Raw genomic sequence first — 72,089 nt, 5'->3', positions numbered from 1 at the left:
GATTGTCAGATTTGAGATCCAACTTGGAGAAGATGTTAGTAAGTTTTAGTTGATCTAGCAAGTCATTGATGCACGAGAAAAGACAATAGTTTTTTGCTTGTGGGCGTAAGTCATAATATCCATATAGCATCCTTCTTGAGAATCATCATAATGGGTTATCCACAAGAAGAACCACTGGGTTGGGTCACTTCATTCTTGAACAGATCTATGACGTACTTTTTTATCTCATTTTTCTATGATCAAATTTTGTTACATTGGGAGATTTAATTGCAAAGTATCGGAAATGAGCTATATGTCATGCTTGATGGGCAGCTTTGGTGGGAACACTCGGACATTCTTGAAGAGTGATGTAACTTTTTAGCTTCTACATTTGTATGCCACCATTCTTTCCTACAATAGAGAGGAAAAACTTCGTTCTTCTTTAATTGGATGGATAAGCAACATGGACTTTTGGCTTGCATTGATTATCTTTCTTTCTTGGCTTGTTGGTGTCATATCTATTGTGGGAATTTTGTCGTCCTTTATCAAGAAGTTGTTTTTATTTTTGGTGAATTGACACTAGTAAGGTCGTCAGTGTAGCATTGCATGCCTTTGTTGAAGGCAAGATGACTTATTATATTTCTTGTTGAACTACCTTTCAGAACATCTTGTCAATGTAGTGCTTTATTATTGTGAATTTGGGTTGACATTGCAGATCGGTCATCATCTCATATTCATTTTGAATCCATTCCAAAGGATAAATGCTTCAACGGGGTGTGATGTTTAACCCCAATTTTTACTTCAAGGTGCAGAAATGAGGTTCTTTGGACCATTGTTGTTGATGATGTCGCTGATCACCCCTTGATGGACCTTTTTCTTGAAGTGAACAACTCCCATATGTCTAATTTGGAAGATGATCTGACAACTATATGCTTAGAAATTGTCACTAAAGATAAAAAATGGTTTTGTCTTACTATTGGACTTAACAAGATCTTGTCCATTACAATAAGAATTTATTTTTCTTTCATTTTCAAGGGAAGAGTGTAGGTATCTAATAATGATCATATAACTTACCAAGGCACTATTTTAAGAAAAGGGGTAGTTTGTGGAGCAATATCTACCCCCTCCCTTTTTTTTTTTTTAAGAACTCTTGGATGATTCTTCTCTCTCTTGCCTTGTTTCTTTTGTTGTATAGCTATTGCCACCACAACAGCTTGATTAAGACCTAAGATCAGAAAGAGACAATTAATTTACAATTGAGTAAAACCTTGAGGTATACTTCATCAACATTTGTGCATTCCACATCTGACGTTTAAACTTCACCCTGTAATGCTGCACAATTTATCCTAAGTGTTGTTTCAAACTATGCCACTTCTATTGATCTTCCAATTCACAGTGAATTACTTAAGTTATTGCTATGTTAATTCTTGATAACTAACCCATTTAGTGAACATTCCACCATAGTAAAGCATGATGACTAAGTTTCAATTATGAAAAGGTCACCTTGTCATGGTTGTCATACTTATATTATATAAGGTGAATAAATTTCTAGTTGGCTATTCCTTGTGTCTAATGTCCCGCATCGATTTTCCCATCATTCAAGTAGATTATCACCTTTGCTTCCACCTCCACCTTGAATGGCCTTGCTTTCCCTTCGTTTCCATCTGAGACAACTACATCCTTATCTTCTTTATCTCCAACTTTGCCTGCTACATATCCTTGGTGGTCATTTTTTGTATCCATGTGAGAAGGGATTATAAGCCTTGGGTCATTAGAAATTGGTGAAGTTGTAGAAAATTGCATCTTCATTCACTCTATCAATCGATTTTCTGAGGCAATTTGACTGCTTGTTTGGCTAGATTAGGAGTTTCATTTGCATCCTTTTCATTATATTTCTTACTTTTTGTTAGCACAAGGAAAGAAATGATTCTTCAATACTTTGATATATTCTCTTTGTCAATTTTATGAACTAAAAATAGTGCTATATAATACCAAATTGATCAGGTTCTAGCCTGTTAACGATATGGTGTGAATATATAATAAGAGGCTTGCACATATAGGAAATATGTATGAGAATCTCATTTGAAGGAATCCTAATGATTTGTGAATCAAAATACAGGTACCTCAGGTTTGATTTCTTGGTATATAGCAATAGATATCTCCCTCTCTTTGTTTGCACCTCTTTCTTATTAAGGATAACAAGTTTTCGCTCTATTTTAAAGTCTTCTCCACCATAAAGCAAGCCAATTGCTGAACTCGTTTGCATTTCTACAAACAACAAGTTGGATTTTTGTCTTTGCTGGCAACAAAGACAAATGATAAATTATAATTTGAATTGTTGTAAACACCAAGGCAATTTTATATTTCTATAGGGATGAACAACAAGTGGTTGGCAGTGGACTATTGGGATGATTACTTGTGACTATAGGTGGGTGGTTGTAGGTGGCAGAGGTTGCTAACAATTGATTTCCTAATTTGTCCCTGTAGGGGTTGGCGAGACTAGTATGAGAGGGAGAGAAGATAGAGAAGAATTTGGAAGAAATTGAAATGAATTCTATTATAGGAAGCAGGCCAATTTATAAGAAAAATACAAAATGAATTAATTCAAAATAGTACATATTTTATCCTAAACAAACTATATAAAAGAGAGAAGCCCCAATTTTGAAATTCTAAATACAGGTTGAATATTCAAAATTCATCCAATCTTGGGTTTGCATGCTGAATTAGGATTTTTGGACTGGCCGACCATGCTTATTATTCTATCTTTTGTATCATCATCCAATGATCAAAATTTCTTATCTCCCAAACTCGATTATCATGCTTTAGATCAATGATTCATCTCATCCATGGATTCCTCTTAAAATGATCTTCAATATCTACGATGTGATGTGGTGTGATTGAATTCAACTTCATAGCATATCTATTAAGAGATCTAATTTTTTAAGGGGGTTTGAGTTGTGGCTTTTAATGTCAATAAGAGGTACAACCTTAAAAGATTTGTTATGTCCTTCTATGATTTTTGAAGTTCAAGGAAGCGGTTGTCATCATGATGACAACTTTGAAACTGTTGGCCCAATTCTTCTAGACTGTTTTTAATAGTACAAGTGTACAACTTAGTTTTCGTTTAAAAGCTTGTAAACCCTTTAGTATATTCTACTTATTCTGGTTTTCCCTTATTTTGTATTCCCCACTTTCTTGTCTTTTACTCTTTACAGTTGTTAGCAATACTTCCTATTAAGGGCACCATCTTACACTAAACAACCAACTGTAGCTACAATAACATAGAAAAGCAAAATTAACATTTTCTGAGGAAAGTATCTTGAAGAGAAAATTGATCCACTAAATTGCAAGTATTGTAAGTGGGCAGTCTTGGACTAGTGGCTAAGTTGCCTCCATTATCACATGGAAGTAAATTTTATAATGAAGTTGTTTGTGCAATTTACTTATAATTTTTCATGATATATACTTGGAAAGCTTTTGTTTGCTTTAAACAAACAAGCCTTAACGAGCTCTGTTCGTGAACATGAACTAGACATGAGCTAAACATGAACACCATTAATTTAAATGAACCAAACATTAATGCAAATAATAAAGCTCGAATCAAACACGAACCGAACTTGAACAAGCTAATAATAAACGAACTCAAACATGAACACTCACATACTCGGCTCGGTTCGGTTCGTTTGCAGCCCTAGTCTTTAGAGTTGTTAGCAATACTTCCTATTAAGGGCACCATCTTACACAAAACAACCAACTGTAGCTACAATAACATAAAAAGCAAAATTAACATTTTTTGAGGAAAATATCTTGAAGAGAAAATTGATCCACTAAATTGCAAGTATTGTAAGTGGGTAGTCTTGGACTAGTGGCTAAGTTGCCTCCATTATCACAAGGAAGTAAATTTTATAATGAAATTGTTTGTGGAATTTACCTATAATTTTTCATGATATATATACTTGGAAAGCTTTTGTTTTTGTGGCATATCGCATGTGGAATATATCTGTTTCATTAAGATTACATTTACCTGTAGATATACCAAGAATACTGGGCTCAGATACCATCTATGTTGAAAAGCCAAATTCAAGTAATCATCGTTCAACAAACTGTTGATGTTACAGCAATGATTCTGTATATTGTTCGTAGTTGTCATGTTTTTATAGTGCTCTCAATATTAATTAAGAATGCACATCAGCTGGTTGCATGCTAGGTGCCTTCTAGTTGAGCCTTGTAAAAGGAGTAGCTATAGGCAAGGACAAGTTCTCTTAGGTAACTGGTGCATTTCTTCTCGATTTGGCTTTTTGAAGAATGTAGTAATTTGTGCATTTCTTCCTTGTTGGTTTTTGTGAAGGTTGTAGTTTTTAGATATAGAATTCTTGAATGAAAGTAATATGTAATATGTTTAATGGGTAAATTAGTCAATTTCTATTTTGTTATGAGTTCATATTTTGACGTGAACAGGCCATTTCCATAGAATTGTTACAGTTAGCATCAAACAACAAATTGAAATAAGGAAATATAGAGGTAATTTTGATTTAAGCCTCTTTATTTATACCATATTCTATTTATTATTGCATTTTGTTGCATACAAGAAGGTTAAAAATTTACTTGCTTATGTAATCCGGTTTGATTCTGTTTTAAAATCTCTGTAATGTATTAAGTATTTACATCATGTTGATAAATCATATGGCTTAAGCTCTTGAACTGTATATTAGATCCAATCGAACTGAGTTGAAGGTCGACCTTCATGTTTTTTCGCTGGGTTTTTGTGCTTTTAATATTTTTTCTCTATCTTGAATGATACAGATCACTTGATCTTCACCTCCCTTACTGATATTAGTATTTTTTTCTTTTTTTCTTTTATGATGCTATACATTATTTTTCTAATTTCATTGGAAATGATTTGCTAGGTTGTTTTTTTTTTCTGTCAAATTATTGCCAAGAAAACAGGAAGTGGAGAAGGGTAAGCAATTTTTTTCTTAAATGAATAAAAATAGTTGAAATAATGGTTAATTGAGACGAAGTTTTACTATTCTCATACAACTTAAAGTTTTATATTATATGAGTTGCATGCTAGATTTACCAAGTTCTGGGGAAGTAAGCTTCTTTAGCTTTTAATAAACATCCTTAAAAAGTAGTGGTGAAGATGTTGACAATTATGCATCTAGCCGTAGCAATGCAAACTTGCTCATTTTCATCTTGCTGCTCGTTGTTAAATTTGAATGCTGCTTGTAAAAGTAGTTGTGCAAGCTGACCTAGGTGAATAAAGTGATTAGTAACTCTCACCTATGCCAAAATTTCACAACACATATATTAAAGTTACAATCTCCATGACCGTTTGAAACATTTTATTTGCTATCATTTTCAAGTTTGGTACTAGATCATTTAGGAATTTTACTGGCCATAATTATATGATATAAAAAATTGTTTGTGCTATTTTCTTCATTTAAAATGGAAACTGCTCCTGCAGGTTTATTATTATTTTTTAAACTCACTTTCCTGTTCATTGCCAATAATGTAGGAAAAGTTCAAGAATAAGCCCTGGGTTTTGGAGGATGAAACTGGCCAGCATCAGTATCAAGGTCAACTTGAAGGGTCGCAATTTGCTACCTATTATTTGCTTGTGATGCATGGGAAGGAGTTTGTAGCAATACCTGCATGTTCTTGGTAAGCATGCACCGATAAAATTAACTTCATAAGGTTATATGTGACCATATCTGCATTTCCTAGAGAGATGGTGGTGGTAGTTTGACCTATTGAGGGTACAAATAATGTGGGTAGATGTCATTAATGTTGAAGGAATAGCAAAGAAATGGATTGACCAAGTTAACATGGCTATCCAAAAAGACTTCTCTTAAATTAAATTTAACACTTCATGTAGCTGTCGACTTAATGAATGGAGAAGAAATAAAGCTAGCTGCAAATAGTTGTGATGATGATTGTGTTCTGACTTTGTTTGACTTGCTTGGTTGTATCAATGAAATTTGGATTTTATATTTTAAAAATGAATGCACTCAACTTGGAAATATTTCATAATTTCTTATTAGTGTATTTTTGCATTTAGTTACCATATAAGATTCCATTTGCCATTTGCTTTTTAAAAAAACAATGGACAACAATTATTTATTGCAGGTACAACTTTAACAAAGTTGCTCAATACAAGCAATTGACCTTGGAAGAAGCTGAAGAGAAGATGAACAAGAGAAAACATAATGCTACTGGTTATGAAAGATGGATGATGAAAGCAGCAGCTACTGGAGCTGCAGCTTTTGGTGAAATAAATAAATCTGAGGGCTTTGGTAGTGGTGGTGGTGCTGAGGGGTTTCGGCCTAAGAAGGTAAAAGGTGAGGAGAATGGCGATCATTCTGATAGAGGCGAGGAAAATGAGCAAGAAGAAGAATCAAGGAAGACTAGGCTTGGGCTCCACAGAAAGGGTGGAGATGATGATGAGGATGGTGGAAAAGGGGACGATATGGATGATGATGACATTGAAAAAGGTATATCTTGCATCAATTTTGTTTCTTTTTTTTTCTTCATTCCATTTCATTTATTGACTTGCTTCATAATGTTGGTTTTTGCTTAGCTGAAGGGAAAAAAATAAACAAAAATGGCAGTGTATTTTCAAATGTTTTTGTTTCATTGACAAAAACTGTGATTTGATTTATTTCTGAGTTTTGCAGTCCTAACAAGAACATTTGCTAGCTCATAGTTCCATGAAGTTCATTTCAATCTCTAATTGACTTCAAATAACTATTACAATCATTTTGTAGTAATCCAAGCAACTTTTGACCATCATATACTCGAATGAAGTAAAATAAGTTTAAGTTTTCGTAGGCTATGGAAATTGAATTACTATGTATTACTGAAATATTGTCCTACGTTGAAGTATCATAGTGAGGCCTAACATTTTGACATTACTTGGCCAAGGAGGCATACTTTGTGGATTTGTTTTAATTTGGCTAAGTAATGATAAGTTGATAACCAAGAGTCTATGATTGAAATCAGTCTGAATCAATATTATCAAAAGCGAGTAGAGTATTCACGTAGACGCCTGAATGAGGTGGCTTGAGGTTTCATTATCTCAAATACCTTCTAGGCTGGCCTTATAACTAAGGCACCACCTTAGCAAGCGTCTTTGTGTAATGTGCTATAAGCACTTGGGTGCTCATCATGAAATTGTGTTATTTAAGCTATTAACTTGGTTTTTTTCTTTCCTTTTTTAAATTTGAAACATAATTTTGGGCATTATGGACACTTTTAGACATCTATTTGATAAAGTTATCATTTTGGTACTTTTAATGACAAAAATTGAAAATTATCTTTTTGTCAACTATATTTTAATATTTTATTATACTAATTATTATATTTATTAGATATTGGTCCTAGATTTAAGTTTGTAGCTTGTTGTGTAGCATTTATGTCTATAAATAGAGGCTCTATAGGTTGTAATAGTATGATTTAGAAATACAAATTTCATTTCCTGCTCTCTCCCTCTCCCTTCCCTCTCCCCCTCCTCATCTCCCATGAAGCTCATGAAGGAAGGGCTTCTTCCTTGATCAAGATCCTAACATCTGGTTATCAACTTGGTAGAGGCAACCGAGCTTTGTTATTAACGTTAATTTGTTATTACCTTATGTGATTTAGTTTAATATATACTAAGCTAAACTTATGTTAATCATATCTATATTCTAAGGGATGAGGAGTCTATAAATAAATGTTCTGAAATAATAATTAAACAACTTTGGCTTAATAAAATTATCTTTCTAGTTTTCAATCTTTTGTATACAATTTGATGTGTGATTTGTTTTAGTGTGGTATAGATGTGATTACCTACTTTCAGAAAAAAAAAAATCATCTTGTGCTGGCAAGAGGCCTGATTTTTCTTATTTTATTACTTTATTTCTTGTTTTTACTTCTTCTGTATAGTTTTCTATTGACTTGTTAGCGCTCTTGATTTTATTCAAATTTGACATAATTAAAATAAAATTTGTGAAAACTAAATTACAATTACTTGTTGATTTTAAATGATCCTAAATAATTTTTTATTTCTTTGATTCGATATAAGTTCGTTGTCATTTGTATTATAATTCTATTATTGATTGTTTATATTTTAAAAAATAAGTTATTAAATTAATTGGTGGTTTGTGAACCATAAATTCTGAAGTTCCTTTCCATGAATTCATTATATGCATCATATTAGTTGCCTTCGGAAAACTTAAACCTAGGTTAAGTTGCCCTGCATCACTTGCATTTTGAACATTGTTTTTTATGAATATTTTTACGTAATCCTGTAAAAATTCTTGTTATAAACATTTTGTGTATGACAAGTTTGCTCAGCAATTTTTTTAATCATTAATTGTACTTAAAATCATTGGCTTCTCGCTTCGTAAACCATTCCAATTTGGAATTTAACTTCACTGGATTCCACTTAAAGGTTGAAACGCTATTTTGAATTCATCTCTTCTCCTAGGTGATGATTGGGAGCATGAAGAAATATTTACTGATGATGATGAAGCTGTTGGAAATGATCCAGAAGAACGGGAAGATCTGGCTCCTGAAATTCCTGCTCCTCCTGAAATTAAGCAGGTTTTGTAAAGAAATATCTTGATAGTTATTTTAGTTAATTATGCAGCCGTTATCTCCATCGCTCTCTTGATCTTTGCTCACAACTATATAAAAATTATTAGTAGAATGTTTTGCAATTGCATTATTTATAATGTTTGGTACCTGCTGATATAGTTGCACTGGGCTACTCTGCCAATTTTCTTGTTTCCTTTTTGCCTAGAAATTAGAACCGTTGTCCTTATGAAATAAACCCAACAACTCTTAACTAATCAGCATATCTACATTTTGTTACTACTGTCAAATAAGGTTATTTCGATATGACAATGTGATTGTGGTATAGCATATTTCCCTCCTGTCAATGGCAAAGTTTTTTGCATTTTAGTTAATACTTGAAACTTTATTGCCTTTTAGTTTCATTTGAAGCCTAAACAACTCAAATATTTTATCTAATGGGATGGCATGGTCAATAAGAAATTCTTCAGAGATTCGTGGGCTCCAGTAAAAGCTCATATAAAATATGAGGACTAATGTTCTAATATATGTTTTTTTGTTATATTTCAAATTGAAACTGTTAGTTATAAACCACGAATGATCAATCCATTTACATATTTTTCATCATTATTCCTAAATCAAGTAGATTTTTATACATTAATGTAACAAAAAAAAAAAAGTTTAACAAGTTTATTTTTAGGATTTATAATTGTAACTTGATCTATACTAAGGTAAATCATTCTATCTCTATCTCAATTTTGTGAAATTTGAGGTTTTTCATTGTAATTTTGTTTTCCGTAGTTTCCAAATTTTCATGTTGTGGCAACAAAAATTTGAAGATCAAGTGAAAATTGGAACAATGAAAGAAATATTTTAAATATATAAGATTTTTAATAAATATGAATATATGATATATAATTATAATGAATATGATGTTAAATTGTTAATAATTATTATCTAATGTTCTTTCTCTATATGTATCTGGAAGGGTTTTACCATACTATGACAAATTTTTTTGTCCTGTTGCTATGTCTTTTTCTGTTTGAAGGGACTTTCCAATATCAGAAGAAGGCGAGCATCAGATATTGCTGAATCACTTATTTTGAGAATTACCATCAACAAGTTCGATACGCGTGAAACTTGAAGATGATGAATGTGATAATAAAAATGATTTAAATGTGATACACGTTGGATATGATGCTATTGCTGTTATGTTTTATAGCAGTAACATAACATGGCTACCTGGAAGTACTACATCCAGAAAGATAACATATGTAAAGTTTGCTTATTTATTTTCCAAATATGTCGGTTTAAATTGTTATGTGTTTATGTTCGAACCCTGACTTAGCTTTGACCAGGGATGGGTAAAATAATATTACCCCAACTAGAATTGCACTCCCACACACTGCCCTTACCTGCCCATCACCGAAGCAACCATGTATTTATCTTGCTGAGACTTATAGACCTCTACTTTAACGTACTAAATGGAGCCTAAGCTGTACTTTCTGTGAAAACAAATTAGTAACCTAAGCTCTACACATGCAACCTTTCCCAGCACTTGTAAGAACAGATTGAATTAACTAACTTCAATCATTTCCCTATTTGCTCTCTGGATCAAACATGTTAGTTATTTTGTAGTTGTTATCAGGATGAAGATGATGAAATTGAAGGTGAAGAAGGTGGGCTGAGTAAATCTGGGAAGGAATTGAAGAAGTTACTTGGCAAAGCTGCCGGGCTTAATGAATCTGATGCTGAAGAAGAAGACGATGATGATGATGTGAGCTCTCATATTCATTGAAAATTTTAAAATTTTCCATATGCTGCACGCTTTTATACGTGCTAGAGGAAACCAATCTACGGTACCCTTCACATGTAGAACTGCATGTTGGATGGTTATGAATATTCCAGATGTGTGTTGATGTTCAAATTTAACTCCGGCAGATGGATGATGAGACTACAATTTCTCCGGTGCTTGCCCCAAAACAAAAGGATGCACCAAAAGATGAACCTGCTGACAACAGTCCTGCAAAACCAGCATCTGGATCTGCTCGAGGGACACCATCTAGCTCCAAATCATCTAAGTCAAAGAAAAAGACGGGGAATGATGATGGGAAGCCTGGTGCAAGTACACCGGCAAAGAAGGTAATCTTTTGTCAAGTTACTTTGTTGCTTCATAGCTTCATATCAAATATATTCTCAATGGTCCTAATATAAAAATTTGAACTTTTTTCTTAGGAAACTAAAACATCATCTATCAAGGAGGAGTCGCCCTCTACCATTCAAGTTGGTGCATCTTCAAGAGGTTTATCTTCTGCAGCTGCAAGAGCAACACCAACACCTAGTGGCCCTGTTACAGAGGATGAAATTAGGTCTGTTCTATTAGCGATGGCTCCAGTCACAACACAGGACCTGGTTGCTAATTTCAAGGGAAGAATTAAATTGAAAGAGGTGGGTTGCTAATTTGCATGAATCATATTACGCATATCTTTATTTCAAAATTTTTACCAGATTATATTACCATTTTGACGTTTAAGGCTTAAATTTGGAATAGCAGTAGTAGATATGCATCAAACCTCAGCTTCGAGGACACACTCTTTTAAAAATAATACATGTCCGATTATTCAGATATGAAGAAAAGACTTAATCTGTTTTTGGCATGTTCCCAATTGCCTTCCTTTCCAGCTGCCTAGGACATTAATCTGTTGGTTTCATTTAAGCGGGTGATATCTGCTTCTAGTTTTACTAATTTTGTTATTAAAGTTGGTCAGTTTCATCGTAATTTCAAATTTTAAATATTGCTCATAATGATGCAGGATTAGACTAAATTAAGCAGATTTATGTATGCGTACCCTAGAAGACACTAAGCACTATGAAAAACGCTAGGTTGCAATCTAAAACAACTGTTATGCAGGGAAAGACTAATGGCATATTTGGTATTGTTTTTATTATTATTATTATTGTTTTTGGAGAAAACACAAAATACATTTGGTATGTGAAATATAAATAGAAACATAACTCTTTATCTGTGTTGCAAATAGAAATTTTGTTTATACTATAAACAAGGTGGATAGAATACAATTTAGAAAGTAATATTTTATATAGCCACGTATTTTGGTGCATTTCATACACTCGTTTTATTCTTGCCATTGAATTTCACTAAATTTTCATGAACGGCATATTCCCTCCATGAAATATTTAATATTCTTAATTTTGTGTATGAGAGGGCTCCATTGGAACCACCTTTTCCAAATTAGGCATTTCGGTTAGATTAATTTTTATGCATATATTTGACTTCGTCATTGGGATTTGGCACAAATGATGCTTATGGTAATCATTGAATATATATTTGAATCATGCTTTTGCTTGAAGTTGAATTCTGTGTACTTAGTATTTTTTTAGAGGAAACTTAACAATTTTATTTTTAAAACGACCTAAATCCCCAAGATAGCTTCCTCTCTTTTTCATCGTTGTTGTGACTGCACACTCTGTTGATCCCATCGATTGTCTTACCTAATGAGACCTTGTTGCAACTTCCTCACTTCTTCTTCCATCTGCATGAGATGGGGTTAACACAGCAGAAGATTAAATAAATATTAAGGTTTTAGTGTTAAATATATAAGTAAAATTGTTTTGAGTGCAATATATACAGATTCCCCTTTTTTTGTTTTTTTTTTTTTTAATGTATAAAAACATATTTTGTATCTTGTTAAGTATTAGTTCTTTTTGCTTTTGGCAAGGTGGCGGTGTTTGGCGGTCGATAGTATGCCCGGGGTGGTTTTCATTCTGAAAATAGTGAGAAGATAGGCGGAAATTTTTTCATTATTTTAAAAAATAACTTGATTTGTTTCCAAAAAAATTGTAATATAAAAACAATTGAAAAACACTAACCAAAAGTTTCAAAAAAAAAAAAAAAAAGATCCCAAACAGTTTTGAGCATGTCAATGAATACTTTGCTATGGATCAGGATACACAGCTGTGTGCAAACCTATTTAGCTTAAGTTATTTTGATGGGAGCCCATTTTCTTCATTATTATCTTGTTGATACAACAGACATGGAAAATTCCTCCTGCGTTCTCTTCCACCCATGTTTTATTTTAATTTCTAGTTTGATTTTGTGCTGTAATGGTGAATTGTGATGATGATGATGATACCGTGCTGTAACATTTTTTTATTGCTACTGAAGTCTATATTCATCTCTGATGAAGGCAATTCTTAAATGTTCCCTTTGACCATGAGGGTCCTATTTCTCGATAATTTACTACGAATTTTTTGGCAGACATTTCATTTGCCTTTTTTACCCTGCATTAAGGGAATAAAGCACTTCCTTTTTTTTCGTGTATTATATTTTTCACTGTTCTTTATCGAATTTGCTAATCTTTGTCAATGATCTGCTTAGATTTTCTTAAGTGATCACTTTGACTTTATTTCATTCCTACAACCTTATCATTTTTGAAATTGGAGAGTGCCGGTTTTATGAAAAAAAATAGTCATACTCTACTCAATTTTGCTTTATATGTAAAAGAGTTATTAATCATATTTTATAAAGCCTTTTTGCGCAACTTTTGTTCTGTTACCTTAGTTGTAACTCTTCTCTTTCTTGTCCTTCCTCATTAATTCTACTAATTCACTTTAGTGATTCATCTTATGGCTTCTAGCATAGGTTTAATAGTTGGTTGCTAACCTTACGTTCATCCTCAACCTTTTTTATTCAAGCTTAGGACCAATAAAGGCATTTCAAACATGATCATGTTGTTGATTTTTATCGCAATGTAAATGCTACTCATGCATTGAGTTTCAATAGTGTTCATAATGATTTACTTTTGCATCGAGCATCTATTAAAACATGGGATGATTTGATGATATATAAAAGTCTAAAAGAAAACCACATTATAGAAATTTATTTTCACCCATGTAATTTATCAAGCTATAACTGTTGAATGAGATTAATAATGCACATGATTCATTAATTAAATTCAAGTTATTTGAAAGACTTCAGCTCTGAAAATCACCCGTTTCTCTTGCAATAAAAATCATTTATAAAAAAATTCTAATGCATCAGATGAAACATACACATTCACTCATCTTATATTATTTCTGTATCCTTATTACCAACAAGTATTCCATCATGAATGTTCTGAAAAAATGCTTGTGCTGCTAGTTTCCTCTCCTTGTTTGTCCAACAATGGCTTCTGCTATAATTATTTTGAAATATTCATTTTGTTATTATTATATTTATCTTTTATTCGTTTTTATTGTCCCCTATATATCTAATCTTACTCATTTTTATTCTGCAGGATAAAGCTGCTTTTGCAGATATTCTTAAGAGAATATCCAAAATTCAGAAGACTAACGGTCTAAACTACGTCGTGTTGAGATAAGCTAAATTTTGTTCTGAAGTCTTCTTTGCTCATATTTTCCTGAACTTTATTTTGTTATGTAAAACCAACCCCTTTGTGTTGAATGAGATTAATGATTATGATGATCTGTTCAGTGTTAAATTGTGAGAGGTTGTCATATTTATGAGAAAGAAGATTGTAAATAAATTCAGATTGGGGAAAATTTGCATATCTTCAATTGATTTATGATGGGTTTTATAGTCATTTTAAATAATTAAAATTTATATTACACACATTTTAATGTAAATTTAATTGTTATTAAAGTCATCTTGATCAAATTTAACTATGAATGTTGTGACCTAGTTATTTTTTTCCCAGCGAGGGTGGTGAATGCTTGCAATTGGATTTAATGGATAAGTTTACCAGTAAAAGAATTATAATATTGTCGAATTAGGGGTGTAAAAGAGTTGAGTTGAGTGTTTGTTTAATTAAGCTAAGTTTGTTTAGTTCTTATCGAGCTCAACCTCGAGCTCGTTTATTAAGTTCAACCTTCACTCATTAAAAAATGTATAGGCTCGCTTGCTTGAGCTCATTTGGAAATATCGAGTTAGACTCGATTGTTGAGCTCGTAGCTCAGTAAGCTTGACTTGCAAGATAAAAACTATATCTATTAATTGACAATAGCAAGATAAAAAACTAAGCAATGAATCAAAACTATTGAATCAAAGAATAGAGAATGGATTAGTTTAGGAAGAACAAAAATTATAGCCTTAAAGTTCTAACTAATAGTACAAGATTAGCTGGTGGCTGTTCCTTTGGGAATGGGGATCTAGAACTTTGCTACCATCTTTATCTTCATATAGCAGCTGTTGCCTTTAAATTTAGATTGATTATGTAATCTTTGTCTAATCTGTCGCCTGGTTATGTCAGATCTGATGCTATCTAACTTAGTAGATATTAACTATAAAAAATTGAAATTATTAATAAAACTTAAGCTTTGCTTAATTATATAATTTTTTTTTATATTTGGGCACTCACATCTAAAAATTAAACAAATTGTACCTTCTGAAAGTGCTGCAGAGGCACACACTTTCATGTTTCGAGAGGCTCCATTTCAGCTCTGAATCCTTCTTTTTTTTATTTTTTGGGACATTTAGGCCATTTAAGATAAACTCATACACACAATGCATACACATGGACTCGAACCTTGAATCTCTTAGTTGGAAAGCCTAAGCTCTCAACCAATAGACCAAGGGGAGTTGTGTCTGAATCCTTCTTGGAGTTGCAGAATCTTAATAAATTGATATTTACTTAAATTTGTTAAGGAACACAGCTCTTTTTATATGTTGATAAGGTGTTTTGGCTGTCAATTAAAAGATTTTGAATTCAAGTGTAAGTAAAAAAAGATTTTAAAATGATGATTCTAATCCTTTAGTTTTCAAAAAGTAGTTAAGGGGCTAGGAATCAAGCTATTTTTTATCATTAATGTAAGAGATTATATATTACTATCTATTTGATACATTTATCCGTTCACCTAACGCCTAATTAAAATTAAGGGATTAAAAAAGAATAAAAAAAATAAATGTTTGTGTGCGCATTCGTGTGTGTATCATCTTAAATTTGTGTGAAGAGTATGAGTGCACATGTTGAAAGTAGCATGGACCACCAAGCTTCCCTCTTTGCACTGAGAGATTATTATGTGCGGTCTCCGTGTGTGTATCATCTTAAATTTGTGTGAAGAGTATCAGTACACATGTTGAAAGTAGCATGGATCACCAAGCTTCCCTCTTTGCACTAAGAGATTATTATGTGCGGACTCCGAATGCAGTTCATCATCGGAGACTAACCAAAATGCGACACGTCAGCGGTACCGAGCTGCAGTACCGAGATAGGTACCGAGCTGGGAGTGATATGGCACAGTTTGGTTGGCCTCCGGACGACGTTCGATGTTCACACAGAATAATTTCACCTTTGCACCCTCCCTTCTTCTTCACTAGGGAACCCCACAACGGATTGATTTCCTCATATATAGCCACCAAGCTTCCCTCGTTGCATCATTCTTTCTTCTTCAACCGAAAATTAATAACACAAAAGCCTCCTACTTGTCCCCTTCCTCCTTGATCACAAGCAACCATTGAAAAGCTCTTACTACTTGTCTTTTTTCCTTCAAACAGTGAGCCTTCGCATTTTTCTTTTTTTTTTCTCTCTCTTTTCTCTATCTTCCTCTACTTTCTTATCATCTCCTTCTTCGTTATCCCTTTAGGACATCATAGTTTCATTTTCCCCACTCGATTTGGTAAAATAAGCTTACTTTTATAATTCATAGTAGTTTGATTATTATTTAGTTATTTTATAATCTAGGATTATTATGTTTATATTTTATTTAGTTATTGGCGTTTATGTGTTTAGTTACATTTAATCATAAATTTATGATTGCTTTTGTTTATTTTAAGGTTAAATTCTATGATTAACTTCAAAGATTGTAAAGATATCTTTTATGATAGTTAGGAAGGAATTTTTGCCTAGATGCATTGCTGGATAAATTCATGTACATTGAATTATTTTATATAGTTTTAAGACCGTTTTTTCACGCACATTACATATATTAAATATAAAAAGTTTTAAATTTATGATTGCTTTTGTTTATTTTAAGGTTAAATTCTATGATTAACTTCAAAGATTGTAAAGATATCTTTTATGATAGTTAGGAAGGAATTTTTGCCTAGATGCATTGCTGGATAAATTCATGTACATTGAATTATTTTATATAGTTTTAAGACCGTTTTTTCACGCACATTACATATATTAAATATAAAAAGAATCACAGGACATTTTAAAACTTAATAAATAGATAGAGAGAGAGAGATGAACATGTTTAATAAGATTATTAATTTCTTTTTACAAACAAGTTTATTCAATCTTTTTTTTTTTTTTTTTTCATTTGTTTAATTTTTTTGTGGTTCTTGTCTTCGAATGTAACTCATGGATCAATGGATCATGACAGTTGCGATCTTTCTTACAATGCTCGAAACCCTAGATCACATCTTGCTGTTTTTTTTTTTTTCAATTTTTTTGGGACTTATTTCGGTTTTTTTTCAATGGTTTCTCTCATGGGATTGTATTAAAATCAAAATTGTATATCATTATGGTAGATTGACAGTTTGCATCTTTAGATCAAAGCTTTCATTTTCCTATTAATTTGTCCTTCAGAGTCTTGAGCTTGGGAAATTAATTTTGTTTTGAAGAAATTATGTCCACAACAATTTGGTATAAAATTATATAAGTGCACGAGTTTCTTGTTGTACCACTACATTCTATGTTTTGACTTTGCCGGAAAGTCAGAATTGGGAATATTTTATTCTGAATGCAATTTATGTTGTACTGGAAATTGGGATGTTATGTTATATTTGTTATGTTCATTGTGATTTGTAAATGTTATGTTATAAATTGAGATGTTATATTAAACATTAGTTGGGCTCTGTTTATTGCAGTTTGTAAATGTTATGTTATTCCGACAATTCAAAACATTTTCTTATGAAGGCAATGCGCATTATTTTGTTTAAACTTTTTTGAGTTTGGGCTATGTTTATGTTAAGTTTTATAAATCTAATTAAGCTTGTTTTATTTGTAGAGTTGATTAAGATGCTCGTTCATTAAAAGTAATGTTTATGAGCTTGATAAGGATCGTTCGTTAAGAGTTTGATAAGGCTTGTCCGTTAAGAGCTCGTTAAGACTTGTTCGTTAAAAGCTCGCCAAGGGTCATTCATTTAGAGTTTGATAAGGCTCGTTTGGTCATTTATAAATGAATCGAATATGAACCGAACACAAACCAAATTTGAATATGTATTATTTTAAATGAACCAAAATTGAACCCAAACAAAAAGCTCGAACTGAGCTTGAACAAGCTCTTATAAAATGAGCTCAAACATGAACACATATATACTCGGCTCAACTCAGTTCTTTTGCAGTTCTAATGGTATTCTACATAGGCATAAATGTAAGTATTAGGTAAGCCTTGTTAAGACAGTTTGCTATAAGAAATAAAGTAATGTAATCGATAATACTAATGATTTATGAATTGTCAATTTGTATCTTTTAAATGCTTATATAATATGAAAATTTTGCGCATACTTATAACATATTGTTAAGATAATTTTACCTATTTAATGTTTGTCCATATGATCACATTTTTGTACCTAAATTTTTTACTTGTAACTTCTTTAATTACTTATTGCACTTTTTCCTAAAAATAAAAACATATTATCTCTATCGATTAAATATGTCTTTTGAAATAACAACAATAAAATGTGGGTGAGCTCCTCAATTTAACTCGCATCGAATCCAAAAAAGTTGAAGTGAATGACAACACTCAAGCAAGAAAGACAATATATATTTTTTAAGAGTAAATAAAACCTAAATAAAATAATGAGATAATTTCAAAAAAAAAAAAAGCTAGTAATGTTATTTGACTAGATCATACAATATAATTACCATCAACTAAGAATATATTTAATTATTCATACAAAATACATGATTATCATTCCTCACAATTTCATACATTTAGCAAATGCATAAAAATCACAAGAACAAGTAATAGTGCATAGAAGTAAAAATCAAGAGAAAGAAAGGTGAAAGCCAATTTTATATGATTTTGTACTGATACTTATGCCACAACTTTTTCCCTTCAACTCAATGTTTCACTCACCTCTCATTCGGTCACCAATGGGAGGAGAATCTCCTCTCCTTGACTGATAATGGAGAAACACTAGATCCTCGTTTACTCAATTCGAAAAGATTGTTACTATAGCATACCAACTAGCCAAAATTGCATCAAAGAAAGCTTTAAGATCTCAAGAATCTCTTATAATTTTTAGAATGATAAGCTCTCAATAAGCCTTATAGCTCAATTGGAGGATTAAAGTGAAAGAGAGAAAAAAAAACCTCATAAGTGCACTCTCATGAATGAGATATCACTTTTAGGATTTTTAAATCAAAAGCAAAGAGATCTCTCCTAAAATAACTCCTCTAGCTTTCTTTCTCTTGGGTTTAGGGTTTGCATACTAATATTTATATTAAGTGTTAAAAAATTATGTTCTATTCAATCATCATATATGATACATATCATACAGTATGATTAGTTCAATTTAATATGCATTAATTGGCCAATTAATTACCACAACTTAGTTAGATTAAATTATATATATTGCAACTCTTGAACATGACTATTGTAGCTCTCATCTAACTTGTCTTTCGCTCATCCTGAAACTTTGAGGCATTGAATTTTGATCTTGATGTTTCTGCTTGACTTATGATCATTGCCTTAATTTTTGTATGTTTAAGATTTGTGCATCACTCTTGTGTCTTGACTATTGCATTTACACTTGCCATTTGTTGGTACTAAACATGCATAACAAAAGATACGGTATAACTAGGACAATTTTGCGCATTACTATTGATAAAAATAAAATATTGAATAAGATAAAACCATTTTAATCATCAATACGACAATTAGAACTCTTTGTTTAAATCACTAGCAAAGAAACAACCCAAAACTAAAATATGCCAAAGCCTCACGATATTTATGAACAAATTTTTGTCTTGATTGTTTATTAAAACTCAATTTTGTTTTAGTGAACTCTAAATAAGTGGCAAGTCACACAATTGTAAGAGAAACTAATAGGTGTTGATAATGTACACGTCTCTTCATGCACTTAATGAGAGCTGTTGTGTGTTAGAAAATTTGAGTCGGTAGAGCGTGTGTTTTGTATCTTAGCATTATACAAATATTTAATATGTACAGATGAATGTAGTAGGACCAGATAATTGTTTACATGGAAAACTCGAAATTGGAAAAATTCATAGGGTATGGCCTAGTTGTAAAATCCATTATAGAGCAAGTGATACGAAGATCCTTCCTTCTTCACTGTTGAAGAAGAGAGAAATTACAAAAATCAAGCGTCACAAGGGAACAATCTATACCCAATAGTATGGTTTGATTTCTCTAATTGGGATTATAGAAAGTAGATGTTTACAGGCAAACAAATATATCTAACAGTGGGGTCAAATCTTGTTAGTATTTTAGAGATGGTGGTAATTTTTTATGGTGGTCAGTGATGGCAATGATGGTTGTCGGGGGCAATAGCTGGTGGTGTTGGCGGGGAAATGCAAGAGTTTTCTCTATAGCTCTCTTTTTCCTCCACCCTCTCCCCTCATGTGAAGAATGAAAGCCTATTTATAGGCTTTTTGGGAGTGGCATGCCTCGTAAATATAGAGAAAATCGAAGTATTTCATCAAACGGTTTGTAATGATTCCTTCAATCATAGAGCTTTCCCCAAGCATTTAAATGCCCTAATGATGTCATAATTAAGTGATCTTGGGCTCGTTGATTTGTCTCGCTTAGCAACTCGATTCGACTATAAGCATGTCATATTTTGAGATTATTTGGTTACCCGATCAATGCTTTGAGGTTTTCAAATATACATTAGTCCCTTGGTTCGAGCCCATTTGAACTCGGTTTGGGCTGATTTTGATATCATTGGGTTCGTATTATCGAGACGTTCAATTTGACTATAAGATTGTTGAGATCGAATTTTGGATGGTCCCAAATTTAGTTTTGAAAGTTTCCAGTTCAAATATGCCTCGAGATTAGTGTCTGATCAAAGTCATTTTTTTCATATGATTAGCAACGTACACAACTATGTACCTTTTTTTTTTTGAGCAAGTTATGGGATTCAAGCTTGAGTGGGAGGGAGGAATAAACTTCTTTTAACCATTGCACCACACACTCGAATTCTCAACTATGTACTTTATACTCCACCATAACTCACCTTGTACATTTTTTAAACCTAATAATTCCTCCTTTAATGGAGTATAGTCTTACTCGATTCTTCTTCCTAAAAATAATTAATATGATTGAAAATTTTAATCAACAAATTATACCTCTAATTTTAGGTAAGCCTATCTGAAAAACTATCATTATATGCCTCTTAATATACATATATAATCAATTTTTTTATTATATATTTATTTGAAAAAATATATCAAAAAATCATTTTAAATTAAATTATCTCAAATAAAAAATAACATCCTATACTCACATACTAGTTACTTCAATGCCTTCCATAGGGCAAATTATTGTGTCCGGTGTCCGGATTCGTTCGGACACCAATCCGGTGTCGTCACATCACCAAAATGCACCGGGACCCAGTGTATTTGGGTGACGTGGCGTCACCGGATTGGATTTCCGGACATCCGGTGACCGGACGCAATAATTCGCCCTTCCATAGAGCATATACAAGAGCAACCACAACAACATCAAGCCTTTTATCCCACAAGATAGGATTAGCTGTTCTAGGATGCTTCAAGATTCGTATTTCATATAAGAAAATTATCCTCAATCATTTATGATCTTTTTGTAATCCTAATAATAAAATAAAATTGCAGTAAGGGAAGCAAAAAAATGATCACTATTTGCTCACAACAAATTGATATTAACACGACAAACAAAATAATAACAATAATCAAATAATCAAATAACCTATTTCCACATAATGCCACAAAGTAATAATTAAAGGGAAGATCCGAAGATGGAACAAAATTCCGGCAACCGGTCTAGGAAATCTCCGGTCCGACCGAACCGGGTCAGCCAACCTCAAACCCGCCACTCAGGACACTGGTTCACCGGCCTGGTCTTCTGCCTCCCGGCTTTAAGTGGGCACGGCGCGTCGACCGGCGGGACCATGCAGTTGTATTGGAGACAGAGAGAGGTCGTCATCGGAATCTCCGCCGCCGGCGACATCTGCATTCCGCTGAGAAAATTGTGTTGCAAATAGAGAACTTCCATTCCGGCCGCCTCCAATCTCTCCGCAAACCTCGCGGGTAGTTCCCCCGTGAAGCGGTTGTTGTTTAAATACAATCTACCCACTGCCGCCAGCAACGGCGACACGGCCCCTGAGAGGCGATTGTAGCTTAAATCCACCTCCGGTATCTTCACATCGGTTGGGGGCACCACTGCGCCGGCGAACTTGTTCCGTTGTAGGCGGAGGGATGAAAGTGGGAGGTTAAAGATGGTCGCAGGGATGGGGCCGGTGAAGATGTTCATACTAAGGTCGAGGTAAGCGAGATCGGTGAGCTGCGGGATGACGCCGTCGATTCGGCCGGAAAGGCCGTTGCTTGACACAGCGAGGTAGCGGATTGATAGGGGAAGAGCGGGGAGTTCGCCGGAGAGATTGTTGTGCTTGACGTCGAGTCGGAGTAGAGGAGAAGATGAGGGGAAAGATGGGATCTTTCCGTAGAGATGGTTGTGGCAGAGGACCAGGTTGGAAAGCGCCGGAAGAGAGGAGATCGACGGAGGGATCTCGCCGGAGAGGATGTTGAAGCTGAAATCAATGGTTCGGAGGTGGCGGAGGGAGGCGAAAGAGGGAGGGATGGGGCCTGATAGGAAATTTCCACTGAGTGCGAGAAAGCGAAGGGAGGAGCAGAGTGAGATGGAGTCTGGTATTTGGCCGATGACACGGCCTGGGACGAGGGAGAGCTCTGATAAGGCGGAGAGACGGCCAATGGCAGGGTCGAGGCGCCCAGTGAGGCCTGGGGTGCCGGCGCGGGGATCGCCGAGGGCGAGCGCAACGACTTGGTCTCCAGCACAGAAGACGCCTGGGAAGCTGCATGGGTCACCGGTGAAGTCCCACTGTGAGAAGAAATCCGAGCCCGGTAAGTCTGACAGAGATTTACGGATCGATTGGAGCGCCACGAAATCGACCGGGTCAAGAACCGCTGCTGCTGGTGATCGAACCAGGACGAACAGAGACAATATGAGAAAAACGCTCAACCTTGTCACCATTGAGTTTCCTCTGGTTCTTCTCGTTGGTGATGATCCAGAAAAGCCAAACCTCGTTAAATAAATGAATGCGCAAAGAAAACGAGAGTGAGTGAAAGCCATAGCGAGCGAGAACGAGGGAGAGAGAGAGAGAGCTACCGCAAAGCCGCAAACAAAGAGCTCTGCTTTCAGCTTTTTAGTGGGAAATGCGTGAACGCTTTAATGGCGGGCAGTCAGTTGAGAGAGTGAGTGAGTACTGAGTAGAGAAGAAGCTACTTCGCTGTTCTGCTTCTTGGCTGCAAACTGATCTAGAAAGCGAATGATTTCTGCGTAAAGAAGAAGGCGGCATAAGCACTCTGCGTCCTTCCAAGTTTTATGGCTTCCACTATGCCATGGATCTCTGTTTTGATTTGGATGTTTTTCACTGTGTTTTATTTATTTTATATTTTTATTGGCTTGGGTTAGCTTCGGTGTGGCAAACGGTTGTCCGAGCCTGAGGCTTTCATGACAACTTCGAACACGAAGCGACGTGGCAAACCTGAAGGAGTAGGCGGGCCAGTATAGTGACACGTGGAGGTTAGCCGGTTCCCCTTTCTGCTTTGTTGCGCTTGCGCTAATTCTTTTTGTTTGTTTCCAGTCCGAAAAGAGGATTTTAATGACCGGTTATTATTATTGAGAAGAAGGGAATGAAGGGCGAAAGCGTGGGCCTCGTCGCTGAAGGCAACGGTCATTTCTTTCTCACGTTAATTGGTGAGAAGTGCAGACAAAACCGGTTAAGTCATGAGAGAGTATATATATATTATGATTAATTTTAAATTTATTACATTTATTTTGAGATCATATAAATAATTATTTTATTTTCCAAACTAAAATTTATGACTTCTGAGATTGATGGTTGATACATCATCAAAAAATTATATTTGATCGGGCACGAATCTCAAGGTAAAATCAAGTTGAAAACATCAAAAATTAAATTCGAGATCATATGAATTTTGATTTTAGCAAACTTACAGTCAATCTGAGCGTCAAACATGAACACAACTACATCAAAATCAACTCAATTCGAGCCCAAATGGCTCCAAATCAAAGACCTGAAGCACTGTTGGAAGATTCAAACAACAATTTAGATTACTAAATTGTTTCCAAACATGACATTCTTATAGTCGAATCGAGCGGCTTAACAAGACGAATCCAACGAACCCAAGATAATGGAATTCCGACATCATTAAGACCTTCAAATGGCTAGCAAACAATCCACGATCAAGGGATTCAACATCGGGCTTCCATCCAAATCACTCCCCATTTACCCTTAATTTTTCTCTTATTTACGTGTTATGCCACTCTTAAAAATTTATAAATAGAGCCCATCCTTCCTCTTAAAAGGGGTGACCCAAGAAAGAGGGCAATAGAGAGATTGAAGATCGCTCTTGCCTCCTCGCTCCTCCTCGACCACTGCCCGGACATATGTTGGACCACCACATGGCGTCAGAGTTCTGTCGGACCACTGCCTGACGTCGGACTTCCGTCGGACCACTACTCGACGTCGGAGTTTTGTCAGACCACTAGTTGACGCCAAATTTTTTTCCAAACCACCGCCAGGCCACCAACTGAGGCCCAAACTTTTTTAGAACCACCGACAGAAGTTGCAGTTCCGCCAGACCACCAAATAACGTCCAAACTTTCACCGGACCACCGCCTTACAACTATGGTCTTTCTGACCCCTATCGCATGCCTACTACGATCCTTTTGACCTCTGTCGTCTACTACAGTCCTTCCGACCTCCATTGCCAGACAACATTCTTTCTGATCATTGTCTCATGCCGACTACGGTCCTTCCGACCTCCATTGCATACTACAACCCTTCTAAACTCCACCATCAAACAATGATCTTTTTTACCCCTGTCTCCTACCGACTATGGTCCTTCCAAGTTCCGACCTCTGTCACCTACTACTATCCTTTCAACTTCCATCGCTAGACAACAATCTTTCTGACCCCTATCCTCTACCGACTATGGTACTTCTGACCTCCATAGCCTACTATGGTCCGACTTCCGTCGTCAACTACAGTCCTTCCGACCTCCATCTCTAGACAATAGTCTTTCTAGCCCTGTCTCCTGCTGACAATGGGTCCTTCCGATACTGTCACCAGATAACGGTCTTTCCGACCTTCATCGCTTATCGACTATGGTTATGCCAACTAAATGAAAATTTCAATACTAATTCTTTCAATTCCCACCATGTAATATGATGTGCATTTCCTACATCAGCCTAAGGCTTTCCTCCAATAAAGGGCCTCATTTATAATCGATTGCAAATAATAGTGGATTCATTCAAATTGGGTCAGACATCATGATTTTTTCTCATTTTTAGGGGTTTTCACATAAAAACTCTGGCGTCTCTTATGAATTTTACACCCTCTCATTTTATTTGCTTGTGTGCTGGATATTCGTACGAAGCTAAGACATTAAATTTTATATTTCTCTACCGCCGCGAATATTCTATGACGCAACAACCATTTTTTGAGATATATCTATATGACACAAACATTTATTGAATTAATGTCTTATTTGTTGTAATAGAATTATTTTAGGGTCATTTATATACATAAATTGACCATTTTTTTTGTTGTGTATTTTTCACAAATATTATTAATATCAATCATATAGGTATTTTTATAGGGAAACCCTTCTTTAAGAATTTTTTATTAAGCTCAAGAAAATATGAAGATGATGAAACAAATTTAATTTTAAAGCATTTATCATGTTGTTGTATAATATATAGTTTATTATATTTTAGACCATCTTTTTACCGACATTTTCAATACAAATTATCTTTTTAGTGGTATTTCCACCACTAGTTACTGTGCTTCCATCCATCGGTGCTATTGCTATAAATTATATTTTCTCTCCAGCTTGGTATCATAAATCTCAACATATACAAGGAGGTAAAATAAGAGATGTTATAACAAGAGAAAATGAAGAATAGTGCATCAACTTTAGGAGTGATTATTCTGTCAGGTTATCGAATGCATCCGAAAATCAATAACAAAATGTCACGTCATTAAAGTGCTCGGTACCGTGCTCGGTACAGAGCCCTCGGTACACTCGATATGCTCGGTATTGCTCCGTATTTTCACCGGACATAATAAAAATTCCAACTTTAGGCTTTATGAACCTGAAAATAAACAAGAACGGACAAAATTAATTGTACTATGTGCGAGGTGCCTACTTAAGGCTATAAAGACATTTTCTTTGTTTGAACACATAAATGGGTGATTTGGGTCTTGGAAATGTAGAGGTAGTTGCATCTTGACATTTTCAACTAGATGTTCATGAAGAAATGCATTTTTGATGTCTTATTGGCGTAGTGGTCAAGAGAGGGCATGGCATGGGCCGCTACTGGTTAGTATTAGAGAGAAGGAAAACGAGAGGTTAAGGCCTCGTTTGTTTCGGCATTTTTTTACCTTTTTTATTTAGAAACGACAAATTTATTTTTTGGTCGCTGTTTGGATAGGACGCTTCTATAGAAATGCTTTTTAGGGAACTCCATTTTTCTACTGTTTTGAGAAGCTTTTTGCTATTCACTTTTTCGTTAGAAATTTTCATTTTCTTAACCAATGCTTCTAAAACTATCTTTTACAAAATGAGAGGAAGAACCAAACGAAGCCTAAGAGCATCTCCAACCGAACGCCAAATGTGAGTATGACGTCCTTCAGTCGCTCCAGTTGAACGCCAAATGCTTCGCCATTTACTTGCGGGTGAACAGTGCGACGTCAATATTGGCGTTGCACTGTTCACCCATGCTATTTTGCTCTCTCAACCGGATTTGACGAAAAAACGTGCGAAAGGGGAGAATGATCGTTACCTTCGCAAAAGCATCTAAAATGGAGTTCGATTAGAGCAGAATTACGGCATTTTGGAAATTTGCTGTATTTTGCCATGAAAAAATGGAGTTCGCAGTTGGAGATGCCTAAGTAGATGTTTAACAAGCGACCATTAATGCTCTAAGATAATGTATAAAGTGAGGAATAAGACATGTATTGACACCTATTGCAATTGTCTTTCTGCTATGGAGTACTAAGAAAGAACAATCACATTAAGAAAAATTTCTAATTGTTGTGACTGTCATATTTTATCAGACCTAAATATAAAAAACAATCTCTCCCTACATAAATTTTTTAAGAAAAAAAAAACACTATATTGTCAAAGAAAAGTGTTGAAGTAATACAGCTAAAATAAAGTTTTCTCAAATGAAATATTTGTAACAATAGCTAGATTATTTATAAAATGAATGCACTAAACCGTTTGATTTTGCTGATCAGATCGCGAAGTAGTTCTCAAATTGATTGATTCGATTAAAAAAAAAAAGATTTAAACGGAATTGAAATGTAAAAATGAACTTTGCAATTCTTTAAACCAGTGAAAATATTTAATGAAAAATTTTAAAAGATATTGATAAATGTAATATTTTTTGAACTTGTTATATATATAACAAAAAATTTATCTTGATCGGGCACGAATCTCGATGCAAAAATCAAATCAGAAACTTCAAAAATTAAATCCGGGATTATCTGAACTCCAATTTCAGCAAACTTTTTAGTCAAACTGAGCGCCTCGGTAATATGAGCCCAACGACACCAATTCGACTCAATCTAAGCCCAAATGAGTCCAAATTAAGGACCCGAAGCGCTGTTGGAAGCTTTGTACCACAGTTTGAGTTACCAAACGATTTCCAAATATGACGATCTTATAATCGAATAGAGTGGCTCAACGAGACGAATCCAACGAGCCCAAGATCACCGAATTCCAAAGTCATTAAGACCTCCAAATGTTTGACGAACGGTACACAATCAAGGGATTCAATATCGGCTGTCCATCCAACCACTCCACATTTACCCTTGATCTCTCGCCTAATTACGGGTCATGCCACTCCATAAAATCTATAAATAGACCCCTCATTTCTCTTGAAAGGGGATCCAAGCAAGAAGAGAAGAGAAGGAATATAAGGAAGAAAAGGAAGAAGCTCATCCTCGACCATCGCCAGAGTTTTGTCAGACCACCGTCGGACCACCACATGAGGCCCTGACCTTCGACGGACCACCACCTGAGGCCCTCGCCTTCGTCGGATCATCACCTAAGGCCTGAAGTTCTGTTAAACCACTACCTGAAGCCCAAAGTCTTGCCGGTTCAACACCTGATACCCGGACTTCTGTGGTGCATTCATTACTTGTAATCTGATCGTCCTTGGAGGCGAGTCAGCCAATTGTAACCAACTCAAGTTCTAGTGGAATCATTTTCAACTGGGTCATGACTCGTGATTTTTTCCTTTTTTCAGGACTTTCCACATAAAAATATTGTGTTTTATATGTATATGAACAGTGAACTGGATATCCGTACAGCACTAAGACGTAGTATTCTAATTCTATCGTTGCGTATATTCTAGCCTGCAACAATATATATATATATATATAATTTTATGTCATTAAAAATTATTTTAATTATTTTTTTAATAAAATTTATTACAAATTTAACAGATTCCTTCACTAGTTATTAGGACACACTTCTTCGGCCAAATCCAATAAAATCGACAAACTACAGGATTTAATAAATTTGGGGTTTACCGCAAAAAGAGGGAAGAGGATTTATTTCGTCGTGAGATTTACGGGGCGCTCAAATCCCGTTAGCATAAATCCTGTTGCCAAACAGCCCCTACGAGAGTGTCTGGTATCAGATTACATTTAAGTTTAGTAGGATTTAGTAAATCATGTAAATTAGAATTTAATTAGCAAATCGCTGATAAATCCTAAAAAAATATTTGGTATGATAAATATTAAATCCTATTAAATTCTAAGAAGATGTTTGGTAATATGTAGTTAGATATTTAAATTATATGATTATCAAGATTATTACAGTCAAATTACTCATTAATTATTATTTACACTATTAATTAAAATATTTAGTGATATATATTTTAAGTTATATTAAATAAAATTAATAATATTATTTTAAATTATTAAATTATTAATTATTCAATTAAGTTAAATTAGATAATTATTTTATGCACTAATTATATCATTAATTTATTCAATTATTATTATTTTAAATTATATTAATTAAGTTAGCAGTGATAACTTAAGAGGCCCGTAGGGTTTGCCTTTCATCTTCTCTTTTCGTCGTTGCTGGTCGGCTTCGTTGCTTCGCAGGAGGTGTATGGATTGCACGCATCGATTCTTCGGCTCCTTCGTGGCTGTTCGACTTCGCTCCTTCGACGACTTTCCCTTCTTGTCGGATCGGAAGTTAGGAAATTTTTTATCGGATGCAACAACGGGAGCTTGCTGGCTTTGAAGGTAACTTTCTCCCTTTCGCGATCTTCTCCGGCCAAATCCCGTAAATATCGTTAAATCCGGGAAAGGATGGGATTAGGATTTACAGGGATTTATCGGAATTTATGCCGTAAATCCCGGATTTACGGATTCGCAGGATTTACAGATTCGCGGAATGCGTTCCTACTTAAAACTACAGCTAAATCCGATACCAAACACCCCCGGGTGCTGAGGACGGTCGTGCCTCGGCATTTCGCCGCTGTTGAGGAACATCGTTAGCTGGTTTTTCTTTGTCATTCGGTGGTGGCTTAGAAGCTCGCGCCGCTACTTTGCGGTGTCTTTGTATTCCGGCCGAATTAAACGAAATTTCTTTCTTGGGCGGTCCGGAGGGTTTTTGACAGAGTCTCTTACGACGTTGTTCAGGCTAAAGAATTCTCTTTCTTGGGAGGTTTTTGTATTCAGGCTAAAGAAGCTTCTTCGCCTCCTTCGAGGACGTTGTTCTTGTCAGAACGGAAGTCACGTCTGGAGCTCGCCGCTAAGGTAACAAGCTTTTTCTCTCCTTTCGCGCGCTTCCTTGGATAAATCCTCTAAATACGCCGAACTATGGGATTTACCAAAATTTATCTCGGATGCAAGTTGCCGTGGGATTTAAAATGCCTTTTTTTTTTCGTTTGGCCAGATTTAAAAATCCCGCTCAAATCCTGCTACCAAATAGTCCCTGCCATGTCGTTTTCTAGCTTCGGCAAGAGTTCTGGTCCCTCCATTCCACCGGCTACCCAGACGACGTTTGGAAGTGTCCCTGCATTTTCCTGGAGTGCTCCGAATTCTAACCCTAACAACCCGACGGCTACTGCGGCCATCCAAAATGTACGGCAGCATCAAGTGATTTCTCCTCGGACTGAAACGTGAGTTTATAATAGGCTGTTGTTTTGTTTATTTTTGGAACTTTGCTTTTGTTAAACTCATTCAGACTTCGAGATTGGCTGCAGTCTGCAGAAAGTGTTCTGTAAAGAACCACTCTTCGAATAGAACATTCCTCGTTGGAAGACGTGTTTCTTGATGCCCATTTTTTTCTTAGAATTGGAACATCAGGATTTTGTGTGATAAGGGCTCATTTGGTTGCTCGTGAATGGAAAACATGTTTTAGAAAGTGAGGATTTTGTTTTCACTCATTTAGTGTGTGAAGGTGAAATCCTCACTTTGGAGAGAGCTATGAGAACGGTTGTAGAGTTTGTTGTCAAAATCTAATTACATTCAGTCAAATGATGGATTTAACAAACTTTATTTTTTTCCAATGCATAATTTCTAACTTAAGCAACCAAATGATCCCTAATATGCTTCTTCTACTTGTCTTGACTTGAAAGGAGAATTATCACATGTACTTGCGGATTTTACATTTTACTTGAATTATATGAGCGGAACCAGGAACTAATTATAAGCTGTTAATATGAGTCGGTGAATCTTGACTAGTATGTGTTTTTCTAGTCAATAACATGTTCAGGAAAAATTAGTTTTCACATGGAAACTTTTATTTCAGTTTCTTTTTTCTGCTTGTTGCGACTTTATGATACTGATGCTAATGGCTTGGAGATTCCAGATGTGCTATGGATCATGGTCTAAAATTCAGTATTGGTGGTTTTTGGGTGAATTTTTTGAATGTTTGCTGTTAAATTTTCATAATTTTGTTTCCTCAAATCAACATTAGTATTTGGTGACTTTCCAAATACATTTTCTAGAACGTGATGACCTTTAAATTGACCTAGATTGTTGATGGCGCTTATGATGTAAAATTTTACCTCTTGGAGGAATATCAACCCAAAATATTTCAGAGAATAATAAAATGTAATCTCCCAAATGGTTTCTAAAGTTAGTTAATAATTTCAGCTTTCTTTAGATGGTCTTGGCTATGCACTGCGACCAGTATCATGCTAGTTAGCTGGCCTATTTAATGCATCTGGGACAGAGGGTTGTTAAAGTGCTAGTATGTTTAATTTAGCAACGTTGTGTTGTTATTGTCATTTTCAGTTTGGTATGAAATTAGCTCATAACTACTCTAGGATGGATGGAGAGGCTGTTTTTTAATTTTTTTTAACCCATGGTTGTGATGCCATGAAGTTCGATCTCCTGGAATATAACTCTTTTGGTTTTCCATGTTTTCCGTACAAATTGAAATTGTGACATGCTGATTTTTGAGAAGAAATTAAGCTGAAAGCAGCTATCAAATAATGGTAGGGTGAGAGGAACAACTAGATAAGATGAACAATATGGATCATCTGGATGAGGAGCTCTTAACAGGTCTGATCACCCTGACGTAAAATTTTTACTACAAATACGCATGCCATTTTGTTGATCCATACTACTTAGGATGGCGATTTTATATTATCTAAAGAAAGGATTCATGTAGCCGACCCCACGTAGTGGGAAAAAGGCTTGTTGTTGTTGTTGAAGAAAGGATCAAAGTTTGGAAATTGCTTGTACTAGTATTCTACTTTGATATGCATATATGTGATGTTTCCAAGTACGTGAATCTGTGAGTGATATGCTGTTTGTTGAATAAGTTGTCATCTATTAAGTTAGACAATACTTTCTGTATTTTGAATATGAAAATTATAAGGTTAGGATGTTCAATTTTGTACTTTTGTTGCAGGCCTGACAAGTCTGCTAGCTACAGTGATCCTTCAAAACTTTCATCTGAACTATCTTATCAGGCAAATAATCAATGGCTTTCTCCAATTGCATCTATTAGAACTTCAAATGGTGCCGGGACTAGTTTTTCAATGACACCTAGTAGCCATCATCTTTCCAACAACATTAGATCACCCTCTTGGTCATCTCTGAATAGTGGCTTTATTGATAATCATAGATCAAATTATTTTCCAGCAACAAGGTAAATTTCTTTTTTCTATTTTTTGATTTGGCTTACTCTTATTCATTGCAATGCATTTTGATACGGTAAATTATTGCTAGTTTGTTAAATTATTTATATGAATTCATGCTACATAATTATTGGCAAGCTTACTGTTCAATAATGAATTATGTTGTCTTTCTTCTTGCTTACTCTTTTACTCTTAGCCTTCCTCTCTCTCTCTCTCTCTCTCTTTCTAGGGGTGTGTGAATGATGTAGCATATGCTCTTTCTCCCTCTATGTCTCTCATGCTTGCTAGTGCACTTGTTCTCTTCCTTGTAGCACTCATGGGGAATGGGCAAGGGAGCAAAAGATAGAGAGGAAAGGATGGGGAGGAAGAAGGCTTGTCATTTCTCTCTCCCTCTTCTAGGCAAGAAGCCCTATGCAACGTAACACTATGCACTCTATCAAGTTACTTGTGTATAGAGAGAGAGAGAACATTGTGCACCCTATCGAGTTACTTTTGTGTAGAGATAGAGATAGAGAGGGAGAGAGGGAGAGAGGGAGGGAGGGAGGGAGGAGTAAATAACCATCTTCCTCTGATTAAAATGTGTGGCATATGCTCTCTCCCTCCCTTTGTTTCTTTTTTTCTTGACCAAGATAGCATAGGCGAAGTAAAAACATATATAGATGGATAGGGAGAATTATATCACCAGTGAGAGAGAGAGACCTTGATGAGTGAAGAACAATCCCTGTTGGAGTTTAGCATTTGCTCTCTCCCTCCTCTGCCTCATTTTTCATTGCACAGAGTTGCATAGATGAGGCAACGGTGTATGTATGTATATGTATATATAGATAAATTGATAGAGAGAGAGAGAGAGAGACTTTTTTTCTCTCTTTTTCTATCTATAATAAGAATAAGAAGTTAGCACTTTGCATCACATCATGGTTTATTACTTACATATATGATTAAGTACCGCTTCAAGTTGATTAAGAGTATGCTTATGGATATTTTAAAGACATATTTTGATTGATAAACTATTGTTATTTGTGGTTAAGTTGAATTAATATTTTTCCAAAATAAACAACCTACAAAACTTTATTTTGTCCTACACAGACTAGCTTGAATAACTAGAAAAAAAATTTCAGTATGCATTGAGATATAAAGGATGAATAAACCATTGCAATTCTATAGTATGCAACACCATGAGAAATGATTACGGCATGAATTAAAGATTTTAGAGTTTTAAATATGAATTTTGCAAAAGTTAGATCTAAAATGCTAAGCACACTTGCAGTTGACTATAAGCAAATGATACATTAATATACTTTTGAAACAAAGAAAAAAACCTACTAATTAAGAGATTGAAAGGTTAATGAAGCCTAATCCTAGAAGCATAGAAGTTGCTAGTTTTGAGATCATTTATTCATATTGTGTCCTTGAAATTGTTGCTTAATCTAGATCTTCATTCTTTAGAATTCTTTAAATTCGGCAAATTCGTATAAGCATGTTCCTTTTCGTGAGGGAAGATGTACTATTCTGTGCTTGAAAATATTATTATCCTACAGGATTGGTCAGGGCTTCTACACTTATTCCTACTTTTTGAAATGGACTGAATGCGGGCCTTGGATTTGCGTATCCCAATTGAGGACAAATGGAAAGGTAAGCTCAATAAGATGGAAAAAGTGAAAGGATGGATTAAACAAAATGAGGGTAGAATAATCAAGGTAGCTAGTTGCAAGCATTTTTGATCTTGCTTGAGCTTCACTTACTAATAAAGATGTAACATTTATGAATGGTAAATTTTAATTCATTAGAAAGAGTTTTACTTTCAAAAAACATGTCTGAAAATAGTAGAGGATGACCGTTCTATGCTTGGGCTTAGTGCTTTTAAAGAACCCCTAAGATTATCCAAACCTTAGGTGATATGGTCATGAAATTGTGCTGCTTGAATCATTAACCAATGGATAATATCACATATTACATTAATATAGCATTTGGTCATGTGTAGACTTATTACACGTTAGACTCAATGTTCCAACATAGCATTTTTTCAGTTCATGCTGCGAAAGGTTAATATTATTGTTCATGTTTTTTATCTTCCAGTGGAACATAAGATATGTTCAAAGACTAAGAGCCATTCACTTTTTAAAGAAGTTTTAAATTGGTTTTTGTTACGTAAAATACATGCAACCACTAAATGTATACCAATTTCCAAGTTATACGGCAAAATGATGCATATTAATTTTCACCACTGCTCACTATGATTCAACTCAAATGTTTTGTGTTTCTTTGGACAACTGTGGACTTGGAGCTCTAATCTCAGAAATTTATCTTGTTTTTTGTTGATGATGCTAAATATCATCATATTACTTCTAAATTTTGCTTCTTGTTCCTATTGAAAGAATATAAATTTACCCATAGGACCAAAACCAATTAGCAGAAGCTTTTAGGTCAAGTGGTTACACAGTTTAACATATGAGTGGATTTAATTGAGCACCTTGTTTAACATGTAAATGAATATACGTTACCATTGTTTTTAAATCAGCATTTTGGTGGAATAATTTCCATATTATAATGCTTAGCGAAATGATAATTTCCATGTTAAACTTGCATTTGATTGCAACTTTTTTTTTAATATATTGTTTGCATAGGTGCACTAGCATATAGAAAGCTTGCATTTGTACTTGTATTATACATTTTCACACCCCTATGCTTTATTGCATGTATATATGTGTACATACTTAACGCATATTCCGTAACTCTGTATTCATTTGGAGTTTCATAATTCATGTGTTATTTCTCATTGTGCTTTTTTGAAGCATTATTGCTGTTGTACATTTTACTGTGGGCCTTCTTGTTCCAATTATCCAATCATGAAGCTACAATTAACTTACCTACAAAGGAATTTTTTGTGCATATTGTTAGACCAGTCCATTGGACCGGTCCAGGCTGTCCATACAGGACTGGTCTATGAACAGGTGGAACTCTCCGCCTCCTGCATATGTCGCGTGATCCGGTGCCCAGACAGAGCGGTTTAGGAAGGTTTTTGAAGGGAGTTAGGAGGGAAGTTTGAATGTAGGGAATGTTTAGAGTTTTTTTTGGATTGTATGCATTAATTGTTTGTTTTCCTAGGATTAGGGCATCTTTAATTTGGCTGAAATTTGAGATCTCTTAGGTTTAGGTTTTTGGGCTCTAGCGGCGTCTAGAGATTTGGGAGAGAGATCATTTTCTCGAATAGAGGATCAATTGTATCTTGTTATTTTTCTTCCGTTGGTTTGGTTATCGCAATAAAATTACTGCTTTCTGATTTTTCCTTTGGATTTGTGGATTGTTCTCGCTGTTTTCATCAAGATAGTTAGATTTTACTTGGGAATTCTAAGTATTTCGTAACACATCACTTCCAATCTTTTAAGATGCACTTTTTCTATGCTTTTTTTATCAGATTGATTAAATGCTAACTTTTAGGTAAACTATATTACAAGATATTCTTCCTTATTTCTGTTTGTAGATCCGGAGCACATACTGAAATGCTCTTGAAAAATGCTAATGATGAAGTTCCCAATATGAAGTCTGTGCTTGTGAACTTTGAAAGCAGTTCGTCAGTTCAAGCAATATTTTCAGATAAGGAAGTTGAGCGGTTTGCTATCTAAACCTTGCTCTTATTTGAAGTTGATTTCTTCATATTTTAACTTGTCTGATTGATTTCTACTTGGATACCCATCCAAAAACTTTACATGTCCACATCTTATCTTTACTCTGCTGTTGTTTTACTTGCATCTATATAAATCTGTTGATTCTGTACTGAATTTTATTTGGTTTGTTTTTCCAGGCCTGATTCATCCCCTATTAGACTGGCTAGACACAGAATGTCTCCACTCCACGGGGGCCCTTCTTCACAAAATATGCTTGAGCATGGTGAGTGTCAGCCTGATGCACAAAATGTTGTAACTATTATGCCAGCAAAACCTGCCAACCTTGTTGCATCTAAAAGGGCCCGGTCTCCTCCTATATCAGTTGAGAAAGCTTTACATTCATCATCTATTGTACCTGATTCAGAGAGGTAAACTGTGTTTTCATCATATGATGTTGCGTACTGTGCTATATCATACTCAGTGTGGTAAGCTTTCTTTCTAAAGTAGGCCTTATCTGCAGGGAAATGCAAGCAAAGGCAAAGCGATTAGCTCGCTTCAAGACTGAGTTAACCCAGCCATTACAGAATCTGCGGGATATCTCAAGTCATAAACCTTCTGAAAATAGGCAAAACCATGTACCTTTAGTCCTGCAAAAAGCTGATGAAACTGCTGAAAATGCAACTTATGGGGTTAGCTGTTCTGATCATGAAGGTGCTGAATCATCGAAAGCTGTGATGGGTCTGTGCCCAGATATGTGTCCAGGTGCTGATATGTTCTGCATTTTTGGCCAGCTAATGTGATTTATTTTTCTGATTCAACAATATTTACCAAACAATTGAGACCCATATGTAGCATATTCATTCATTTCACCATACTACAGATTTGGAGAGGGATGAGCGTGAAAGAAAGGGAGATCTTGATAAGTATGAGCGCTTGAATGGTGATAGAAACCAAACAACAAAATTTCTTGCTGTTAAAAAAGTAGGGTTTCAGTAGGCTCCATCTTGCTTTTCAGATTGTTTATTGATCAAAATCTGTCTTTCATCATTACACAGCACCAACAGGAAGCATAATGGAAATTCTTATCTGAATTATACAGTATAATAGGATGGCTGAGCGTGAAGCTAAGTTGATAAGGCCCATGCCTGTCCTGCAGAAGACGGTTGATTATCTCCTAAGTTTATTGGATCAGCCTTATGATGGCAATTTTCTTAGTATTTACAACTTCTTGTGGGATAGAATGCGTGCAGTACGGATGGATCTCAGGATGCAACATATTTTCAATGAAGATGCTATTCTCATGCTAGAACAAATGGTATTCTCTCTTGTAGATGAACTACCTTCACCATTGGGCTTCATGATATCATTTTTTTTTTCATTGTGGTCACAGATAAGGCTTCATGTAATTGCTATGCATGAATTATGTGAATTCGAGAAAAGCGAGGGTTTCACAGAGGGTTTTGATGCACACCTCAATATTGAGCAAATGAATAAAACCTCTGTTGAGTTATTTCAACTGTATGATGACCATAGGAAGCGGGGGAAATGTTTTGCATCAGAAAAAGAATTCAGGGGATACTATGCACTTCTCAAGTTAGATAAGCATCCTGGTTACAAAGTGAGTGATTTCTTGTTTGGTCGGAGACGTGCAAGATGATCCATATTTTAATATATAGTTTCTTTGTTTTAGGTGGAACCTGCAGAGCTCTCACTTGATCTTGCGAAGATGACTCCTGAGATACGAAGTACCACTGAAATTTTATTTGCTCGAGATGTTGCAAGGTTTCTATCAGTTCATTGCTTGCCCACTACCTGATAGTGTTGAATGTAATTGCTAATTCCAACAAAACCTTCTTTTTATCGTTTCAGTGCTTGTAGGATTGGCAACTATATTGCATTTTTTAGGCTTGCTAGAAAAGCAACGTATCTTCAGTCATGCCTAATGCATGCTCATTTTTCTAAGGTATATTCCCCTTCCCTTGGATGCTACTTTAACGAGCATACTATGACTAAGATTTATATTTGCTAGATATTATGGATTCACCAACTTATTTCCTATTTTGATTTTATCTTTTTATCCTGTGTTAAGTTTTCTAGAGGTATATTTTAATTTATCAACTTGTGTGTTTTAGAAGTGATAAGTTTTCCTGGCATTGGCTATCCTTTTTCTCGAGTAATGCTTTGGAAGATTTTAGTTAAGGATACACAAACCCATATGATTAACTTGAGAGAATCAATTCAGGTTATTTGGCTTGGTTTCGCTTATTATCTTTGATACAGGCTTGTGAAAATATATTATTGCATATGCATGACTATCATTCCAAAACATCCAGCACAAACATTATTTGCTAACCCAACTTGCTGCATGGCAAGCATATTTTTGCAGTATGAGATGTATGCTTCCACTTATAAATCTAGTCATTATTTATGACATTTCATTGTGCTATATCTATGTCATCATCCTTTTCTTCATTTTAATATTTATCTGAGGTGAGGTAGTAAATTGACATTTGGACATGCTCGTCATTATTTTAATTATCAGTAGAGTTATATTGCCAATGAAAAGCTTGTTGCTTTTATTATAACCAGTAAGCCTGAAGTTATAATTGGAGGTATTTGGCTACATGATAAAGATAAGGCCTTTATTTGGCTTCCTCTCTAGGGATTGATTCCTCTTTTAGGCTTTTTCTTGCTCTTTTCACCTTTTGTCTCTCCATTCAAAGCATTCGTTCTTTTGATCTTAGCTACATCCTTTTTAAACCTTAATTATTCTTGTATGATGGATTGTTCTCTTTTAAACAAATAATGTAACAAAGTTCTGCCATATTTTTTCTCTTATGCTTTGTTGCTTTGTATCAATTGGCTTTAGAGTTGGGTTTTAAATATAAGAAATTAAGGTTTATTTTAATTTTTTCATATTTAATGAGATAATGGAAACATGTTCTCCTCATTTTTATTGTATATTTTCTCCCAAAACATATCTATACACACATTTCTTCATACCCTAGCTAATTTTCCTTAACCAAACCCAACATAAATCCTCATTTATATCCCCAAAATCGTTATCTAACTCTTTTTTAAGTTGCTAATTAGTTGGATATTTTTCAAATACTTTCATTTTATAAACGCATCAGGTATTTAGTTGAATGCAAATTAAATGCTTTAATATATTTTTTAGTGTTTCTTATGATTCATTTTAAATATTTTGAAATGCAATTAATGCTGTCCATGTGTCATGATCTAGCCCAAGTATTTAGAATATCAATTAAGAAATAACTGTCGGACCATAGTTAAATTTGTTTCAACCAACAATTAAAACATTCCAATAAAATATCTTCCCAATTTATAAAGAGCTAACAATTATTCACCATAATTTAAATAATCTATATTTCAAGTACACTCTAAAGATTTCAAAGCAATTGAGCTGAAATCAAATGCATAGAATCATTAAATATCTATTATCATTTACCCTTTCTCTTTTGTATACAAAATCTTCTGTGTTAGTCATTTAATCTGCAGGAGCCTTACTTGAAACATTTCATTTATAATGGGTTGAGTTCATACAATAATGTTATGGCTGATTACAATTCAATAATATAATACTGTAAAAATAAATGGAAAAAAATAAAAAATAGTATGCATGTGAGTGATCTTAAATAATCATTAAATATTTTATTTATGAGAATTTAGATAGGCATACTTGATAAGATAACTACAACATCAAATTATTAAAGATAACATTTTGTAATGTATATGGCAAGTCATATCTATTGATATAATAACCGTCTTGGGAGCCTCATCTAAATTTTGCTCCAATTAAGGCACAATCATTTCCATTTATATTTCATTTTCTTTAATTTTTTCATTTCATGTGCACGAGTATGTTGCGCCCCCAACCATTACCATAAGGAGGTGAATTCCTTCATTTCATCGTGTACATACATTTTTTTTCTTTCATTCCCCCATTATCATGTATGAACAGGTGCTTTTAAAATTCATGTAATTGAAATAAAATGCCTTTCAGCTCATATCATTACAATATGAAAATATTTGGATGGAAATGACACATTCTTTAATAATTAAATGATAACATTAACATATGGAGGTATATGAGTGTCATTACATCAAGTTAGAAAAAAGAACTATAAATTGCCAAAAATAAAATTGTAATCATCCACCTCAATTTAATTTGGAAGATCAATTCTTTCATTTCAAGGTTACTTCAAGTTGGATCAAACTTCGTTAATTTTTCTTTAATTCACAACCTATGCATCATGTACACATTCATATTAATTTCCTTGCTTAAATTCATTATAATTTCTTAAAATTTAATTCAAACTAGCATTTACATTTAAGTTTAATGATTGAGTTAATGATAATAAAAAAAAAATCAAATTTGGGGTTTAATCACAAGAAAATTGAGCTTTAACTTTTCCTGTGGATAACTATTTAGCAGAGCCAGCATACCTTTAGGTAGGCATAATGGCTATCACTACCATTTACGTGAGAGTAGTATCATCAATATTTTGATGAACCCTAATATTGATCTTTTTTACATCCCTAAAGAAATAATTATCTTAACATTGATGATAGCATCACCAGAAGTTTAAGAAGTGTAAAAATTGATTCCTCTACTTTTGATGAACTTTGAGATTCCAAACTACTTTTGAACGGGATCGTTCACATGGATATTTAATTCAATTGGATTATTATGTCAGAAGATTGGTAAGTGAAGTTTCATTGAATGAATCTTGTAGCTCATGAAAGAAATAATTATTCATTTAGTAGACCTGGTTGGCAATTTCAAAGGTTTGGAGGAATTATTTAAACAAAAGTATCTTTCTTTAGCATTTCATGATTAACTTTTGTAAATATTGACCGCACTTTGACAAGGCTTGATGCTAGTTATTGAGTATATGGCTCATTTTGATAAATTAATGATTCGATTTGATATAATGGAAGTCCTAGGGCCACCATTACTAAATTTAATTTTGGACTGTGTCTTGACATACATAAAAAAATGTGTATTTGAGATAGTTATACCCTTAAAAATGGATTTCAATGAGCCCTTCAAGTAAAGCAATATATTCACTCTTTAGACAAATCACAATTTAGTCTTTATTTGATTAACATGAAGATTAGAAGGATGATTTAGTTGAGTAGGACTCCTGTGATGAAATTACTTATGCCAGGAAAGCAAAGGATGACGCACACTGGGCTATAGTGTGATATGTTATGACTACTACTCGAGCCAAGACTAAGTAGAATGCACAAATATCTTTCACTCTAATTTAAAAAAGTGGTGAGAAGTCATGCAAACTTATCATTAACAATGCTAGTTGCATGAATGTTGTTTCTACTTTTGCCTTGGCTAGATTGAAGCTCATTATTGAGCCACATTCGTGGCCATATATGTTTGCTTGGCTTAGCAAGATTATAGAAAAGTGAAAATATTAAAAACTACTTTGAATTTTATTGCTTATTTTCTGTTTTTACATGCTTTTCCAAGGATACGTATGGAAAAAGGTAAATGCAATTTACACAAAATAAATAAATAATTCAAAAAAGGGGGGCTAACATCTATAGTTGTATGGGGAGGAGCATATGAATTGTAATCTAAGGTTTAAGTGGGAGAAAATCTAATGGATTAACTCCTTTATCTTATGAGGAGGAGCATATGAATTGTAATCTAAGCTTAAGAGAAATCCAATGGATCAGCACCTTATTCTGTTTGCTGAATAGGTCATATTATGATTTGCTGCATAGTGGGACCCATAGCTATTTTCTACCGAAGGTAGAAATTTGGATTGGGAGGATGTACAAAGGCGGCTGAGGAGTGAGTCCCATGGTGTGGGACCCCAAGATCTTCAACAAATTTGATTATGTCTAACATGCAAAGATGCATTATCCCATTATAGATGACCACCTACTCCACTTATATTATGTGTGTTGTTCTTCTTATAAATATTATTAAGAGAAAAAGATCAAAATGGTCCCTCAACTCTTTGTGAGGGACCAAAATGATCCCCAACTCTTTTGAGGGATTATCTCATATAACATGAATGTTGCATATTACTGCCAGTTTAACACATATGCCTTCAAGCTTTATATTAGAAACCAAAAGAGTTATCTGTCGCCATAAATTAAAGAAACTTTCATATTTTGAATCAATGAGAGTTTGCGCATAGTAACGAGGGTTGTAGCATTTATCTCTCGTTGTTTTTTTAAGTATCCAAAATTTTTTCTGAGTTTTCTAGTTTCTCAGCTGAAATTAGTCAACTTTTATTTGGGTTCCGGGATTTGTCCTTAGGAACTACCTAACATACATGTCAATGACACAAAATGGCGTGCGCCATGGTGCAGCGCGATGCACCCATTACCCCAGCTGCATGGCGCAACGCACATGTTCAAGTTGGTGTGTGCTATTTGCGCAATGGCGCATGGTGCGCAATTTGAATTTTTTGAATTTTTTGAATTTTTTAATATAATTATAAATAGTTTTTAATATTTATATATTTTAATTTCTAAAGTAATGTAATGATTAATTTTAATTTTTTTTTAATATGATTAAAATAGTTTAGTCGTTGTTAGGTCTTAAATACTGTATGAGAAAAGTGGAGGGATGTGTAAAACTTGTCAAATAATCATGATATGAGTCCTTTAAAAAATTATGTCAATGCTAGGGCGTCCCCTTGAAGCGACGCGCTGTATGGCCTGAATACAGCGACAAGTGTGCAAGAGCTGCTGCACCGGCGCCTAAGTGCAGTATTAAATAGGCAAGGGTTCCCACATCAAGGACGTATGTGGGCAAAGAAGCTAGTCAAGGAAATTAAAATTAGGATAGAAACTTGGAATATAGGTTCCCTTACACGAAAATTATTGAAATTAATAGATATTGTGATACATAGGAAGATAAATATTCTCCGCATTTAGAAAACTAAATGGGTTGGAGAGAAGGTTAAGGAGATTGATAGTTTAGGATTTAAATTATGGTATTCAGGTAAGAGTCATATTAGAAATGATGTATGTGTGATTATAGATAAGAGTTTGAAGGATAATATTCTAAAAATTAATATAATTGGAAATAGAATGGTAGGAGTCATATTAGAAATTGTGTAATCATAAATAAGAGTTTGAAGGATTATATTATAAAAATTAATAGAAATGGAGATAAAATTATAGCTTTAAAGATTATTATTGATGCTAAGATTGTTAATATTATAAGTGCTTATGCTTTTCAAGTAGGTTTGTATATGAGTTTAAAATTAAAAATTTGGAATGACTTAGAAAAATTAATATAAAATATACCTCTTGAATAAAAAGAATTTTTATTGGATGAGATTTAAATGGACATGTTGGTAGAGAGGTAGATGATTTTAGAAGTATTCATGGTGGTCATGAATTTGGAACGACAAATGAATGTGGTAAGACCATATTAAAATTTTTCTTTAGCTTATGATTTTTAAATTGCTAATATCCTATTTAAGAAAAGAGATGTGCATCTCATCACTTATAAAAATGAATATATTAAAACTCAAATTGATTGTTTTCTTATAAGAAAATTAGATCGTTTAAATTGCAAAAATTGTAAAGTTATGACAAGTGAAAATTTATGTACCCAATATCGAGTACTAGTTTTGGATTTTAAGATAAAGAGACAGAAAATAAAAAATTAAGTAAAACGATATTCTATGATTAGATGGAGCATTTAAAGAATGCTACATAAATATTTTTGAGAGTAAGATTTTGGATCTTAAAATTTTGTCTGTGCATGAGGATGCTAATGTTATGTGAAAAAAAGTGACTAGTGATATTAAGAACATTGTAAAAGATGTGCTAGGAGTATCAAAGGGAAAACTTCTAATAGCAAAAATAATTGGTAGTGAAATCTAAATGTGCAAGAAAAGATAAAAAATAAGAAGATTTGTTATAAAAATTGATTTAGATGTAAAAGTTTTGATAATTCGAAAAGATATAAAGAGGCATGTAAGGAATCTAAGAAAACAATATGTGATTCATAGATCTTAGCTTTTAATGATTTATATAATAGATTAGATACTAAGAAGGGAGATATATATATATATATATATATATATATATCTTCAAAGAGATATGAGTAGTAAGGATTTAGTTCAAGTGAAGTATTAAGGATGGAGATAAAAAGTATTTATCTTAGAACATGATATTCAACAAAGGTGGATGAGATATTTTGTTAAATTTTTTAATGAAGAATGTGAAAATATGATTAACTTTAGTAACCTTAGCACCCTAAATGAAAATAAAGATATATATTTTTATCGGCGTATTAGTAAAACAGAAGTTAGAGAGGTTTTAAAGAAAATGAAGTGTAGAAAAGCTATTGGACCTGATAATATTCCAATAGAGATATAGAAATGCTTAGGAGATGAATGAATTTCTTGGCTTACCAAAAATTTTATTACTTTTTTGAAGACTAAAAAGATGACAAATGAGTGGAAAATGAGTGTGTTAATTCCTACTTTTAAGAATAAAGGTGATGCACAAGATTGAGCGAATTATAAAGGAATTAAGTTAATGTATCATACTTTAAAACTATGGTTGCGAGTTATGGAGCACAGGTTGTAGCATGATACTAATTTAAGCAGGATTTTTAAGTTCAAATGAAAAACCTGTTGATGGTGAAGAACCAAACATAGAACCTAAAGTGGATGGCGCAGAAACCACAAAACTGTTATCAAACAAAGCTTAGGAGATGAAGGAATTTCTTAGTTTACTATACTTTTTAATATCATTTTGAAGCATAAAAAGATGATAGACGAGTGGAGAATGAGTGTAATAATTCTTATTTTTAGGAATAAAGGTGATGAACAAAATTGTGTGAATTATAAAGGAATTCAATTAATGTGTCATACTTTAAAACTATGGTTGCGAGTTATGGAGCATAGGTTGTAGCATGATACTAATGTTTCTCAAAATCAATTGGATTAATGTCGGGTAGGTCTACTATGGAAGAAATACATTTATTGAGCATTTTGATGGAGAAATATAGAGAGAATAAGGAGGATGTACATATGATATTTATTGATTTAGAGTTTATATATGATAAAGTTCCAAGAGAAGTGCTATGGAGAGTTCTTGAAAAGAAAAGAGTTAATACCGCTTATATTCAAATCATTAAAGATATGTATGCAGGAGCTATTACTTGTATTCAAACACAAGGCGGCTTGACTAAGTTTTTTCCTATTTCGGTTGGATTACATTAAAGATTAGCCTTAAGCCCATATCTTTTTGCTTTAGTCATGGATATTCTCACTAAACATTTGCAAGAGGATGTACCTTGGTGTATGTTTTTTGTTGATGATATTCTTTTTGTTGATAAGACTAGAGAGGGAGTTGCAGGTAAACTTAAATTGTGGAGGTCAACCTTAGAGTCTAAAGGTTTTCGTTTGAGTAGATCTAAAATTGAATATATGGAGTGTAATTTTAGTAGGTAATAGACCTAGTGAGGGGATTGTGACTTTGGGCGATCAATTCATTAATAAGACTACATGTTTTAAATATCTTGGATCTATTTTTCAGAGTGATGATGAATTAGATGGGGATATTATCGGCATAATTCAAGTTGGATGGTTGAAGTGAAGGAATGTATCGAGCTTGTTGTGTGATAGAAAAGTCCCCCTCAAACTTGAGGGAAAATTCTATAAGATGGTGGTGACCTACAATTCTTTATGGTGCCGAATGTTGGCCATTAAAAGAGAAGCATAATGATAAGTTAAGTGTTGTAGAGATGAGGATGCTCAGGTGGATGAATGACTTTACCCTTAGAGATAGGATACGAAATGAGCATATATGTGAAAAGATTGTAGTAGCGCCAGTGAAAGATAAGATTAGAGAGATTCACCTTAAATGGTTTGGTCACATAAACGGCGGCCTTATGATGACCCTGTTAGGAAAGTATAGATATTAGATTTTACTTATGTTAAGAAATGTAGAGGTAGATCTAAAAAGACTTGGTTAGGAAATATTAGAAATGATCTTTTTTATTAGATTTAAACAAAAATTTGACTTTTAATATGACACAATGGAGAAAAAGGATTCATGTAGTTGACTCCACGTATTGGGACAAAGGCTTGATGTTGTTGTTGTTGATTAAAATAGTTTATTTAGGTTTTATTAGACTTAATTTTAAATTATTTGATATGATTAAAATACTAGGATTTGATTGATGCTTTTTATTTTTCCTATTTGGAGAATAGTATTGCAATTATTTTAGTAGAAATTTTGGACGTACTTGAAGCTCACTATAATGGTTTGGACTTTGGACCACAAACATATTCAACCAAGCCTTACCCAACTTGATTGATACTCTAAAATAGGATACATGTAATGATTTTTATAATTATTTTTTTTTATTTTATGCCATATTCGAAATGGCGCGCGCTGCGCCGTGTGCTATGCACCATGGCTCTATGGTGAACTTTGCGTCGTGCTTATTCGTCATTTGCTGTTGACAAGTATGTTACCTAATGAGCTTTCATTTTTTAAGAGCATCCAACATGCCATTGATTTGGTTAATGTATTTACCCGTTAACCTAACTAAATTGAAATGTTAGGCTAAGGATCCGTGAGAGTTTGTCCTCATGCATTGTTTTCACATTTCTTACCCTAAAGTAGGATCTAACTTTGTGAATATTTGTTGATGGTCATGTCATCAACAAATTCACTATCAAGTATAGATTTCCCATCATTGAATTGAATGGTATATTGTAGATGATGGATGATTAATTAACTTCATTAACATTGATCTTTGTAGAACATACCACTAGATTAGGATGAGTGAAGTTGACTAATGGAAGGTCACCTTCAAGACGAAGGATGGTTTGTGTAAGTAGTTGGTTATGTTTTTTACCTAATTAATGTGCCAAGCACATTTATGGAATCATGGCTCATTCACATCATTCCTTCCTTTGGTGTCTTCCTTATTTTATATTTTGATGATATTTTAATCATTAGCAAGTCTCTATTTAACCACTTAGGTCAATTAAGACAACCTTTTATGGACCTATGCCATGAACATACAACTTTCAAAAAAGAAAAAAATAATAACTCTACATACACATAGGGGAGGAACCACCCTCTCATTTGGGGGAGGGGGGAGGAGATTTTTTTGTAAATATATTAAATGAATTCAAGCTTTCATCATGGATATTTATGTATAAAAAATTAAAATAAAACAACAACACATAAGAACAAAGTAAATATTGCATAATATAGTCTTGAAATTTACATAGTTTGAGCTAAGGAGTGCATTTTGGTTGACTTGGACTTGGAGGAGGGAGTAGATGTCAGTATGTCATGAACCCCACCATTGCCGTTGCCTGGTTTTGAAGAAGGTGAGATGAAAACTTTGATGCTCCCGATACAAATTTTGGGGTTGCAGGTGAAATCGAAGGTGTTGTCTTGATCCAATCAGCCAGCTTGTCTCCATGAGAACTTCCTCACATTAGGCCAAGGAATGGCCCATCCAGCTTCCAAGATCCGCAATTTAGCTTCCCGCGTGAATTGAGCATGGCCCGGCCTCACGGCCCAACTCCAATCCACACCACTCGCGCCAATGGGTGAGTCCACTTTTCTGCCTGCACGCGCGACATCATCGTGGCCAATCGCGCCCCCTCACTTGACCTAGGCCCTTCGTGCGTTCTGCTTCCAGCCGGCGCCTTACGCTCATGCGTAGCTAACATTTTCTTGCACATGCCAACTACTTTTGCACCAGTGCATTACTGACTCGTACCCGCCGCCACATTAGGCTCGCTGCGCCTCCTCACTGGTCCGCCCGCACCGTTCTTGCAACGCCCGCCTACGCAGGTCATGAAGTCGTTCGCGACCCTACTGGCGCGTGTTAGGACTGACCTCCTGTATCGGCGTGCTCCGATTCTGTGTGTTAGTCTTCCTCTCCAAGAAATCAGGTTGATTTTCTAAGGGATAGATTAGATAATGAAGCTGAGCGAATAACGAGTGATGGAGTAGTGTAAGGAGAAGAGGATGGAGAGATGGCAATTTGAGTAAATGAGGGAGAGGAGGATGGAGTCTTAGTCATCGGAGTGGGAGATAAAGAAGAGCGAACAATAAACAACGTACCTTGAAAGAGAGATGGAAATGTGGCTTGAAGGGAAGAATGGGCATATTAGGGAAACATTATTTTTTTAGGGGGGCAAAATTTTCGAAACTACTCTCCTTAAAAATACTTCTCCCCTTAAAAATTTTTTTTTTTTTTTTTTGGGTTGGGTGGGGGTGGGGGGAGGGGGGCAATTGTTCCCCCTAAGCTCCATGTAGTTCCGCCCCTGCATACACATTTTTTTTTATTTTTTTTTTACAGAAGCACCCCCTGCATACACATGCATACACTTGAATAAGTACTTTAGTGATCTTCATTGGCTTTACTAGTTTACTATTTTCAACGAAGGTATTTTTGTTGATTTTGATAAGATCAAAATTATCATTGATTGGCTTGTCCTCATATCTATCCATGATGTTTTCCTCTTCCACGAAATATTCATCATTTCTTGGAGGTTCATTCAAGTATTCAACTCCATTGCTCTCATAATATAATTCCTCAAGAGGGGTGAGTTTAAAGTGAACTACAGTTACATTTCACGCCTTTAGGTAAATCAAAAGGCGCTTAACTAGTCTAGAAATGTTGATGTTGTAAAACTTCTACAAGATCTTTGAGATATCTTTTGATGCCTCGAAGTTTGCATAAGCTGAATGCTTAAGCTAAGGACTATTTGTGATGAGGACATCAGATTTCTCCACGTGTATCATCTTCGGAGATGCATATCGACTGCTACTTGTTCCACCCGCCGACCCACCTACCATAATCTTACAAATTCGAATTTTTAAATTCAAATTATGTCATAAATACTTTCCTAAATTATCTCTATGTGATTTAGGAGGGATTCCTTGTTGGCAATCAATTTATTTTGAATTTCAAAATTCCTTCCTAAGAGGCTTAAGTCCCATCAGGAAGTTTCTTATTATATGATTCAAATCTGAAATTAAATTCAGATTTGATTAAAATTACATTAACTTCCTTGGGGCCCACATATTAATCACAAAACCCCTCTCTCTCCTCTCTACATGGCCGGGCCCCTCTCCCTCATAATTTCTCTCTCCAATTTCATCAATAGCCCCTCATTAAACCTCCCTAATTACCTCCCACAATTCCGTCTCATCCAATTTAATTCTCTTCATTAAAATTTGAATTTAAATTCAAATTTATCCCGCCAAATCCACTTAAATCTGAACATTAATTTCATATTTCTAAATCTTCCACCAAATCCTCGTTAGCTCAAGCTGCCCCCCTTTTTAGCTTCTCCCACCCGAGCCCTCACCTCTCCCTCTTCTCCTTGGCTGCTTCCTCTCAAGTGGCGGCTTCCCCCCCTCCACCTCAACGTTTCTACACACGACAAGGATCTCCCATGGTCATGCATGGCCGATCCGCAAGTTGATCATGGCTTTGCTTACAATGCACAAGGAGAGATCAACATCTTCCTCTCTCCCTTCTACGAGCCGGATTGGAAGTACAATGGCACCGTGGAACGTTACATCAATCGCATCGTTTATTGTCTCGCTGAGACTATCGAGTTTCAACGACCAAGAACTCCGTGGACTCTTATCGGACGACCACTCACTTCTCCAACTCCGGCTTCTTCCCCGACGACTAGTCCCCTCGGCGTCACTTGTTTGATAGTGGCATCCTTAAGTGTGCTTGAATTTCTCCTCCGCTAACCTCCACTTTCAAGAGATTGAGTGAAGGACTTCTAGGTGAATGATCTAGATTTTAAACTTGAGGCTTTTGTTACATTTGCTATTTTCATTACCTACTAATCATTGGTTGTTATTCTACAAGTCTTACTAATCTCAAATTGTAACCAATTGCTATTGCTTAATCTTTCAATGTCATATTCTTAAACCTTCACTTGAGCAAACAAAGAGTTTATTAGTAGCAAAGCAAAGTTCACCACTTTATTAATATCTTAATTGCAATTCTTGTCTATCGCATTTAGTTTCACATCAAATTGTAACCTATTTTTTGCGAGAAGCTAAATTTAGCTAATCAAAGATATTCCACATGATTGAGAATTACATGCTAGGGTATAAGCATTGCATTATCTTCAATCCCTAGAGCTCTTGTATATTCAATCATGAAGCTATTATGTACCTTTACTCCTAAAAGAAACTAAGCTCAAGTCATACCAAGTGGTTGCAAGTTCTTCGGGAGTACATTTTCATTCTCAAACATAGGGCTGACATGAAGGACAAAGCTATTGATGCTTTTGGTAGGATGTCATCACTATTACATACCAAGTTGGTGCAATTTCTTCAAGAGTACACCGTTGTTTTCAAACACAAGGCTGGCATAAGAATCAAGTTGTTGATGCTCTGATTAGGATGTCATTACTATTACACGCCATGAGTGTAAAGGTGATTGGGTTTGACAAAGTGATCTTAGTCCCTCCTGTCAAAATTTCAATTGGATTTATGCATCTTTAAATTAAAAGTATCCTTTCCCAGCTGGGGGGTTGACATTTGGCACTTTGCCACATGCCCTTTCTTGTGATTCATCTAGACCACGCATCTCTTGAAATATTAATCCCAATTTCTATTTTGATACTGAAATTTCTATCAAACTCAACCGCTGACATTCACATGTCTATTTATAGACATTGAATGAGCATTTCATTTCCACATCTAATGGTATTGTCCAATGATGCTTGGGTTGTTGGAGAAGATTTTCACCACTTGAGGATTCATGGTTAATACATGCAAAGTTGTAGTAGATCTGCCTAATGTCTATCAACACTTGATGCCAACATTGCTATCAATTCATCTGTTGACATTCACTTGTCTATGTACATTGTATTGGATGAGCATTTCATTTCCACAGCTAATGATAGCATTCGATGATGCCTAGTTTGTTGGAGAAGATTTTCACCACTAGAGGATTTATAGTTGATACATGTAGAGCTATTGTAGTTCTCTGCCTAATATCACTTTTAGAGTACCTTGATCTTTATTCTTATTATTAAAATTCTTCAAAGCTTGTGATTACTAATATATAGCATCTTATTTAGATCCATAGTCAGCATCATCATTATTTCTACTGGTCATTAGTTGTTCCTATGAGATTTTCATGTATTTAGCATTTTTTGTGTATGGTTTTCTATTTGTATTATTTTGAGTCCTTTGATTTTTTAGTCATTTTAGATCCATAGGTCAAGTTGGGTCTTGTGTTTTTATGTGCTGGGAAATTTCTTTTCTCATAAGTCATAAATTATCCATCCTCCATGCCATGGCCTACCATTTCTCTTCCTCATACTCAAAATTTATTTAGACTCTTTATTTTCTGTCATTTATTACTCCTTTTTCTCCACCATTAAGTCTGCTCCCATTTCTTCACTACTCTTGGCATTCCACCCCCCTCTTTTAGTGGCTGGATCACCCCCCTTTCCTCTTTTATTTATTTTGTATCTTTTAATATTTCTTTCCCCATAAATAGTGGGCCATTTATTACGAAATTCACTGCTTATGAATATAAAGTTTGAGATTGTTCCACTTCCTCTTGTGTGCTCTTTGCAAGAGAGGACTTTTTTAGTACAGGAGTGCAATCCCTTAGGGGACTTAAAAGAATTGGGAAGGTTGCTATCACAATGATTATCAACTTGTGGTAGCAATCTTATGGTTATCAGTATTTTTATTTCATTATTTATATCATATTTCTTCTTTTTAAGATCTCTTAATTAAAATTTTCTTTTTCACTAGTGTCGTTGTGATTTGCTGTAGTTTTTGTTAAAATCGACTACATTGAGGTTTTATCACGTGCTAGTAAATTTTCTTTTGCTATATTCTCTGGTTTTTGAAATTGTAGTGCTTAAAGTTGAATGGACATAAAAACTATTTTTTTCTTGAGTTCTCTTTAACTCTCAAGTAAATTATCGAAGATCACTTTTTTCATAATTAATCTTAGATTTAATTGAATTCTTAGTGAAAGTCTCGATCTTAGTCATTGGTAGGACAACTTAGCCTCATTCCTCTAGTAACACTTAGGAAACTCTTAATTAACATCATTAACACTTGGAATACTTAAAGAGCTTGGATAGGGAAGTGTGGAAGATAGTAATGAGTGAATGGGGTTTTGAATTCTTCTCTTTAGATTCTTGGTGCTAGATTTTCTCCGCCATCTTCTTGCTTATCAACCCTATTTATAAATATTTATGTAATCTTTTGTTATGAAGAAAGCAATACAGAGTAACTGACGCTATGACTTAAATCAATTTCATAACGAGTGCCCTGGACATTCTTGCTAGGTCCTTATCTCCACAGCCTATGAAGTGTCTGATTTGCTTGGTAAATCTAAATTACTAGGCAATGTGACTTTTCTATTTGGTAGCAACCGGTATATATGAGATCTTGCTCAGTACAGCTGGGTTACCCTCCTTATATGCCTCTGATCTTACCTTTTCTGCTTAGCATGGATATCAAACGGTTGTGATGGTGATAAAACTAATGCCCGAGCTTGTTCCTCACTTAACCATCAATCTCCTTGACCTCACTTAACAAAAACTGCTGGTATAATGAGTTGAATTTCTGAAATTTATTTCTGTTGTTATCAACTGTAATTGCTAAATCTCTTTAATTTGCATTCCCCCCCCCCCCCCCCCCCTCTTTTAGTGGCTGGATCACCCCCCTTCCCTCTTTTATTTATTTTGTATCTTTTGATATTTCTTTCCCCATAAATAGTGGGCCATTTATTACGAAATTCACTGCTTATGAATATAAAATTTGAGATTGTTCCACTTCCTCTTGTGATCTCTTTGCAAGAGAGGACTTTTTTAGTACAGGAGTGCAATCCCTTAGGGGTCTTAAAAGAATTGGGAAGGTTGCTATCACAATGATTATCAACTTGTGGTAGCAATCTTATGGTTATCTCAGTATTTTTATTTCATTATTTATATCATATTTCTTCTTTTTAAAATCTCTTAATTAAAATTTTCTTTTTCACTAGTGTCGTTGTGATTTGCTGTAGTTTTTGTTAAAATCAACTACATTGAGGTTTTATCATGTGCTAGTCAATTTTCTTTTGCTATATTCTCTGGATTTTGAAATTGTAGTGCTTAAAGTTGAATGGACATAAAAACTATTTTTTGCTTGAGTTCTCTACTTCTCTTTAACTCTCAAGTAAATTATCGAAGATCACTTTTTTCATAATTAATTTTAGATTTAATTGAATTCTTAGTGAAAGTCTCGATCTTAGTCATTGGTAGGACAGCTTAGCCTCATTCCTCTAGTAGCACTTAGGAAACTCTTAATTGTCCTACATCATTAACACTTGGAATACTTAAAGAGCTTGGATAGGGAAGTGTGGAAGAAAGTAATGGGTGAATGGGGTTTTGACCAAGATAAGAAAGAGGAATATTTGATGCAAGGTCTAGTCACTAGAAATTCTTCTCTTTAGATTCTTGGTGCTAGATTTTCTCCGCCATCTTCTTGCTTATCAACCCTATTTATAAATATTTATGTAATCTTTTGTTATGAAGAAAGCAATACAGGGTAACTGACGCTATGACTTAAATCAATTTCATAACGAGTGCCCTGGACATTCTTGCTAGGTCCTTACTCCACAGCCTATCAAGTGTCTGATTTGCTTGGTAAATCTAAATTACTAGGCAATGTGACTTTTCTATTTGGTAGCAACCGGTATATATGAGATCTTGCTCAGTACAGCTGGGTTACCCTCCTTATATGCTTCCGATCTTACCTTTTATGCTTAGCATGGATATCAAACGGTTGTGATGGTGATAAAACTAATGCCCGAGCTTGTTCCTCACTTAACCATCCATCTCCTTGACCTCACTTAACAAAAACTGCTGGTATAATGAGTTGAATTTCTGAAATTTATTTCTGTTGTTATCAACTGTAATTGCTAAATCTGTTATATTTTATTCAGCTGAGAAAGCAGGCCCTTGCTTCTCTACATAGCGGTCTTCAGAATAACCAAGGAATTCCCATTGCACATGTTGAGAAATGGCTGGCTATGGAGGTATTATCACTGCTTTCTTGCTTTTTATGGCTTCTATCTTAACATTGTTTTCCTTCTTTGACTTTTTTCCTTTCTCTTCCTAGGGGGAGGATGTTGAGGGCCTTCTGGAGTATCATGGATTCTCAGTAAAAAAATATGAAGAGGCATACATGGTGAAAGAAGGCCCCTTTCTCAGCAGTGATGTGGATTTTCCCACAAGATGTGCGCAACTTGTTCATCATAAGAAATCAGAAAAAATAGTTGATGATGTCAGAACTGCTTTAGTCCTTGAAGATCTTTCTGTAGAAAAGGAATGCTCAAATACTACGGTAGATATATTTGACCACGGAAACTCTGTCATTACCGGAAGTCACCCGACTGCCTATGATGAAATTATGTTCGATGACAATATTAGTCATACTTCTATGGTTGTAACTGAACCTTCAAGTTTGCTTGAAGAGCGACCGCCATTTAGTCAAAACAGAGAAATTGGAGTGAAAATGGAGGAAATGCCTGTCATGATGACAACATTTATGCCTCCAGTTGAGATTGTTGGTGAATACGCCCTTAAAGATGATGGTCAACAGATACCACACCATGCTAATGAGCCCTTCTTTAATGAAGCAGCATTGCAAGTTTTTGATAGTGGTAATAGTCAACCTGCTGTTCATCAAACTTCTAGTTCTAGCATGATTTGTGAAAATGCAAGATCTAAAAAGTCTGAAAGTGAGTTGGAGAGTGAAAGTCTGCTGCCTTTATTCAGTCATAAGGAGGAAGCTAAGAAGGAAATATTGAAACTGATCTTAAGGTAAACTTTTAGTTTAACTTTATGTTTAATGATTTATCAAATTTGTTATAGCTAATGTTCTTTACGTACTAATTATCAGGAAATGGAAGAAGCAGGCAGCTATGAGGAGAGAGAATAGAGAGCAGAAAGAGTTTCTTACTAGCGCAGCACTGAGTTCACTATCAATAGGACCTCCTACCGGTCAAATTGAATATGTGAGTTATTCTTTGAAAACCTGCTCGAGTGTTTTTCCCCTTTATTGACATGTTAACAATCCCATGTAGCTAATTTTACTCCGTTTGATTAAAGCCACAAACTAGGTGCTATGAAATTCTTGACATTGATGCTATTTCAAGAGCAAGACATGGAAAAATTGGCAACTCGTGGTCTAGGTTGAACATTTCAGATTTGGTTGCACCAATTATGGTCGCAAGGAACCCTTTTGCCAAATTGATTTGCTGGAAATTGGTCCTTTTGGTGCAACCGTGTGATCCAGATAACCAAAACCATCAATTAGCTTTAGATTGGTTGTTCTTTAAGCTATTGGGTCCTAGTAAAGAACATGATACTGAGTTGGTGGTATCCTCATCAGGTTTATCAATATGGAAGAAATGGAGTGATCCTTATGGAGGTTCTCCCCAAACCTGTTGCTTGTCTGTCATTAGAGAAAAGGTTCTGGATGACAGACAACAAATTGAAGGGGACGATGTCCTTGATGGTGCAAGTTGTTTGGTTTACCTTGTGACAGAGACCATTCCATGGGAAATTCAGAGAGCTCGGCTTCAAAATTACTTGGTGTCTATAACACCTGCATCCTGCTTACCACTTCTAATACTGAATATCGATTTACCCAAAGGAGATGCTGCGGAAAGATCAGCCAATATCACAAGAAAACTAGCCCTTCATGATGAAAAGGAGATGAAGATATGCTCTTCTTTAGTAACCTTTCTTGCTGATAGCAGCCGCTTGGAAAATTTTGCTAGCTTCTTTGATGATCATCAGTTGAGAGTAGGTTTGCAGTGGCTGGCAAGTAATACACCTTCCGCGCCTTTGCTTTGTCTTGTCAGAACTCGTGAACTGGTCCTAAAATACTTGAGACGATTCATGGAAATCACTGCAAATCATAAAGGATTGGATGTGGCTCCAAATGATTGCATAGCTGGATTCAATAATGCCTTAGATAAAACGGCAGAGGAAATCATGGTTACAGCATCCATGAATCCAACTCATTGGCCAGCTCCAGAAATCAATCTTCTTGACAAATCAAGCAATGAGGGAATACTGGCAGGTCTTTGCTTTCCCGGCGTAGGTTGGAGTTCGCCGGCGAGAATCAACCCTATTGTTAGCGCAATCAAATCCTGCAAACTTCCAAGTTTTCCAGACACATCCTGGCTGAACCATGAGCTGCTAACTGGTTTGCAGATTAAGCAGCAGAAGCTGGCCCTTGAAAAACTCTTGATTAGCTTTCTCAATGAATCAAACAAATTGTTAAAAGCTGATCTAGCTATCCAGGAGGTCAATGTCATGCTACAGAAGTTTGTAGGTCTCCGGCGCTGCAGATCAGGTTACTGTTTCATTCCAAGTTGGATTTTGATTTTCCAGAGAATTTTCTCTTGGCAATTGAATAAATTAACCGCTCCGGGGATATCTTATGTTTACATCATGGATAGCAAAGATGATCTTTTTCCATTCAGTTCTTGCCTTGAAGAGCTTCCATCATCTCATTCTTTTCCTGCTAAAGTATCTCTTGATGAATTGGTGGAGATAAGTTGCAGTAATCCCTTCGAAAAATGGCCACCGGTCTCCAGGCCAACGCCTCCTACCGCCATTGGCGAAATCGATGATGGTGTAAAGGCTAATGGTGATGATGGTGATGGTGCAGAGGCTGGAATGGCAAGTGGGAACAACGAGGATCTCAGATACATGGACACAAACAAACAGATTGCAGATTCTTTAGTTCTTAAGAGTGATAAGCTAACCGCGTTACTAGAACGTTGTAACAGAGTGCAAGACACGATAGAGCAAAAGCTGGCTATCTATTTCTGAGAATTTTGTTTCCCTCCACTGTACAATATGGTAGAAGTGTATCTATTCTTCTTTTTCTTTTTTAATTTTCTTTTTACCTTGTGACATTGCTACACTTCTGTAGATTTATTGCTAAATATTTCTTTGTAAGGGGTTTCTAATTTTTATGTTGTTGTATATTTAACACCTAGTGTGTCATATTTACATAAATAATATTTCAATTTTGTTGGATGTACCACCTATTTTTGAAAAATTATTCTGTGCGGATACCGAGTGACATCCCTAGACCAATAAAAATGTACAACGTCATCCTTTTACTGTACTGTGGCTCGGTACTGCTTGGTAATCAGTACCGATACTGACCCTCGGTATCGCTCGATACTGCGACATCCGGACGTAGAGTTGCGTCTGGTGTCCGCACAGAATAATTTTTCCCTATTTTTCCACTCCCATTGATAACACTAAATGATATAAAATTATGTGATTTTGATTTGTAAATAATTTAAATAAATATATGTTATAAAATGTATGATAAAGTAATAAAAATATTAAGATATTTGTGTGTAATCAATATTACAAATATCATTAAATTTGTGATCTTGACAAATTTTTATTTAAATATTATGTTATTATCTATATAAATATGAATAATTGGATATTAATGTTATGCTTGTAAATCACCCATGTTTTAATAGTCACAGTATGCAATTTTCTGAGAACATTATCAGATGAATGAGATTTTATTTTGAATAAAATATTAAATTAGCTATAGGGGTGTTAAAATAATTTGATCCATCGGACTTGGCTTGAAAATTTTGCATTTGAGTTGATTCATTTAATAAACAGGTCGGATTAGGATATAATTTTATTTTTTTATTAAATGGGTTGGATTTGAGTTGATCTCTAAATTTGATTTTGACTTAAAAATAACTCGTTCAATTTTCTTCTTAATTTTTTTTTGCTTTTCTTATTCTTTTTAATCAATCTATCTAAAATTTATAATTGATATGTTTTAATTTTTTTAATCAAAATAGGTTATTGACAGGATTTGGGTCATTTGGGTTGCTAGCGGGGTGAGTTCAGGTCCATCATTTTGATATGTTAATTAAACAAGTACAAGTCTTACTCTGATTGATTGTATTCTTTCAGGTCAATTTTGAGTTGGATCTAAATTTAACCAATTAATCTATTTTGTCACCTCTAATTAATATTAAAGTAAAAAAAAATGAAGTTAACTGATTTCTTGTTAGTATAATATAAAATGACGATATGATATATTGATATATCTCTAATGGGCAATTGATAATACTGAAGTAAAATGTGATGATATTTAGGTCCGACAAACGAAAGATATTTTGATTTTACTGACCTAGAAAGTGGGAACCGATAGGGATGGAGCTTTTACACGTATGGTCTCTTTGGCTTCTTGAAGTTGGGACAATTGTACTTTAAAAAATCATCATATTTATTATTTTAGTTGCATCTCGCCAAGTAGATTGGATTTAATATTAATTTTAAGCCTCTTAAATTAACATAAAAATATCTAAAATGTAATGATTATATTTTTTATATGAATTAATAAAAGAATAATGTTTTTTAAGAACATTTTTTATTTGTAAATAATCATTAAAAATTTTATTCTAAAATTTTGGGACAGCTTTCATTCTACTTTATAAAGCGTCTGTTTGGTACAACTTTTTTTAAATGTATTAAAAAAGTTGTTTTAAAAGCAATAAAAAGTTGTCCCAAACGAAGTCTAAGTTGAGTGATGGAAGTGCTTAAGATGAACATGTGCTTGAAAATGACGAAAAAGTAATCTTTTCATTGATAATTGCTGAATAAAATTAATTTTAAATGTTAGAAAGAAAAATGGTTTTATCTAAAATTGCATGGCCAAAAATTAAAATTGTGAATAAGTAAAAAAAAAAAAAAGTTAATTAAGAAAATTGAGGGGCTTACATATATAGTTAAATGCATTAATCCTTAATTTGCATATTATGTAAGTAATTCTTGATTTTAGTATGTTAGTTATAAATAATATTTACATCTTTAATTGGATAATATGTGTGAATAGTCATTAACTAAATTAGTTATTTGGTAATCAAACAATTGGTTAAGCTGTTAAGCTATTAAGTTATTACTTAGCACTAATAACATATTTAACATATACAAAAAATAATTAGTTGCATTAATTAATAGCCAAGGAATGTTACATACATTATTAAGCATTATTAATAAGCTAAGTAATTCTATGAATCCATATGATTTTGTTATATAGTTTGGGATGTATACAATGTAATTTCATCTTTTGAATTTTTTTTTCTTTAAATTTGAGTGAACAAATCCCAATTTATTAAATTAACAAGACAAATTATAAGTGCACCTCAATGTGGAATAAACACCATGATAATGTAGAGAAAAGGACCACAAAGCCAGCCAAGGATAAAAGGGAGAGAATAATCATGGAGAAGTAGAAAGACCATCACTAACTCTAATAGGAAGCACCACCATTGCACATCCAAAAGTCTCCAACAAATTGAACCAAATAAAGCAAAAGAAGAAGGAAAAAGCGTCAAAACTATTTCTATTTGGAAATGATTGAGTTAACAATATCTTTCTCATCCATTAAGTTAATGTAAGTGAGTTTAGGAATAACATCACTCCTTAGGATTTCAGTTGAGGCAACTCTATCTTGACTTTTAATTTTAAAAGATTTATGTGTTCCTCTCATTTCAAATATGTCAAACAAAAAGAGCAATCATGATGTGATTTATATATGTTGAATTAAAGTTTATTCATAGACAATATTATAGCGTTACTAACAAGAATAGAATTAAGTCTTTAAAAATAACAATCAGAGAGAGAAGAGAATCTAGAATGAGAAGCTCTGAGATTTCATTGGAATGAGGAAATTATAGGATTCAAGTACAAAAGACTTGATGTACACTAGGCATTTCTTATGATCCCCTATTTATAGGTACCAATCAAGATTTCATGCCGCAATAATGACTACATTTATGATGCAAGTAAAAAACTACATAGTAAAGTTTAGCACAATTGTTTGTTGTAAAAAAACATAAGATGTGTAGCCAAAATATAAGAATTATATGAAGATTGTTTAAATGAAGTTTTCTCTAGGTGAAGTCATTGATTGACCTTATTGAATGCCAACGAGCAGATTTTAAGCTTTAATAACTTGATTTGAATAATAGGGCCACTATGGTTAATTCTTAGGCTGAGTACACTTTGACATGGTATATTGATAATATGACTTTCGTGATAATTTCATAATGAGCCCAACAAGTGATGATTGACTAGATGAATATATAAGAAATTTGACGAGTTCATTGTGAGCCTCATAAGTTCAATATAATCATGCATAATTAATCTTGTCTTTGGCGAGTTTAGTATTTCATATTGTTCTTTCCTGCCTGATCAACTTGCTTAGATCACTGAGCAAGATTGAATTGACTTGAATCGATACTTGAACTGGGTCTACTAGATATTTGATTGTACAATAGTTGACATGGCTTTGAAACCATTCCAACTAGAATCTAGCTTGTTAATAAGATTCACGAGCTAGTAAGTAAAATAGTATTTACATTTTATCAAGAGATACTTGATGATGGAGGATGGGTAGTCACAATGAATGAATAGTGGCAATGCTTGTTCTTCTCAGCCAAGTTTTGGCCAAGGCAACAAATGGCATTTATTAATACATTATGTTTGAATCGCACATATTAGATTTTGTGCTTATGGGGAAACTTAGTTTATTTACATTCTTTCATCATTGAATCATTAGTGAAGTTCCTTTTGATGATGTGCTTCTAGAAGAGAAGGTCATGGCCATGAATTTGCTGTAATAACTTAAAATTTCATAAAATGAAATTTATTTGAAAATATGAAAATTTTCATTGTAGCATTGCGACACTGAGATTGAGAGCGCAGTGGCACCATGCACTCTTTTTTACAATAACTCAAGATTCAACATGCAACATAATGACATTGTAGTCTGTGGCCCGAGATAATAGACACTAAAAAGTATATTTAATATAAATATTTCTCAACCCAAGCCACTCGTTCTCCTCATTTTGTTTCCTTGTTGTCGAAGAAAATAAAGGGAAAGAAGAGGAGAGGGGAGAGGGGAGGGGAGAGAGGAGAGGAGGAGAGGAGATCGAGAGAGAAGATGGGGAGAAGAGAGAGAAGGTCTTTTGGGCTTTTTTGCCCATTGTTTTGTTACAAAATTTATTTTGATCGTATTAAATGACTTATACTCTATATTTATTTTGAATGATTTTAAGTTTAGTATATATCTCTCTCATGACTTTGATAAAAATGTCATATATTTTGTTCTAGTAAATTTTCACTATATAACTTTTGATATGTGGTAGATATTGTTATTCAAAATATTTTGATTGGTTTATATTAAAAATTTCATTGGTTAGTTTGGTATATATGACATTTTATTTGAAATAGAGAGCGTAAGACTGGGTGAAAAGGATCAGGAACAAATATACTAAATCTAAATATGAGATATACAATATGTATATAGTTACTATTCATTTGACCTAACATGCATTTTGATATAATACATGCATATTGATGAGCATAAGAATATGTAAACTAAATGAACTGATGTGCAAGATGAGATATATGAGATTGATACTAATATGATTGAAAATACTAATGAATGAAATATGATGGAGAGAGACTGATGATAGATATGATTGATAAAATAGATGATTAATAACCACTATAGAAAAATAGTTGATTTTCGGTGAATTTTCTGGTAGATTTTGTGGAAAATTTTCACCTAAAATTTCAAAGAATTTTAATTTCCAGCAAAAAAATTCCAATGGAAATTCCAACAGATTTTTTGGTGAAATTTCTCTGAAAAATTTTAAATTTAAATAGGTATTGTTGATTTAAAAATTTCATTTAAATTTAAATGAAAATTTTAAATTCCGTTTATATGTATATTCAGATTCGAATTGGGCTGGTGACCCTATAGAAAGAAAATCTATGACTGGATATTGTGTTTTTTTAGGAAGCAACCTTATTTCTTTGCAAGTCTAGAAACAGAAAACTGTTGCAAGATCCTCTACAAAAGTTGAATATCACTCTTGCAACGGCTGTTACTGATATTATTTGGCTTAGGAGGCTATTGAAATATTTTGAAATCGATTCAACACCTCCTACAACATTGTTTTGTGATAATATTTCTTCCATTGCGCTTTCCAACATTCTTGTCTTTCATGTAAGAACAAAACACATTGAAATAGATTTTCATTTTGTTCGTGAGTACATCTAGAACAACTTGTTACAAGTTTCTAATATTCACACGACATATCAATTGGCTGATTTATTCACCAAAGCATTGTCTTTACAATGTTTTTAGTATCTACGCAACAAGCTTGTTATTTTGGAACCAAATGATAGCTTGAGGGGAAGTGATAAGCAAACCAACATATTAAATACAATTTATGCTTCCACTACTCCAGTACATCATGCACTTTATCTGACTTTGCATCCTCACCATCCATTTGTAATTGACTCATCTCTACGGCATAAGTCTACCTCTTTACTTGATTATATAACTGTGTGGAAGCAAGGAAAACAATAGAACTTAATGTTCATACTTTATTCTTCTCTCTATTTTTCCTGCTTGCATTGTTTCCTTGTTGCAGGTGTACAAGATAATGTGCAGGAGGCACTTCTTCAGATGATAGATGACAGATAAAGATAAATTAAATGATAGATATGATCGATGAAAGATAATACAAATGATAAATAAGATAGATAATATATATGATCGATGAAAAATAAGAGATATGATTGATGATAGATGTCATATAAAGATAAGATAGATGGTTGATATGATCGATAAAAACATAAGACATTTGATGGATAAGATTGATGATATATGAAATTGTTGATTGATGACTGATAAATCAATAATACATGATATATGATATGCAATGATTGATTGATTGATTCATTGACGAGAATAATTGATTGATCAAAGGATACAAGAAATATGAATAATATGCAACTAGACTGATAGAATACTGATATGAATATATGATGCATATAATAAGATTGATTTACATGATATATGATATGACTGATATATATATATATATAGCATGTTTTCAAGTAAATATAAAGAACCGTAGAGTGAAGTTGATCCGAGCAGTAAGTTTATGCTTCTTTTATTTCTGTTGTTCTTCTTTTGTGGTCATGGTGTAGTTATATTGAAAGTTTATTTTTGTTGAACGTCATGACTATTCTATATGTTAAGTTTGGGTTAGATCGATATGTAAATAGTTAAAATATTTGTTTAATATTTTTTTAAATTAAAAAAAAAAACCTCAAAAACATAGAGCTCCAAGAAAATCATCTCAAATTCAGCCGTTTTAGATTCAAATCTTATGTATGTATATGATGTATGTATTTGATGTATGTATGACTTTTATTTAATTGAATGTGAATCATTAGTTAAATCCCCCAATATTAAAGAAAGAAAATAATAATAATTAAGCTGTGAATGGAGCCAAAATAGTGTTCCATGCGAGCATGCATCGTGAGTGGGATCGATACGGCCCAATCATCATCGAGAGGCTGAAATAAGGGAGCTGCGGGCGACCCATTCGAGAGGGTACGGTCATCATTATACGCAGAGAAAGAAGGGATAAACATAATCTACTAAGCATCGAAAACAGTAAACAAAAAAAGAAAGATGTTTTACGGAAATGATGTGATCCGGCGGGGAACACACCGCCTCCGACGAGCATTCCCATACACGTGGAATCATAGCTTCTCTGTTTTGCCTCTCATGCTGATGTGGATTAGGTCGCACGGGTTATCATACTCCCCATATCTCTCTCTCTCTATCTCTTTCTCTCATTTAATAGGATAATATATAATGATCCAATTTATCTCCTAATTTTTTTTTGAAAGATTAAAATAATCTTTTACTATATAAAATTTTTAATTTGATTATATGAGTTAAATTAATCTTTTTTTTTTAAGATCATTTGGATCTTTAGTTAAAAAATTAAGAGATTACAATGAGACTTTTAAATAGTCAAAGAATTATTTTTGATATATCATAAAATAAAATCATCTTGATCGGGCACAAATCTCGATGCAAGTATGTGTCGAATGTTTCAAAAATCAAAATCTAGATCATACAGACTTTGATTTCATACATTATAATTAATCCTTGTGAAGTAGCATGTGCCCGATCAAACCTTTTTGAGGCAATGATCAACAGATTAATCAACAAATAAAACTTATTGCAAATCACGTTCAGACCATTAGACCTGCACTTAATTAACAATATGAGTGTGTGACTTGATTGTGGCGGTCGACATAGTGTCCAACCCCTCCATCAAGTTGATTGTTGTCTATCCCGTCAGTGCCCATAGGCCCCACACTACTATCTACAATAAAATATAGCTCGATCGTCACTATAAGTTCATTGACATAGTGTCAAAATTACAAAATCACCTAACCACTTATGTTAGTCTTTCATCTATATAATGCCGGACTCCTTGCATCAAATGATTGACTTATGATCGTTGAATATCTTGATAATGATCATTAATCACCATCAAAATTCTGCTCATCCACTGACTATTATTGGATCTCCTCCTAGGTGCCACTAACGCTATTTCTCTTTGGACCATCATTTTGTACAAGAGGTAGTTGATCATATTTTGTAGTTTAAAGGGAGAGAAGAAGAAAATTTGTGCCTTTTCCCCACCCACAAGGAGGGTCTTTATAGGTGAAAGGCGAGGGATTAAGGAAAAGGTTATTTCAAAATTTTTTTGAGATTTTTTTTAATTTTAATGGGAATAAATAGTTATTTCTATTTAAATATGATATAATTAAAAAAATAAATTGTTCCTAAATCCTAGGAGATGACTATAATGCCACCTCATTATGCGGTCTCATTGAGGTGATAAGGAAACAAAAAGGGGCCAATGTGAAAATCTTTATTTTTAAAAGAATTTTTACCTAAATTATCAATAATTATTTTAGAATTTATTATAGATCCAAATCTCAATTTGTCTTTGCCAGAGTATATATAGTGTAGTACTTTAACTATCTTAATTTTTTCATAATTTTTGGACATTGGTGAAATTTTTTAAGAAATTAGCACCTATTGGTACAAGTGAAGTTTTTGGGACCGTTAAGTGTCCATTTTATAAAACTGATTTCACTAGAATTTTTAAATAAAATGAGCTATTTTATGAATATGTTTTTATAAATTTTGAAATTCCTAAAAGAATTTCTATGAATATTATACTGAAAATTGATTATAATAATATGATTCTATTTTTATTTTATTTAAAAAATCTAAAGACATAATGGCTTTATTTAATGCCATTTTGATTCCCAAACAGTCATTTTCGACTCACGATGAGGAAAGGGCGAAAAATTGAGAGAGAAGGGAGGAGAGATAAAGATAAAGCCTATTTTTTGTGACTTCGAGCCATTTTTGTTCGTTGGACCAATTAAGAAATTTGTTCATCTCAAGGTATGTCATATTTTGCTCATATTAAAAATTCCAAAAATACAAAATTTTTACTAATTTTTTTAATTAAATTTATATTTTCGTTAACAAAAATTATGGTTACCTTTTTATTGGTAAAATTTTTACCACATAACTTTTTATATGTTATAAAGATTAAGATTATAAATATTTTGAATATTTTTTGATAGTTTTACAATAGTGATTTTGAAATTTATCAAGTTTTTAATTGAATAAAAAATTTTATGGATGTTGAAAAATAGTGTTATAGTATGATCAGTCTTAAAATATTATTTTACATAATTCCTTATAATATGGTTATTTTCTAAAAATGTGTATTTTTTCTAGTAGGGAATCCTATTGCCTACGATTAGAGAAAATTTATCAATTCTAATACATGCTCAATTACGCTTTAACTATTATAATATGATAAAAAATATGCATATGTAATTGAATAATATATGTTGGGAGTCATAAGGAGCCATAATCCTTCAAGATTATATCTGTGTTAGAGAATTAATTTTTTGGTGCATAAAAGGCATGCTTTGGTGGCTATAAGCTATGTTCTAGTGCTTACGTGTATGTTCTAGTATTATAAGCATAAAAGAGAGTTATAAGGAGCCACAATTCTTTGAGATTTTGTCTGGCTCCTAAAAATATGATATGAACTGCTATATGAAATGAATTGCAATTATTTATATGCTCAAAATTAATTAAATATATGCTCTACTCTTATACTATATTTAATTGCTTTTAAATATTCAATAAAATATTTAATAAAAAAAGTTTAGAAATTTATATCGAATTGTGTAGCCTGTTGAGTTATTGTAGCTATCTATGATTTTACTTATGGTTTTCGGTCTCTGAGAAATGTAAGGAGACTATTGATTAGCAGTTCAGGATTATAATTTAGCATATAAACCCTCCTCCAATGGGTGGTGCGTCGGCTGGCTTGTTCGATCACGAAGTCACTTCTTTTAGGATCAATATTTTGCTCGGACAATCCAATGTTTACATTTTAAGGGTCCCTAGAACCATTTTTTGATTTTCTGAACTCAATTTTGACACTTTTAGAGTCAAAAGAAACTTCTACAATCATTTTAGAACACTTTTATGTGTTTTAAATCTCAATTTCCTAATACTTTTTTGCTCTGATCAACATGCAAACTTTAAGGAATGTTTAAGTTATGACCCAAGGTTGTTTACATAGTTCCCGATCTCGATGGGGGGTAAACATCAATGTCCAGGAGATAGTCAAACCTGCGAGACTTCAAATCACAACCAACTTAGAAATATATAAATATATAATTTTGGACTTCACAAACTTCAATGTCCAAAAATAGGGAGGCAATTAATATGTTACAAAAATTCATCTTAACCAGGTACAAATCTCCATGCAAATATGTGTCAAAAGATTCAAAAATTATATTCATGACCATCGAAACTTTGATTTCAACAAGCATATAGTCAAATTGATCATCTCAAGGAGACAAATCCAACGAGACCAAATTCAGTCCAATCCGAGTCCAAATGGGTCCAAATCAAAGGAGTACCAAAGCCTATTTGAAAACATTAAAGCATTAATTAGATAACCAATTGATATCCAAATATGACATTCTTATAGTCAAATTGAGCGGCTTGATGAGGCGAATCCAATGCCCAAAATCACTCAATTGTGACATCCCTAACACATTCAAATATTAGATAAATGTTTTATAATCAAGGGGATCACTATGAGCCTTCTAATGGAATCCCAATATGCCATTGATCTTATCCATATTTACTAAGCACGTCATTATAAAAAAAAAAACTATAAATAGACCTTCCATTCTTCACATGAGAGAAGGGGGAGGAAGAAGAGAAGAATTAGAGGACTTGAAGAATCCTGGAGCTCCACCTTTAATCTGTTGCTGACAAATCTACGCCACCAGGCTACTGCTGTTGAATCTCCTTTAGACCATCATTGTCAAACCTCCATATAGCAGCCATTGACGAGCTTTCCTCTAACTACTGTTGCCCGTCTATGGTGCCTTCCGAGCACCATTATAGTCATTCCAACCACCATCGTCATATTAATGTCCTTCCAACCACTGTCGACTAATTAATGTCCTTCAACCTCCATCGCCCGACTATGATCCTTCAATACACCGTTGCCTAACTATCATATTGCCTGACTATGATTCTTTTGACCACTGTCTCCGCACTGCTATCCTTTTGACCACCATCGCCCGACAGTCATTCTGACTATCATCACCCGACTATGATCCTTTTGATTATCATCGACCAACTATGATCTTTCCAACCACCGTCACCCGACTATTGTCCTTCTGGCCACCGTCACCATTTACAGTCCTTCAGACCTTTGTCACCCAACTATGATCCTACCGAAAAAAATGAACATGCCAATATTCTCTTGAGAACAGCTCTATCTCATGTCATCAGACTCCCAACTTTAATTATGTAATATGCTACATATAATGTATATTTGCTATATTGAGCCAACACCCTCCTCTATAAAAGGACATTATCTGTAATATTATCGACTACCAATACTAGTGAATTCATTCAAACTGGGTCAGACCCTATGATTTTTTCTCTTTTTAAGGGATTCCAAGTAAAAACCTTGGTGTTACTTATGAATGATGAACCCCTCTCTTTTATTTTTGTGTGTGTTGAACCTTCATGCAGCGCTAAGATGTAAAATTCTATCTATCTCCCTGATGATGCGAATTTTCCAAGACGCAATATTTTTGATCCTTCATAAAGAGTTAAGATCATTTTAGTTTTTACCATCTATATAGATATTAGATATATTAGAGATTTTTTTTTTCAAAATTTAAATATCATGTTAAATTTATAATATTTTATTATTTTATCAAATAGGTCGGGTTTAGAATGAATAGATTCGGGTTGGTCCAATTTCATGTCGGACTCGAACCCCATCAACTAGACCACTATGATTAATATTGCATGTATGTGCTTTTTAATTTAACACCAAAAAGTCTATAAAATGAAAAAATAATAATAATTTACATTAATGGCCATTTGATTGCTTGCAGTTAGAAATCATGTTCCAAAAACAAACAAACAAAATTACATTTCTTCATTGTTTTGCATGTAATTAAAATTTTAAAATATATTAGCAATCTTCATACAATAAAATTTTGAGCAGAAGCAATGAGCATTTTGGAAATGGAGCAAACGAGTAAAGCAAGGTCATGAAGGATATCATCGAAGGCATGTTTGCATTTTTAAACGTTAAGTGTTTTGGAAGGATATATGCGCTCCTTTCTTCAACTCATGATGGGTTTCAATCTTTTTGAACAAAGCTGGATTTTATTTATAAGTATTGAAAGTGGTGAAAGCTTCAGCTGCTCAGAAGAAATCTGGTTGGAAAGCTTTGCTAGATAAGTACAAAGCACACTTCTTTCACAGTTGGGAACTTTTTGATTTTTTTTTTGTTCCTTGATATAATATTCTCCATTCTTATGGTAAAAGAAATAAATAAAAGATATTAATTAAAAAAAAAAAAGAAAGTACAGCATTTAGTTGTGAAGTTATAATGAGGAAAAGTGGAAAACAATTGAGTTAGGCTTAGTTTGAGATAATTTTTTTTACTGCTTTTTAAAAGAGCTTTTTAGTAAACAAAATTTTGTCCTACAAAAGTGCTTTAGAAAGCATTAAAAAAACCATCCCAAATAAAACCTTATTTTGGTTGTGAAAAATAACTTTTCACCATATAAATTATTAAAAAATAGTAAGAAAGTATAGCAGTCATAAGAAATTGTAGTTGTCTTAAAAGCAAAGCAGCTAGAAAGTTATCCCAATTAGACCCTTAGGCTTTGTTTGGGACTGCTTTCTTTCTGCTTCTTAGAGCAGCTTTCTAGTACAAAAAAATTTAATTTTTGTACTAAAAACTACTTTAAGAAATAATGAACGGTCTCAAACGAAGCCTTAAGCTATAGTCCATCTTGGATGGAGCCTATTGAAATTTTTTAATTTTGTTATCATTAGTTTTTCACTTATAAGTTCTATTTTTTGTGATCTTGTGCATGCTTTTTTGCTAATAGACTTATAGAATTTCATATTAATAAACTTTGGTGGGGAGTGACCCTCAACTTCCACTGAAAAAAAATCCTTGAAAGAAGACTGAAATATTACCATCCAGTTTGTCTTTTTATCAACAGTATTTTTGTCAAATTTCTTATCTCACTAGAGATTAAAAGGCCATATGGTTCGCTAAATTTTGAACAGTTCAACATTTTTTTTATTTAACAAAATGATAATATTTGTGAATTGAAGGCTTAAGTTTTGTTTGGGATGACTTTCTTACTACTTCAAATAATTTTTTAGTACAAAATTTTTTTAAGCTAAAGATTTTTATAGTAAAAATCTGCTTTAGAAATCGATAAGAGAGCTGTCCCAAACTAAATCTTAATTAGCTTTTCATTTACTTAGTTTTTAAAGAAACACTTCCACTGTTAAGTTATATTATGAATAGATAAATCACTGATTTCTTTTTTTAAGTATCTCATGTTAATTTAATTTACAATGTAAGTTAACTATGCAATTAATGAAATACTTTTTATTATTTTAAAAATACTAACAAAACTTTCACAGATTTTGATTCTTTTCATGAGCTAATATGCCTCCATTTTAAATATTTAAATGCTATCAATAATACTTTATATTTATGGATTGTTTTGATTCACCATTTGTAGCATTTCTTCAAGCCATGAAGCCTCCAAATGCCTAATGAAAGAGGTTAGAGTTCAACTACTATGCATTTAATTTATAGAACCACTTAACAAACTATTAGAGTGAACCACATAGAAGTTTGTTGTTATCAAATAAAAAATTAAGCCACATGAGCTTATGGAGCCTACAAAAGCTGTACCCATAATAACCACTCATATTAAGTGACATCTCTCACTTCTATTTATGTATTAGTGTGACCCATTGGCTCCTATTCAGTTGCATTAATGGTCAAGTTTTATTGCTCTTACATAGTGCTAAGATATATGACATCATTAAGAAATAAAATGTGCCATAGATGGCTACTGTATACTCTAATATGGAGAGCATGAAGACTAGATTATAGGTTGAGGTCACCACCTTGAAGCTATTAAATAGGGGCTGATTGAAGATGGTTTTTCAGATAGATGATCTCAAAGCACACAAAACACTCTCAATGATTGATGATAATGATATTTTCGTTTGCTAGTGTGGCTTTATGGGTGATTGACTAGAAGTCTATGACATTTAAAAAATATAATTAGATTTTTATTTAATGCGAGAAGTTTAGAGCATATAGCCTAATGCAATTCATAAGATTATGGAAGAAAAATATTCACAAGACTACTTGCATTAATTAGGATATGAAGTACCTTATAATGATCGGTGGTCACTCATATGTTGAACATAGCATTGAAGATGCTTTAGATGGAGTGGAGGTCTGAATCTACGAATGAAATAATGAAATAATGAAAATAAGCACAATTAGGTAAATGGTAGCTTATGCGAGTTAAGTTGTTGGATGCTACAATATTGAGTGATCTTAAAATCGATTCACTTTGTTATGGCTTCAACACAATAAATGATATAAACATTTATTTTGATGTATTTTTGGCTAGAGGTGTTTGAGGGCACCCCTCATAATAAGCAAGTAGAGAAATATTATTAGCTTTTACTTGTGGCTATGTTAGACATTCAAGAAATTAATTATTTAGGAGTTTCTTTATGACTTGACAATACATCTCATTCCCACTCTCATTATGACAAAAGTAAAGCTTAAAGCAGTCTGAATTCTTTTGAGGGTGATCGAGCAAAATTTACTATTATAAGGGCTCTCCTTGAATAGTTATGAATATCTCAAAGATTGCATATTTAAACAAGGATGTGGTCATTTAAGATTAATGGCATAACAAAGAAAAAAATCATTTTAGATTGTGTGACTATTATTATAAAGGTTTTACTAATAGTTATGATCACCTCTAAAGTATTTTGATAGTCTTCCTTTCAGTCACATGATCTCATATGTCATGATAAGGTAAATTTGGATCATCTTGTTGGCAAAGACACTACAAAAGAGAGTAGTAGAATTAGGGGCAATAATAATAGAGCAGACTTTATTACTTTAGTTGCATCAATGAACTTAAATTAAAGAAATCTAAATCATTCTGAAAATAATGGTTAAATTTTCCTTCGTGTAAGGATATTTAAATGACATGGCTTAAAGACCCACAATTAGAAAAAAAACTTGTATGTTTGACACAAAGGTGGGAATCTCTCTACTCATTTAAATGAAATGAGAAATATTATCCTAAAGGGACTCATGCTCTCCAACCAGAAATTAAAAAGAGTTTGGCTTGATTGAAAAAGGATTCATGTAGCCGACCCCACGTAGTGGGATAAAGGCTTGATGTTGTTGTTGTTGTTGTTGTTGTCATGCCTTGCCAAAGAAGAATGAGGAAGGAGAGAGAAAGCTGTTCGGGCTTTTACATCTGTCAATTTTGTTTAGAGATTTCTTCTATTTATTATAAGTAACTCAAATATCATTTTAGCTTTCAATGATTTTGAGTATTATATAAATTTTCTTGTATTGAGCTAAATTGGTTATTTCGTACTATATTTTGATTGTGGCATTTACATAAGAAAGAATGACTGACTGTTAATACTATAAAATATATTGATTATTAAAACATAATATACTGCACATGAGGGTAGGCTGATGGACTTTCCTTTAAAGATAATTTATAGTGTTATCCCAGTTATAGACCACAATAGATGATCAATTACATCAATGAGCAGAGAGTGATTACTTTCAATTTTCTTTCTTTCTTTTTTTCTTTCTCATTGTCTTAACTTATAATATGATAGAGTCTTAGTACGGTTTCAATTTTCCTTTTTTGATGAAGGCCCAAGAATTAGGAATTTGTAGGCACTTGGTTCTAAGGAGGGCACAAATGCTAGAGTAATTGATTCTAATAGGGGTAGGTATACTGTTCTATATGAAGGACTAGAGGGAGATCAAGTGCCAAGATGTGCACATTAAATGGATGATTTTCTTAATTATCTTGAATGATCCAACACCCTTAGGAATATTAAAGATTTTTAATAGGGACATTATATATGGAGACTAAGGAATCTTTAAGGGATGGAGACTAGTCCAAGCATGAACGGACATATGAATAT

The 72,089-nt window shown here is 33.8% G+C and overlaps 3 protein-coding genes across 7 annotated transcripts in view; 2 read left to right on the top strand and 1 right to left on the bottom strand.

The window, feature by feature from the left end:
• LOC110103646 (transcription initiation factor IIF subunit alpha) overlaps window positions 1-14,132 on the top strand; it is a 28,823-nt gene extending 14,691 nt beyond the window's left edge. The window contains exons 3-9 of the mRNA XM_020832445.2: window positions 5,498-5,643; window positions 6,109-6,473; window positions 8,447-8,562; window positions 10,181-10,309; window positions 10,474-10,674; window positions 10,768-10,980; window positions 13,827-14,132. Coding sequence (XP_020688104.1) covers window positions 5,498-5,643; window positions 6,109-6,473; window positions 8,447-8,562; window positions 10,181-10,309; window positions 10,474-10,674; window positions 10,768-10,980; window positions 13,827-13,910 — 1,254 coding nt within the window. The 3' untranslated portion in view covers window positions 13,911-14,132. The remainder of the gene's footprint in view (window positions 1-5,497; window positions 5,644-6,108; window positions 6,474-8,446; window positions 8,563-10,180; window positions 10,310-10,473; window positions 10,675-10,767; window positions 10,981-13,826) is intronic.
• Window positions 14,133-21,316: 7,184 nt separating this feature from the next.
• Window positions 21,317-22,707, bottom strand: LOC110103659 (LRR receptor-like serine/threonine-protein kinase ERL1). The gene has a single exon (XM_020832458.2). It carries the CDS (start codon window positions 22,705-22,707, stop codon window positions 21,520-21,522), a length of 1,188 nt encoding a protein of 395 aa, XP_020688117.1. The 3' UTR covers window positions 21,317-21,519.
• Window positions 22,708-28,869: 6,162 nt separating this feature from the next.
• On the top strand, window positions 28,870-56,540 carry LOC110103640 (SAC3 family protein B). 5 transcript variants are annotated; one of them, XM_020832433.2, is made up of 16 exons: window positions 28,870-29,029; window positions 29,468-29,545; window positions 29,685-29,910; window positions 31,653-31,892; window positions 35,363-35,491; window positions 35,684-35,914; window positions 36,007-36,248; window positions 36,367-36,467; window positions 36,586-36,801; window positions 36,877-37,104; window positions 37,177-37,268; window positions 37,356-37,449; window positions 53,473-53,565; window positions 53,649-54,352; window positions 54,432-54,546; window positions 54,641-56,540. In XM_020832433.2, exons 3-16 carry the CDS (start codon window positions 29,729-29,731, stop codon window positions 56,375-56,377), a joined length of 4,404 nt encoding a protein of 1,467 aa, XP_020688092.1. In that variant the 5' UTR covers window positions 28,870-29,029; window positions 29,468-29,545; window positions 29,685-29,728; the 3' UTR covers window positions 56,378-56,540. The 5 variants fall into 5 exon arrangements, with proteins under 5 accessions (XP_020688092.1, XP_020688091.1, XP_020688089.1 ...); XM_020832432.2 differs by having other exon boundaries at window positions 29,429-29,545; XM_020832430.2 differs by having other exon boundaries at window positions 29,163-29,545.
• The last annotated feature ends 15,549 nt before the right edge of the window (window positions 56,541-72,089 follow it).

This window comes from Dendrobium catenatum, unplaced genomic scaffold (genome assembly GCF_001605985.2).
Source record: "Dendrobium catenatum unplaced genomic scaffold, ASM160598v2 fragScaff_scaffold_506, whole genome shotgun sequence".
NCBI lineage: Eukaryota > Viridiplantae > Streptophyta > Magnoliopsida > Asparagales > Orchidaceae > Dendrobium > Dendrobium catenatum.
Note: the sequence above shows the minus strand (reverse complement) of the source record. Positions and strands in the feature narration are given on the sequence as shown.

Bases quoted from the DNA above. Each gene is read 5' to 3' on its own strand.
- LOC110103640 (XM_020832433.2), top strand. From the start codon at position 29,729: ATGTCGTTTTCTAGCTTCGGCAAGAGTTCTGGTCCCTCCATTCCACCG. The intron at 35,915-36,006 runs GTAAACTGTGTT...CCTTATCTGCAG, and splicing joins ATTGTACCTGATTCAGAGAG to GGAAATGCAAGCAAAGGCAA. The intron at 37,269-37,355 runs GTTTCTATCAGT...TTATCGTTTCAG, and splicing joins TTTGCTCGAGATGTTGCAAG to TGCTTGTAGGATTGGCAACT.
- LOC110103659 (XM_020832458.2), bottom strand. From the start codon at position 22,707: ATGGTGACAAGGTTGAGCGTTTTTCTCATATTGTCTCTGTTCGTCCTG.